The 59011-nt window shown below is 39.9% G+C and overlaps 1 long non-coding RNA gene and 1 pseudogene across 1 annotated transcript; one reads left to right on the forward strand and one right to left on the reverse strand.

Annotated features, from left to right (window-relative positions):
- Positions 1-26579: 26579 nt before the first annotated feature.
- LOC111827646 lies at positions 26580-50366 on the forward strand. The gene is made up of 3 exons (XR_002831289.1): positions 26580-26690; positions 42835-44527; positions 48455-50366. It is a non-coding gene; the product is annotated as an uncharacterized LOC111827646 (long non-coding RNA).
- Positions 50367-52383: 2017 nt separating this feature from the next.
- Positions 52384-53125, reverse strand: LOC106698568 (annotated as a pseudogene).
- Positions 53126-59011: the final 5886 nt, after the last annotated feature.

Consider the following 59011-nt stretch of genomic DNA (forward strand, 5'->3'; position numbering starts at 1 on the left):
TGGCCTGATAATGGCTCCTAACTTTTCGGATGTTTCGCAACAAATGAATTTTAACTATAGCAGCAGCTAAAATTAGTTCAGTAAGGCAAGACAGGAAATGAGGAAGAACTTGGGCCTTGGAGGTAGATCTAGATTTGTCTGCCAGTTCTGTCATCACAAATTATTTGGCCTCAGGCAACTGCCTGTTTCTGAGCCTCAGTTTCCTTACCTGCAAAAATGGAGATAATGACAACTAGCACCCAGATGTGTTGGAAGGTGCAGGGGTGGTAATGAAGAGGAAATCATTCTGTAATTTGTCAAGGACTATTACATGCACCATGTGAGCAGCTAACGTAGCAATATTGCCGGTTGCCTAATATCGATCCTCTCCCTCTTCCAAAAATAGAAGAACCCCTATTTTATTTGGAATAACAATATGTTTTTGTTTTGTTTGGGGGAGGCAGCAATATTATACTCAGCTAGAGCATGTTGCTGGGGAACGGAGGGGACACTGGTGTTAACAGGCAGGCTGACTTCCCTAGTGGGGGCCCCGTACGGCTCTTTGACACTAACAGAGTAGCCCTTACCACGGCAGGTGCTAATGCCCCAAGGGTATTTGGGGAGTTTTTAGGTTAGTGAAGAGCCACCTTGCCCAAACTGTAACTCTCAAACAGTCCTTACCAAACTCTTTTATTTTTTAATATATTTTATTGATTAACATTTACAGAGAGGAAGGGAGAGAGATAGAGAGTTAGAAAGGTTCTTTAACTATGTTGAAGTGCGTACATCTGCGTCATGGATGCCAACCTCTGCTCCATCACCCCCCACCGTGTTAGAAATATCGATGAGAGAGAAACATCGATTAGCTGCCTCCTGCACATCTCCTACTGGGGATGTGCCCACAACCCAGGTACATGCCCTTGACCGGAATCGAACCCGGGACCCCTCAGTCCGCAGGCCGTCGCTCTATCCACCGAGCCAAACCGGTTTCGGCAAAACTCTTAGTATTTATAGTCTAAATGTTCCCTGGCCATTGTTGCTTCTCCACATGTTCTTAGAGATAAGCCCCTAGAGGAGTCCCTCTGCTTATCAATGACAACACAGGAGGAATGGTGACATCCCGGCACAACTTCATACGTATATAAAAAAAACTTTCTCTTCTTTTTTTGGTCTTTGTCATAAACAGGTGGATTAAAACTACTTAAGTCATAAACAGAGCTTCTGGGCAGCATTTGCTTACCAACAGAAATATTTCAACAACCATGAGCCATGCGGTGGGTGCCAGATGAGTCACAGCCTTGTGTTAGGATGTGATTACTCCTTTTTCCCCATCTCTCAGCTGTCCTCTATGTTGACTTCATTCTCAGAGGCCTCTTTCCCAAGGTTGCAAGATGGCTGCCAGGGACTTCCAGGGCTGCATTCTTCCTCGTTCTCATCTAGCAAAGAGAACCGAAGCTCTTTTTCCCCAGCAACTCTCACATACTAATAAATCCTAAGATTTGCTTTGATTGGGCTGGCTAAGATTATATGCCCAATCCTGATTGGTCAACGTGGCTGGGAGGGTGGAATGGGGAGACTGGCTTAGGCTGGGTCTCTTACTCCATCACTGGAGCCCAGGTCAGAGCTGGCTTCATCTGAGTATATAGGCTTAGAGTGGGGCTGATTTCCCCAAAGCAAGATTGGGGTGCTATTGTCAAAAGAAGAGGGAGCATGTATTAGTTTCCTATTGATGCCCCCCCTCCCCGAATTACCACAAACATAGTGGTTTCACACAACACATTTTATTCTCTGACAGTTCTGGAGGCCGGGAGTCTAAAATGGGTCTTACGGGGCTAAAATCCAGGTGTTGGCAGGGGTGTGATCCTTCAGGAGATTATAAGGGAGAATCCATTCCCTTGCCTTTTCCAGCTTCTAAAGGCTACCTACATTCCTTGGTCCATGGCCACCTCACTTCAACATCTGATTCGGTTGTTACATTTTGTCTCTGACTCTGACCCTCCTACCTGCCTTTTATAAAGACCCTTGTGATTACATCGGGCCTACCAGGATAATACAGGGCAATCTCCCCATTTTAAGACCCTTGTTTTAATCATATCTGCAAAGTTACTTTCACCATGTAAGGTAACAACATATTCAGGGATTAGGACATGGGCATCTTTGGGAGGGGGAGGCATTATTCTGCCTACCACAGAGCAGATGCTGGATGGCCAAAGCAAAAATGTTAATCATCTCTGCTTTGACTCCTAACCCTCTGGCTACTCTTTTGTATCTTTTGCAGACTTATCCTCCTTTACTTGACTTTAACTATTTGCTTTCTCAAGTTTCAGCTCTAGACTTCTTCTATCCTCACTCTATACTCTTTGCCCAGGCAAGCTCACTGAGTCCAAAGCACAATTACCAACTATGATTACATATCCACATCTCCAGTCTAGACATCTCTGAGTCAAAACAAGGTTATTTAAATGCCTACTTGACATTTCCACTTAGCTATCTCAATGGCTTTCCAAATTCAAGATGTCCCAAACCTTCTCTCCCACCCCAGCCCTAACTCAGTAAATGGCACCACCATCCCTCCAGTTATGGGAGCTAGAAAACTAGACAATCATCCTTAATGTCTATTTTCTCCCTGCCCCCAATCCAATTCTTGACTCAGTCATTTCAATTTTACCTCCTTGATCTTAAATCTATCCATCCCTCTTCATCTATTCACCCTCCACTCCAAGCTACCACTTTGGTCTAAACTGTTAACTTTTCTTGCCTGGATTTATGCATTGGCTATCTAAACTGGCCTTTTAGGTCCATTCTAACCTACCTCCATTTTGTTCTTCATACCAGTTCCAGGTTATTTTTCCAAAATGCAAACCTGATCATGTAACTCACCCACTCATAACTCTTCACTGGATTCTTGTTTTTCTTAAGAGAAATATCAAAATTCTTCCTGTGTGTGGTGTGTCTAAGACAGCGGTTCTCAACCTGTGGGTAGCTACCCCTTTGGGGGTCGAATGACCCTTTCACAGGGGTCGCCTAAGACCATCGGAAAACACATATATAATTACATATTATTTTTGTGATTAATCACTATGCTTAATGTTCAATTTGTAATAATGAAAATACATCCTGCATATCAGATATGTACATTACGATTCAAGGGGGTCACGACCCACAGGTTGAGAACCGCTGCTTTACACCTTTCTACTTTCCAAAACTTGTACAAAGTTATTGCCCATTGCCAGACTCATAGAGATGAATCAGAATCTACTCTGTTAGAGGTCTAGGTCAGTGAGTAAATTCCAATCCAGTATGGTTTTCTCTTCCATAAAATGGACATTATCCTCATTACACCAGTCCAAGTTTTTGGAGGCAAAACTGAAGCTGACTCTGGAATGGACTTTATTAGAAGGACATTGAGTAGAACCCAGCCTGAGGAAATGAGAGGGTAGGAAGCTAATGGAGCCAAATCCACACTCTAGGAACTAGCTGGTGAGGACAACGCCACTGGCACTGCCACTGCCCTCACTACTCCAGGTGTCCGTCTGTTTTCAAGACTGTCCCTTAAGGTTCGAAGACCAGGTGGGAGCATCCTATGAGCCAAACCTGGGTCACCTGGCCAGACTCCAGCTGCCTAGATGCAGGGAGAGGAGATAACTGCCCTCTTTCAGGCCAAAATGGGAGCTGGCATTCAAAACCCGACACTGTTGCCCTCATTTCCTTGTGTTTCTTGAGTGGCACCAGGGCCAAAGAACCTCTGGGTAGGTTATCTATCCATCAGGTTCCTGGAGGATGATCAGCTGCTGAGTGACTAGGCTGGAACTTGAATTTGGGTCTACATGGTGCAGTAGCAGTTAGGGTTCTTGGTATTGAGCAACGGACACCACCTCTGCCAATTTTCACTCAGCAAAAGAGAAGTTATTGGAAGGATGAGGGTGGGGCTCAAAGAATTAACGGGTAGCTGGAGAAGCAAGTTTGGAAACAGACAAGGACCAAGGAGAGATGGAGGGCTTAGCATCAGGTTGTAGGCACATTTTTGCCTGAATGCTGCCACCACCACTATAATGAATGACCCCCAACAAGATCTCCTATCTTGGCCACGTTATCTCAAAATTCAAATTCTCAGGAGAAGGCTTAGCTTTGATGAGATTAGCTTTCATTATAGCCCTGTCCTCCAGGGTAAGAAGGATGTGAGCCTTTAGTGGGATGGGACTTTTGGAGTTACTTTTCCATCAAGGCCACAAATGACATTACAGTAGTCCCTCCTTATCTATGGGGGATGTGTTCCAAGACGCCCAATGAATGCCTGAAACCTCAGATAGTACAAACTCTAAATAGGTATTGTTTTTTCCTTTACAAACATTCCTAAGGTTAAAGTTTAATAAAAAAATTAGGCACATTAAGAGATTAACAATAACTAATAATAAAATAGAACAATTATAATATACTGTAACAATTTATATGAATGTGGCATTATTAAGTAAAATAAGGGTTTTTTGAGCACAAGCACTGCGATACCATAACAATCGATTTGATAACTAAGATGGCTACTAAGTGACAACACCACTAAATGGTGGGAAGCTTATAGAGCTGGATATGCTGGACAAAGGGATGATTCATATCCTGGGCAAGATGGAGTGGGATGGAGCGAGACTTCACCCTACTACTCAGAATGGTGTGCAACTTCAACCTGTGAATTGTTTATTTCTGGGATTTTCCATTTAATATTTTTAGACCATGGTTGACCTGGGTAACTGAAACAGCAGAACGTGAAACCACAGATGAGGGGGGATTACTGTAATATGGAAATATCACTTATCTATTGTCCTAACAATGGTGCATAGCAAGCAATCACATGCTTTAGAAGCATGCGACAATAGGCTTATACATCTGGTGGTCAGCTAGGCAGCTCTGCTGCTGATCTGGGATGGATTTGCTCACGTGTCTGGAAGTTGGCTGGCTGTTAGTTGATCTAGTCTTACCCTGACTGAAAAGACTAGGGCCTCCTCCATGAGGCTAGTTCTGGCATGTTTTTATGTGTAATGGCAGAGGCATGAGAGTGAGGGTAAACCCTATCATACAAGTGCTTTTTAAGTCTTGGCTTGCATCACGTTTGCTAATGTCCTATTGTCCATAGCAGAAAGTACTGCAAAATTTCGTGGCAAAGGGTTCGTATCTAGGGACAAGTGAAGAATCGGTGCCATCTTTGCAATCCACTGGGGGAATGGTGCATGCCACTCTAAGGAGCCAATGTTTATGACAGACATCCACGTCCAAGTTCTTTCCTTGCTCCATAACACCTGGGGTGCCAGCCAAAGGAGCATTTCTCCTGGATGGACTTCTGTCGTCATTCCATGGTATCACTAGAACGTCAGCTCTACAAGAGTAGGGCATTTTGTCGCTTTTGTTACCCTGTAACCCCACTGCCTTGAACAGTGCTTGACACATTACAGGGGCTTAACAAAGAGTGGTTGAATGGAAATCACCTTGTGAACTAACCAAAATTACTTTATGCGTCCAACCAAGAGTTTTCACTTTTGTGGGGAGATTGTATGTTACAGAGGAAAGGACTTAGATTTGAAGACAAACCAACCTGGGTTAGAATCTGGGCTTCACCATTTACTACTGGGTGACCGTGAGCAAATTATCCAGTCTTCCTGGGCCTCCGTTTCCTGTAGTGAGAACTTTTTGGGGTCACTTCTTAGTGCAACCTCCCCATTTTCTGGTAATTGCCCTTCTAATTTTTCCATGTTCAATGTGATAGGGATTCTAGTATGATATGATCTTGTTCCTCTCCTCCAACCCTATCTCAAATGATTGGATGAGGGGTATGGATCTGACCCAAAATGGGCCAATAAGAGCCTATTCTCCATGAATTTGGAGTTCCAGTCTTAGTCTGGTTGACCTTTTAAATGGAGGAGATAGGAACTCAGGAGCTGGCTATGGCCACTATGCCTCAGATAGAGCTGGTCTGCAGCAGAAGAGAAGAATAAAGCTCTCATTCAAGATTATTAGGCCTATCTACCTGTCAAACAGCCAGGTAGGTAGCTAGACAACCATCGGTGCAATGAGTAAGGTCAGAGTCTCTGATTCCAGACCACCTTGGTGACACAGCCAGGGTCACACTTACTAGCTGTGTGACCTTGGCCGCGTCATTTAACTTCCTGTGCCCTAGTTCTCATCCGTAAAGTGGGAATGATATTAATACTTACTTCATGAGGTTGCCATAATGATAAACAAAAGTGCATAGAACAATATCTACCACATGGTGAGTCCTAAGTAAACACTACCAGTTATTATTTTCCGTTCCATGGATTCCAGAACACGCCCTTTGCTCCCTAAAATGAATACCCCTTCCCCACCACACTCCCTTCAGTGGATTGTTTATTCCAATGCAAAGAATCTGAACGAATACCTTTCTTCGCCTGTGAAGTAGGGAAAGTTAAGAATCATGAGGTCTTAGAGGGGTAGTGAGGATTAAATGAGATAAGCAAAACTCCTGACACACTGTGAGTACTCAGCGTTTGCCTGCCTCCCATCCTTCCTACCCTGCCTTCCTGAGACTCCAACTACGTTCACTCATCTTGGCCAGGATGGGACCAAATGAAAAACACGGTGCTTCTGGTGGGGACGGTCTTGCCCATAGCTTGGTTTGGCCCCTTTCTAAGACAGGTCTGATCTTTTCTGATAAGGTTGTTAGAACCACACACTTTGATACCCCATTCTGCAGTCAGAGGAGTGAATCATAGATCCTGAGGTGCCTTCCCCAAGGAAGACTTCATATCTGGATGCACTCTAGGCTCTCTCATTGCTGGGGACATGACTCAGGGCATAGCAGCCCTGGAGGGACTGGAGTGGGGCAAGAAGTGGTGGCAAAGAGCTAAATCCAATTTCCCTCATTTGTCCTCGGCTTGCACAATCCTTTCCCTGGTCCTTGGGAGCTACATAGAAAGGAAGTAAGATGTATCGCTGGCTTAAGAGGACTGCAAATTCCTAACTGGGCAGGTCATAGTGGGTAGTCACGTCCCAGGCCTATAGCTTCCTTAGCAAAGGTCACTCTTTACCTTAAGTGAGCTCTGTCCTTATGCATCTAGGATAACATATTTTTGAAATGTCAGAGTAATTTGCTTGTCCTACTCCTCGAAGGCACAAAACCTAAGGCACCAGAGCACAAGACCCCTCATTGTTCTCTTATTCCCTAACACCATCTCTACGTGCTGTAAATTATAATTATTAACTATCCTGTAGCCACCAATGTAAAAAGAAAGTATGTTTTCCTCCATATTGCCTTTTAGCTAGTCCTAGATATTTCCCAGCTTTGCTTTCTCCTGCCTCTTTAAGCTACCACCAATGGATTTATTTCATGTACCTTCCTGAGGTCTTCTCCTTTGATCCTATTGTATAAAATAAGCCACAAAACTGCCATTCTCCTGAGTATCTGAGATCTTGCTCCCTGGCCTATGTCACCAGTTTGGCTCAAACAGACTCATACAAATTCTCTACAGGTTTGGGCATTTCTTATGTGACACTTTCCTCTTAGTTGCACTAGTCAAGCATCTGCCAAGGCCACACCAAGTCCCCGCCCCTCCTTGGATCCCAAACCTGGACCGCCTGACTTCCTGCACAGGATGTGCCACTAGAGCTATCCACCAAACATCCTCCCTGCCCAGCCCATCACTCCCTGTGCCTGAGTCAAGTACAGTCATTATATTTTGAGTCTTTGTCAAAGAGCCAGCCTGGGGAAGGGGCACGAGGTTTAGAATCAGACACTCTGGGTTAGAATTCTGAGACCATTATCACTTACTTGTGTGACCCTGAGCTGGTCACCTCCCCACTCAGAGTCTCAGTTTCCACACCTTTCAAAGAGGCTACGGTAATAATCCTCTTCCTTGGAGTTGGGAAGAGTTAATGAGATGACCTATCTATAGTCCCTCCCACATTGCTCCCTCTCCATACACCGCTATAGTTCTCTATCATCATTACTCCTGAACTATTTAAATAATCTCTTGCCCAGAAGCTTGTCATGAGCCTATTATCAGATCAAGATCTCAGCTTAGTGCTGGGGGGCGGGTCTGGGAGCAGGAAACGGCACTGGAGCAGCCAGTCACACCCAATGGTGGAGTGTGTGACCCTGGAGGCAGACTGCTTGGGTTCAAATCCCAACTTTAACTCTATTGAGTTATGAACACACTACAGTATTTCCTGTAACCTCAGTTTCCCCATTTGGCTTATGAGAGGTAAAATAGCAGCATAAGCCGCATAGAATTGTCTTAAGGATAAAAAAAAACAAACTGTTGGGTGTATAACATGGGATCTGCTACAGAGTATGCACTCAAAACACCTTTGCTATTTAGGCCATTTCCAAGTTTTTGCTACTTTATTTTTTTCGTCTTTATGTAATTTAATTAGGGTAATGCTCCAGGAGAGGAATTACTGCCCCCTAAAATATTTCACCAAATTGCTTTTAAAAGAATTGTGCCAGTTACCATGTCAACGAGCAAATTGTGTAAGTACTGGTTTTGTCATATCTTTGCTAGTACTGACCATTATAACTATTTTAAGTTCTTGTCTCTTTAACAGCAAAGGTAAACAGGGTATGCCAATAAGATTATTAGAACTGGGGAGGTATACTTTCTTTGAAGAGGGAACTCAGAAAGAAAAAAAACATACACACACTTGGTAAATATCTTGAAAATTGAGGATGTTGTTCTTCCTCTCAACTGCTGCTACTTCTCTTTTCTGAGACACCCCTTTCTATAGATCTCATTTAGATCCGTTGGCTTTGACACTTGTAGATCTGGAATGTGGAAGTGCCCCAAAGTGATGACAATTTAACAGCTTGAGAGAAACTTTTGATGAAACTTCAGACAGATTTCTACGTCCTTTGAACATGGATTTTATCACGACAACTTTCTTTCTTTCTTATTATTTAAAATATGTTTTTATTGATTTCAGAGGGGAAGGAGAGGGAGAGAGAGATAGAAACATCAATGATGAGAGAGAATCATTGATTGGCTGTCTCTTGCATGCCCCACACTGGAGATGGAGCCCGAAACCCAGGCATGTGCCCCAATAGGGAATCGAACTTTTGGTTCATAGGTCAAAGCTCAACCACTGAGTCATGCTGGCTGAGCTATCACGACAGAGAGAAACATAAATTTCTCTGGAAAATAATTAAAGGAGACTAGACTCAGTTTCTCTGCCTGTAAAATGGGAGAGGTGGGTTGGGATGAGGAAATCTCCAAAGGGCTCTGCATTTGAAAGGGACCAGCTTCATGGGCCCATAAAGACCTACAAGGACTTGATTGGCAAGACATTTCTTAGGAAGCCAAAAGCAAACACTGTGATTCTCAATGCCCTGTTTGTTCATCCCAGGAACCTACAGGATGACAGAGAGTTAAGAATTCAGGAAAAGTGAATTGGAGCCCGAGTAGACCAGTAGCCATAGAGTCACGGTCCCCCACCCTCAATCATAACCTTAGAGATACTGGGAGGGACTCTGGGTTTCCCACTCCCCAAGATCTGGGAGTTCAAGAGAGTTTTATTAAACTTTCTCCATCTTAGCAGCCCCTTGCTTTTCCCCCTTTGTGGAAATTATATTTGCATTATTTATATTCGTCTTTGGCGTTTTTACTTGATTTTTAATATATTTTTTTATTTTGATGGACTTTGGAGAGAGAGATGTTGTGGACCAACATTTGCGAGAGTAAGACCACCAACTCCAATTAGGTCTTAAGCAGTAAGTGAGGATGTATTGAAAGCTGTCCAGCGACTGCCGTTGGCATTTTCTCCTACGACAGCGTCGAACCTGGTTCTAGTCCAGCCTTTTATACACAGAAACTACAAAAACGGTTGGCTAAACACACACAAAGTTACCTGGGATACAGACACAAAGTTACCAGGGCTACATTAATTAATACTGCCCCGTTACCAAGGTATTATTAATCAACTTTGCCCCGTTGCTCCAGCTACTAATATAAACTTGCCCTGTACCCTAGACTACCCTCGACTATAGTTGGTTCCATTTCCCCAGTAACTGCCAACATACCTGAGAGGGACATTCAGAGGTTAAGAGATTTTACAAGGGGGGCTTAACTGTAACAGAGAGAGAAAGAGAGAGAGAGAGAAACAGAGAGAGAGAGAGAGAGAGAGAGAGAGAGAGAGAGAGAAACATCGATTTGTTGTTCCACTTATTTTTGCATTCCTTGGTTGATTCTTGTATGTGCCTGACTGGGGATCGAACCTGCAACCTTGACATATCAGGTTGATGCTCTAATCCACTGAGCTGCCCGGCCAGGGCTCGTATTTTCACTTGTTACTGTCTGTCTCCTTCACTAGAATATGAACTCTGTGAAGGCAGGGCTTACATCTGTCTCATTCATTGTTGTATCACCAGTTTCTGGAAGATGCTAAATGTTCAAGAAATATTACTGGGTTAAAGGTGACCCTAGTGGGCTAGAGATGTGAGGATCACCCAGGCTGCCAATCCTTTGGTTACATACATTCATTTTTCTTTATAAAAACGGTCCGGTAAAATACAAAATTGGTAGAGATGGGATTTGAAAAAGGCAGACTGACTCCAGAATCCATGTGCTTAACCATGAGGCTTTGCGGCGGTGCAAAGGCAGACTGTGCAACCATTAAATCCAGGTGGCAGAAGAATATTTATTGATGTGGGAAAATAGTCACAATACGTCAGTGAGTTGAGTCCATCAGGCTTCAACAGGCAGCATTTAGCGCCCAGGGTTATTGGAAGAATTAAATGACTCAATGTGTGAAAAGTACAGAGAGTCCAGCCCATGCAAAGTTCTTGGTATGTGTTGCCAAAACAGTTGCTGAACCATATCCAATCGTCAGGATTTCTTAGGGACGAATCAGCCCCTGGGCCATAGTGTGGGAAGACACCCTGTCATTGAAGAGCTGCCTCCGCGGGCTTGAAATAATGTAGGGTACACCTCTCCACCTCTCTCCTTTCCCATCCTGGGGGATGGGAACACGTACAGACAACAGCTCTCTCCAAAGATATCTCTTCATCGAATCCTCTCCTCTCTCCATATTTGATCTGGTCCAGAGGTCCAAGAGTGGTGAAACCGGTTCTACACTTTTCCTTTGTAAGTTCTGCATAGGAGAAGACCTCATAGTCACTTTGGGACAAGATATCCCTAAGTTGACATTCTTTAGAAACAGAAGCAGGGAAAGGCCCCATTGCAACCTCCTGTTACGCAACTGAGCTTACTGCAAACAAGCGATCGCTGACCAAGGCACAAGTCCTAATAACTTGTGCTTGGATGGGGTGTTCCTCCTGAAGTGGGTAGGAGTAAGAGGAACCAGAGCGGAGAGTCTAAGTCAAAATCCCCCAAGTTCAAAGGCCTGAAACGGGGTAGAAAAAGGAAGACAGAGTTAAGGGTCAGGGCCAGGGCCCCAGAGCTGAACTTCAATGGAAGAGAAAGTTGAATTCGGAGTGAGGTGATGCCCTGGGCAATGGCCCACCCCTGCTTTTCACAATTGGTTTTCGAACTCCACAGCCTATGATGAGCAGGTGGGTTAAAGGTGTAAGGCCAGGCATGGCGTTCCTGGCCTTTGGTGGAATCATTTTTGGAGTGGGATTATGGAGCCAGAAGACTTGACTCTTGGTATCAGCTACCAATGTCATTGTCCAAAATGGTACCAATTAGCCCTGCCGTTAGCCATGTGTGAACATAGCTGAGAGTATGAAGGTTCAGAGTTACAGGCAAAGGAGTGAACAGGATGTCCCAGGCAGCTTTACGACTTTAAGGGGAGGAAGGGTTGCAGGGGGAGAGCTGACAAGGCACTCATCCAGCAGGCCTGTGTTCCAGACAGTCCTTTGGCTTCGCTGTAGTTGGATTTCTTATTTTTTTTTAATATTTTTTATTGACTTTAGAGAGAGGAAGGGAGAGAGATAGAAAGATAGAAACATCGACGAGAAAGAAACTTGATTGGCTGCCTCCTGCACGTCCATTACTGGGGATCGAGCCTGCCACCCGGGCACGTGCCCTGACCAGGAATCTAACTGTGACCTCTGAGCCACACTGGCTGGGCTGATTCCCACATCTTGATTATCCCTAGTTCATGGGCTGTGTCCTTTACAGGTTAGACTTTTCCCAATCCCCCCCTCTTGCCCCATTACCTGGTGGTCAGTTCTGCATAAGGAAAGGGTCACTGGTCCTTGCCCGTCTTTGCCTTTTCACCCTGGACTGGCTCCCTTGAGCTCCTGGGCCCATTCTGAAAGGCTTGCTGGACTCTACTTAAAGGTGCTGTCTGGCCAGGGCATTCCTGCCTTCATCTATTCTCTTACCTCTTGGTGAGATAGGATAGCAGAATGGTTAAAAGGACAGGACCTGGAGTGAGAGTGCTTGCGTTCAAATGCTGACTCCCCCTGCTAAGAGCTGAGTAATTCAGGGCAAGCTGCTTAACCTCCCGGGGTCTCAGTTTTCTCTTGTGTAAAATGGGAATGAGAGTAATAATGCCTAACTCACAGGGCTGTGGAGAGGACTAAACTGAGTTCATGCATGTAGAGGCATGGATATTAAATTCATTGCAATGAATGAAAGGGACAGTCCTGTACAACAAAGAGTCATCCTCTCACCCCAAATCACTAGTGCTCCTAGTTAAGAAATACTAGCAAAGAGTATGGAGCCTGAATGTGTGGGAGGAGTCACAGATCTACCACATACTAGTTTTGTGACTTTAGACTCACCCTTTCTGTGCCTCAGTTTTCTCATCTGTAAAATAGGAGCAGTGATATGAACTGTAAAATAAGAACAATGATAGCCTACCTCATAGGGTTGCCCTGAGGTTTAAATGAGTTAATATATACATTTCATTTTATAAAATATTTTTTATTTACATATGTTAAATGTTTTAACTATTTTAAATATATCTTAGGACCAGGCCTGGCACATAATAAGCTGCAGGTATTACTGGAGGTGGTATCTGGTGTATCGTAAGCATTTTCTCCCACATCACAAAATCAACCCTCTTTGACGCCTTCCTTTGAAAGTTTTCCAGAGAAAACTTTCCCTCAGGAGGTTGACGTTTCCTATATGTGTTACTCATAAGAGTAATAAGAGAAAACATTTCCCATGACATAGGGAAAATGAAAGCGGTCACGTAGAGAGTGGGGAATTAGACCAGCCTGAAGAGCTAAGGTTCTTGGTCAGTGCAAATAAATTCTTTCTCACACACTAGCCTAAGCAATACATACATTTTGGGGGAGGGATCAGGGGGAAGTCTGGATGAACTCAGGGGCAGGAAATAGGTTTCATGAGGAACTAGAACCAGGAACTGGAAACTTCAAAACAGATCCAAATTTCCACTCATCCTCCCCACTCCCTTCCTAGTCCTAGTCGCCACCCTAATCGTGGCCATCATCACCTCTTGCCTGGACTGTTGTGATATTCTCCTCTTCTCTCCTTGTCACATCACAACCCATTCGTCACCGTCAGATTGTGGTAAGATTGTGCTGTTTTCTGGCACAAAACCTTTTAGTGGTTTCCCATTATACCCGAGAGCAGGAATTTGTCCCTCTTGTTCACTGCTGTATCCCTGGGCATGACGCATAGTAGGTACACAATAGCTTTGGTGAATGACTGAATGGATCTGCACCAGGATTCAAAGCAGAACCCCTCTCTCCTTCTCTCTCTGAGGCTACGGGCTTCCTTGCCATTCTCTGTGAGTCTGTCTCACGGCTCCTCTCTGGCTTCTCGGCACCTCCATTCACATGGTGCAAATGGCTGCCCAGGCCTGAGCTGTCACCTCCAGCTCCAGCGCCACCTGCTAACGCAGCTCGGATCCCTAATTCCAAATTTCTAGGAAAGAGAAGTTGACTGGTTCAGCTTGGGTGAGGGGTCCACCCCGGTCCATTCAGTTATGGCTGGGGACTGTTGAAGCCCATTCCTGTGGGAAAGGCATTTTCAGAGAAGAGGAGCATGGCTGGCAGGACACCCCCATGTTTACTCCCTCGAGGGCAGGGCTCAGTGTGGGAATCCTCAGTTCTTGGGAGCCCAGTAGTAGGCTGGGGTGGGCACTTACACTGTGTCAAGAAGATCCCAAATAGAATCTAAGATATGAAATAGATGTAATAAATGAGCCGCTCTTTCCTCTCATATTGAGGAAAATGAGGTTCAGAGAGATAAAGTGAAAATGGACAAGTATCAAGGGCACCTGGCGACAAAGTAGCAAAGCCTTGAGTGCAACTGCTCTACACCCTTTAGGCCAAACTTCCTCACCACCTAACCCGCTAGAACTTAAAAAAAACAACAACAGCCTTATTTGGGATATAATTCACATGCCGTACGATTTACCTATTTAAAGGTTTCTAGTACAGTCACAGATATGTACAGCCATCCGTCACTCTAATTTGGCCACTCTAATTTTACGGATAACTCCATCCCAAAGAGGGAAAGTGATTAGCCAATGGTCACACAGAGAGCAGAGGGCAGAACGCAGGCCACTGTCCCAGCCACTGTGAGAATGCTTCTGGAAACCCCCGAGTGAATAACTGTCAGAAACATGATGGCTTGTCGTGGTGCAATAGCATGGAACAGAGCTGGGAGGAAACAGGACAAGAAAGTCCCCACCGCATGGTGACTGTCCAAAGCAAAACTCTGTTTTCTGTGGCCTTTCCTGCCCACACAGACAACTAACTGATTTTCTTGCTTCTATACTCCTTTGACAATTACAATCCTGTAAGCCCCAGTTCAGGGCTCCTCCTCCAGAAAGCCTTCCCTGATTCATACTGTCAGGTTTGTAGTGCCTGCTGGACATCTGTGTCTATCACAATAGTATAGCTCCTCTCTGTCTTGGCCCCTCTGCCTGTTCTCAGTCCCCCCAGTGATAGGTGCATGGACTTTGGAACTACAAAGGTATGGATTTAAATCCAGGCTCTGTCATGTCTTTGCTCTGTGACCTTGGCAAAGCACAAATTAGGCCTTCCAAAATTTCCTGTCCCTCCTTCCTCTGGCATGGTTCTAAGAACGTGCCAATTAAGCCTCAGTTTGCATTAGAATCCTGGTGCCCTAGTGTCCTATAGCCTTCTGGGATGCAGCAGACACATTTTAGTTACCCAGCCTGTTTTCTTATGGGAAACTAGAGGCCTGGTGCATGAAATTTGTGCAGGATGGAGGGGGGTAGTTCCCCAGTCCAGCCTGCAACGATGCAAGCGTTCCATGCCTGGCCTAGTCAGAGGCCCTCCATGGCTGGGCGACGACGCAAGCATTCCACACCCGGCCTGGCCAGAGGCCCTCCCCAGCTGGGCGCAGAACGCTTGCCTCGTTGCCGGGGTGACAAAGCAAGCATTCTGCCAGGCCTCTCACGCTGCCCGCTCTCAGCGGCCACCCCCTGGGACTGGGGGACTCTGGCGGGGCTGAGAGGACTGGCCACCACCATCTTTGTGACAGAGTGATGGTTAATTTGCATATTACCCTTTTATTAGATAGGGTAATTCCTCCCCCTCCCAATTCAGTTCAGTCTTTTTTTTTTTTTTAAATATATTTTATTGATTTTTTTACAGAGGAAGGGAGAGGGATAGAGAGTTAGAAACATCGATGAGAGAGAAACATCGATCAGCTGCCTCCTGCACACCCCCTACTGGGGATGTGCCCACAACCAAGGTACATGCCCTTGACTGGAATCGAACCTGGGACCCTTCAGTCCGCAGGCCGATGCTCTATCCACTGAGCCAAACCGGTTAGGGCCAGTTCAGTCTTTATGGTTTGGGTGGTTCTGACCCCAAATCCCAAGGGTGGGTAGAAGACCCAAGGTTGGCCAATCCAAGGTCTTTGTTCCCAGTGATTAGTCCAGGGATGGGCCTGTGATTTAATCAGAATCCCTTCATGAAATTTGTCATATGGACATTAGAAGAAAATCTCTCTCTCTTTCTCTTCCTCCTACCCCACCCCCATCATGATTTACATGGCATTGAAGGCTTGGCACTGCCAGCAGGTATCTTGCTGCCTGTCTGAGAGTAAAGCAGAATCAAATAAACCTGAAAGATGGAGAGTTCTGATGCCCTCTGCATCCAGACATGCCTGAGGTCCCTGTGGACTCTCATTTGCCTTAAGCCAGTCTAGGTTGGATTTCTGACATTTGCAACCAAAAGAATTCTGACCAGTCCATGGGTTCACTTTAATATGCAAACAGGGTGGCTGGATTGATGGTGACCTGAAGACAAACTAGCAAACTGTGGATAGCAGATTAAGCTGCTGAATTAATAGATCCTAGAACCCATCTAATTTAGGACTTCTAGTTATGAGATATAATAAAATTTCCTTATTGGTTAAGTAATTTCGAATTTGAAATGACATGTAATCAAAAACCATCCTTAACTTGGTCTCCAGCCTTCTCCTCCCAATTCCTGTGATTCTGGCAAGGGATAGCTTAAAGGTGGGTGACACCCCCCTTGCTAGGCCAAGGGACAGTTTATTTCTCAGTTACTCTGGCTCTTTTGATGTCATGTTTTTCTTGCAGGCCCTCTGAGCCCATTCTGGATGTATTCCTGATTCATTCTCCCAAGTGTCCCTTCAGTACGTTCTACTGAAGTTTTGGGGAAATGGAGGGAGTTCAGCACAGTATAGGAACCAACTTAAAATTATATATAAGACATCACTAAAATTTCACAGACCATTATTGCCAAAAGGAACATCTTTTTAAATTTTTTAAAAATTTTTATGTAAGAGAGAGAGAGAGAGAGAGAGAGAGAAAGAGAGATGGATTTGTTGTTTCACTTATTTATGCATTCATTGGTTGATTCTTTTTTTTTTAATATATTTTATTAATTTTTTACAGAGAGGAAGGAAGAGAGATAGAGAGTTAGAAACATTGATGAGAGAGAAACATCGATCAGCTGCCTCCTGCACATCTCCCACTGGGGATGTGCCCGCAACCAAGGTACATGCCCTTGACTGGAATCGAACCCGGGACCCTTGAGTCCGACGCTCTATCCACTGAGCCAAACCAGCTTCGGCCATTGGTTGATTCTTGTCTGTGCCCTGACTGGGGATCAAACCCACAATCTTTGTGTTTTGGGACAACACTCTAACTAACTGAGCTAACTGGCCAGGACCAGGAATTTCTTTCGGTCTACATCTCTCCTTGGGAATCAGCTTGTACCATCTCCTGCAGCTTCTCTCTGGCCTCATTTTAGCTTCCAGCAGTCTACTCCAAAGCTTCTCTTACTCTAATGCAAAATATTTTCCTCTCTGCACTAGACAGCCAGACTTCAGGCTGAAGTTGACCTACTGGACGCTCATTAAAGTGTCCTTCTAACTAAAGGGCCAAGTACACTTGAAAATTACAGGGGAATTTTCTTTAACAAAATTAAATTCTTAGGCTGAGCTCCCTTTAGCACCAGTTTTTGGGAAGCTAAAGGGAATAGTCTATAACAAACAATTTTCCTTCTGTACCAAGCGAGTGTCTATATAGTTTTTTTTTCTTTTCTTTTTGCCCTTCTAGCTACATAGAATCACAAGTTGCCCCTGTGTAAATATATATTTTTTAAACAAATTTTATTTGACATATAGTTCATATACCACAAAACTCACCATTTTGAAGTGTACAGTTCAGTGGTTTTTAGTATATTCATTCACAAGGTTGTGCAACCACGGTTATTACCTAATTTCAGAACATTTTCATCATCCCAAAAGGAAACTCTGAACCCTTAACAGTTGCTTCCTTTTTCTCCTCCCCCAGCCCCTAGCAACCACTGATGGTCACAACTGATCTAAGGGAAAACATTTAGTTTTTCACTGTCAAGTATGATGTTAGCTGTGGAGTTTTTGCAGATGTCCTCTTTCAGGTTGAGAAAGTTTCCTTTTATTCCTAGTTTATTGAGTATTTCTTTTTTTTTTATTATCATGAAAGGGTGCTGGATTTTGTCAGATGTTTCTCATGTACCTATTGAAATAATCATGTGTGGTTGTTGTCCTTTTTCCTGTTAATATGGTGTATTATATTGATTGCTGTGTAGATAGTAACATGATGTTTTTAACATATCCATGTTGCTATGTTACAGCATCATACTGGTTTATAAGCTCAGGTGGGCCTCGTTTGAAGAAAGTTTGATAAATGACAATCCAGACTTACGCAACTACAGTTTTGGTTGCTCAGGCTAACAACAAAAAAAAAAAGTTTTCTTCTTTACAAAGTTTTTTCTGAAGGAGAAAATTCATTGTGAGCATATAAAATGGGATGCAAAAAAAAAAAAGGAAATTTTTGGTTTTTTAGGAACGATCTGATCTGTTAGCGTTTGTCTCTCTGAGGATGAGAAAAGTTACGGCATGCACGATGACACGCTGGCCTGGGCAGTGGCCTAACTGCCCAGTGCGGTCTGTTGCCTCCTCAGGCTTCTGTAGTCAGGAGGCAGCTGTGAAATTGATTGCCAGCCTCCAGGTGGGAGGAAGCTCCTCTCTTGAGCAGGAAAATAGAACGGGGTTTAAATAGAGATGAATGGTTCATAGGTGTCTACCTACTCCCTCCTTCCCTCACCCCCCGCCCCTTTGTACTTTAAATTTCCTCTTCTGAAACTTTCTGTCTTGAGAGAAGTTGCTGCTGCAGATCTTGCTTCAGATGGAGGAGAGTTGTGAATTCAGCTTGGCCAATTACCACTTTGGGGACATCTATTTTTGTGTGTCCAGGGTTCCTTTTTTGGGGGAACTTTCCTCCCACAGCCACCCCTTGTGATACTCACAGGGCTGTCAATCACAGGAGTCTGCCTCTCTGACCACAGCAGTGACTCAGCTCTGAGTCCACTGGGCTTACTCAGGACTTTGGAACTGTGAGTGGGGACATGCAGGGTAACAGGTAGCTGGAGCTGAGTCCTTTGATGGGTTCACTACAGAACAGTGGCTCTCATATGTGGTCCCTGGGCCAGCAGCATCAGCATGTGGAAACTTGTTAGAAATACAGATTCCAAGGCCCTGCCCTATACCTGCTAAATCGGAAATTCTCGGGGTTAGCCCCAGCAATCTGTGTGTGTGTGTGTGTTTAAATATATTTTTATTGATTTCAGAGAGGAAGAGAGAGGGGGAAAGAGATAGAAAAATCAATGATGAGACAGAATCATTGATTGGCTGCCTCATGCACGCCCCCCACTGGGGATTGAGCCCAAAACCTGGGCATGTGCCCTTGACCAGAACCAAACCTGGGACACTTCAGTCCACAGGCCAATGCTCTATCCACTGAGCCAAACCAGCTAGGGCTGTGTTTTTTGTTTTAATTTTGAATATTTATTCAACTTTTGCACTGTTACATGATTTGTTATGTATTTACACCTTAGATCCCAAAGCAAACTATGTGGACTTTATGTTAGAGACTGTATCTTATGTATCTTTGGTCCCCCTCACTCCCCTGTATGCCGTATGCCTTGAATATTTAAGGGTCTTAAAACACTTACTTATTAATTCATAAAATTAATGACTTGACCTTATGTCGAGGTCTGATTTCCTGTGAAATTCTGATACCAGTGAAGTTTGTCTTGGGCGTTCTTTGCTCTTGCTCTCAAGGGCCGATATTTCCTCACAATTCTTTCAACACAGTCCTGAGCAATCTGTGTTTTAACAAATCCTCCAGGTGAATCTGCCCGAGAGAAACTAGATGTTTCTGTGAGTGGGATTCCCAGAGGTTACCTAACTCCTGTCCCTTCCGGGAACTTGGCTGGTGATCAAAGAATCAAAGAAGGTTGTTGTTCTGTGTTTCCTAGGACTTTGTCGAAGCAAGCTCTCCACCTCTACAGCTAAATTCCTAGCCTGCGGGAACGGAGAAAAAGAGGAGGCAGATGGCTAATGACTTTCTTTTTGAAAGCAATGATGTAGGAGAAGTGATGCTTATATCAATTCTATTCACTTTCCAATGGTGAGTACGTACCTGCATGGTCACACCCAGCTTGCTGCAAGGGAGGCTGGGAAATATGATTTTGAGCTGGACAGCCATACACCCTGCTACATCTTGAGGTGAAGGTTTCTTTGTTACTAGAAGGAAGAAGGAAATAATGGATAATGAGGAAAATTAGCAATTTCTTTCACACTTTCTAGTCCTGAGCCTTATATTCATGTGTTGAAAGCACCTCATCTCCTACCCTCTCCATTCCCTCTCTACTCAAGGCATATTGGTCTGTTTGCTGTTCCTCAAACCTGCTCAGAGGACTTGAAGGGCTAGCAGGTGATTGAATAAAGCAACCTGGGCATCATCTTAGAAGGAATGAGGTGACTGTGACAAAGTGGGCAGCCCCATGTCCTGTCTAACAGGGGCAGCAGCTGGTTGCCCACCCAATGTTCCTTCTCCTTCTCTTTGCCGACAGACCTCCGAGTTTGTTTGGGTGTAACCCCGGTATAAACCATGATTCTCTGAGCCAATTATGAAATTTCTGTTTCTTGTGTCCCCAGCCTTCCTTTTAGCTGGGAGTGTCCACGTGACATCATGGGGTACTTCTGGGAAAGCTTTTGCTTTTCTGGTGAAGAGTCATCCATGACTGGAGCTTCCCCTTACTTGTTCTTTTTGCTTTGAATGTGGGTGTAAAATGCCCCGAGCGGGGGCAGCCAACTTAGGACAGTGGGGTGACAAGAATGAGTGGAAGGCCAAAAGAATTGTGGTGAGATTGAGCCAGAGAGAGCCACGGCCAGAGGATACCTATCTCCAGACTTCTTGTTACAAACATAAAAGAAAAGAAAAGAAAAAAAGAAAAGAACCTCATCTCCTCCTCTCTCCATTCTCTCTCTACTCAAGGCATATTGGTCTGTTTGCTGTTCCTGCATGTAAACCCAGGCCCTTTGTGTTTGCTGGTTGCTCTGCTTGGAATGCGCTTCCCCCTGATCATAGTATCATTCACCCTGTCCCCTCCTTTATAGCTGTGTTCATAGGTCACCCTCTCAATGAGACTCCCTGACACTGTTTTTTCCCCCTCACACTATTTAAAACTGAAGCACCACCATCCTCCCTGAATTTCCTAACCCAGTTCCCCTCTTAATTTTTCTCTCATTTACCCCATCCAACAATTTGCTAGTGCATTTGGTTTAATGTCTCTCTCTCCACACTCACACATACAAGAATGTAAGTTCCATGAGGGCACACATGTTTGTTTTGTTCATGGATATACTTCAGCACCGGAACAGAGCCTGACACATTGCAGGCACCCAATAAGTATTTGTTGAATGAAAGAATAAATTGCTCATCAACATGGCTGTTGCTGATCTGAAACCATGCAAGCTGAGCCACCAGCTCCACCAGGGGGTGCAAACGACTAACCAATGTTGCATCCCCAGAAGTTACTCCTAAAGCATATACATGCTCATTAATCCTAAAACAGAGCTACAGAAAGGCATACAAATTCCTCCCCAGAGCAAAGAGTACTGTACCTACTAGCATTAAAAACCCTCCAATGTCTTCACAGGCCCTTGAGAATAAAATCCAAGCTTTGCTTTTTTTCTTTTTAATATATTTTATTGATTTTTTACAGAGAGGAAGGGAGAGAGAGTTAGAAACATCGATGAGAGAGAAACATCAATCAGCTGCCTCCTGCACACCCCCTACTGGGGATGTGCCCACAACCAAGGTACATGCCCTTGACCGAAATCGAACCTGGGACCCTTCAGTCCGCAAGCCAGTGCTCTATCCACTGAGCCAAACCATCTAGGGCTGCATTCTACCTGGAAATGCCCTCTCTTGCTTCTTCCCCTAACTGATGCCTCTCTAGCCTCTGAAATGCAATGCAAACCTGACCTCCTCTCAGAAGTCTCAAAGGATGCAGCCTCTCTGTGCCTCAGTAGTTTGCTGTCTCACCTTCCCATGTGCACCCATCACACACTGTGCTTATTTGTACCACTCCACTTGTGTATTAGTTATCTACTGCTGTGTAACAAATGTGCCCAAAATGCAGCAGCTTAAAATAACACACATTCATTATCTCACAGTTTCTGTGGATCAGGCATAAGAGGCATGGTTTAGCTGAGGCCTTGGTCGTCTTAAAGCTCAACTGGAAAAGATCTGTTTCCTAGCTCACATGACAATGGGCAGGATTCAGTTCCTCACAGGCCGTTGGACTGAGGCCTCAGTTCCTCAAGAGCTGCTGGCCAGAGTCCCAGACCTGTTTCCAGCTAACTCATTAAACCCTGATTAGAGGCGAATTTATTGTGAAATCAACAGAGCTTAAGCTTCAGGGCCCCTGACCCTTCCAAAGGCCAGGAAGGGCTCCGCAGTTTTGTGTTGATAATTTTGCGTTCTCTTTCTTGAAGAGGTCACCTTACTTCAGGCCCTGGTCGCAATGGACCTGCCAGGATCCTTCCACTGCCCTGCCATTCACCCCTCCTAACCTACAGCATAGACTTACCAGTATCTTTTTTTTGTATTTTATTTGGCTCTGACTCTTTCAAAACTGTTTCTCAGCAGCCCAGCCTTGCCCCTTCTGCCTTCACTTCCTTAACATAAACAACCTAGGTTCTGTAGTCTTTCCTCACAGGCCCTATTTTCTAACTCTTTAATCATCTTGACTGCTATTTTTGAAGCCTTTCATAGTTTTCCCTTAGGTAGTGGTGCCCAGAACGGATGTGTTTTTCTAAACAGCAAGTCTGGCTTCTGACCAAATGGCATCTGATCAGGGCTACTTTGGGGCTGGCTGAGTCTCAGGGACAGCTGCTTTGCCCTGTGTCGCCCCACTACCAACCTCAGAATGACTAAGGTTCAGAGAAATAAAAGAAGGAGTGACCAGGGAAAGGTAGAAGGGTGTGTGTCAGAAACAGCAAGAGCAGAGCGGGAGCACTGCTGCTCTGAGTCCATATATCTTCTGAATTCTGCTCAACTACGCCAACTATCAGGGCAGGTTCCTTCTCAAACCCTGCCCATTGCACTAACTGTTGGGTCCGAGTCCCTCTGCCTAGGGACTGGACCTTCTTGGATGCCAGGTCTTAGATGGAGAAGCCATGAGAAGTTGTGGGTGTATAAGAATGAGTCTTTTTTTTTTTTTAATTTCAGGGAGGAAGGGAGAGGGAGAGAAAGATAGAAACATCAATGATGAGAGAGAGAATCATTGATTGGCTGCCTCCTGCACACCTCCCACTGGGGATTGAGCCTGCAACCCGGACATGTGCCCTGACTGGGAATGGAATCATGACCTCCTGGTTCATAGGTCCACACTCAACCACTGGGTCTTCCCCCCTCACCCCAAGCCCCTGCCCCCAGGGCAGTGTTTTTGTGTTTTTTTTGAGGAATTGCCATACTGGTTTCCAAAGTAGTTGAACCATTTTACAATCCTACCAACTATAAATTGCTTTTAGAGGTTCAACTGTCATGTCTATAATAAGATTGTCTTAGGTACAATAGAGAACATCAACAAGAATAAAGCCCAGAGCAATGTACCTCAGATATGTTAATCAGGAGAGTTTAACTTGATAACTGTTACAAAACACTAATCATGTTTTTTTTAAAAATGGAAACATAAATTCAGAGGCCTTATTTTTAGACACTTTTAGTGTAACTAGACTTGTGTTTTGATTTACATATTGGTTTTTGTTTAGAAAGATTTGGCTATAATATTTTGGACTATTTTTATAGCAGTTCCTTTGTGTTAAGTTTTGAATTAAATATTTCAGATCTACAGAAAATAATATAACAAATATCTAAGTACTTATAACCCAGCTTAAACAAAACCATATTTCTTTAGATCTGTCACCGGGAGTAGAGTAGGGAAAAAAACCCAATAAACATTTCCACTCCTGCTGACCATGACAATAAGCATACCTGCATGACATCAGAGAAAAAAATAGTAAGTAAATGAATTCATACTTGGCTACATATTGCTCTTTCTGTAATTTGAGAGAAGCATGGTCCAGTAGTTAAAATCATGGGCTCTGAAGGTATACAGACTAGATTCAAGTCCTAGGTTTGCTTCTTGCTGGTTTTGTGGCCTCAAGCAAGCTGCTTAATTTATTCCTGCCTCAGTTTCCTCATCTGTAAAATGGAGATAATCAAAATACTTCCCACGGTGTTTGAAGGATTAAATGAAAAAGATGAGCTCTTATGTATTTACAGCCAGTGACACATAGCAAAGCTTCAATAAATATTAGTAATTATTTATTCTGTTTCCTGAGCACCTACTATGTGCCACTTACTATATGCCAACCATAGTATTGGCTGATAATTTAGCAGTGAATAAGAAAGATAAAGCCCCCATGAAGCTTACTTTCTAGTGACAGATAAACAAAACAATTTTAGATGGTGGTAGGGACTATGAAGAAAAGATAAGGTGTGGAAAGGTGGAGAGCTCCTTAAGACAGAGGACAGGAGGTCATGGGAGGCTGTATGAAGCCTTCAGAGGGGACGTTTAACTGAGAGTAGCAGAAGGAATTAGTCATTTGGAAGTTTGGGGAAGAGTGAGAGAGGGAATGGTATGTGCTTAATTCCTGAGGCAAGAAAGCTTGGTTTGCACAAGAAGAAAAAAACAGAATGGCTAGAGCTCAGTACATGAGAGGAAGGGAGGTTGGGCATGACATCAGAGTTAAGAAGGGCAAGTCAATAAGGGTCTTGTGGACCATAGTAAAAAGCTTGGATTTTGCCTAATCGGTTTGGCTCAGTGGATAGAGTGTCGGCCTGCAGACTGAAGGGTCCCAGGTTTGATTCCGGTCAAGGGCATGTTACCTTGGTTGTGGGCACATTCCCAGTAGAAGGTGTGCAGGAGGCAGCTGGTCGATTTATCTCTCTCATCACTGTTTCTAACTCTCTATCCTTTTCCCTTCCTCTCTGTAAAAAATCAATAAAATATATTAAAAAGATAAAAGCAAAGCTTGGATTTTATTCTCAAGGGACTGTGAAGACATTGGAGGGTTTTTAATGCTAGTAGGTACAGTACTCTTTGCTCTGGGGAGGAATTTGTATGCCTTTCTGTAGCTCTGTTTTAGGATTAATGAGCATGTATATGCTTTAGGAGTAACTTCTGGGGATGCAACATTGGTTAGTCGTTTGCACCCCCTGGTGGAGCTGGTGGCTCAGCTTGCATGGTTTCAGATCAGCAATAGCCAAGTTGATGAGCAATTTATTCTTTCATTCAACAAATACTTATTGGGTGCCTGCAATGTGTCAGGCTCTGTTCCAGTGCTGAAGTATATCCATGAACAAAACAAACATGTGTGCCCTCATGGAACTTACATTCTGGTATGTGTGAGTGTGGGGAGAAAGACATTAAGCCAAATGCACTAGCAAATTGTTGGATGGGGTTTTGAGGATGAGAGAAAATGTGATGAGAGAAAAATTAAGAGGGGAACTGGGTTAGGAAATTCAGGGAGGATGGTGGTGCTTCAATTTTAAATACAGTGTGAGGGGAAAAAACAGTGTCAGGGAGTCTCATTGAGAGGGTGACCTATGAACACAGCTGTAAAGGAGGGGACAGGGTGAATGATGCTATGATCAGGGGGAAGCGCATTCCAAGCAGAGGGACCAGCAAACACAAAGGCCCTGAGTTTATGTGCAGGTTTGAGGAACAGCAAACAGACCAATATGCCTTGAGTAGAGAGAGAATGGAGAGGGTAGGAGATGAGGTTGGTTGTAGTGGGGACGAGGGTGTATGTGTCAAATCTTGAGGGTCCTTAGGCCAATGTAAGAATTTTGGTTTTCACTTTAAAATAGAAATTAATTGGAGGAGCAACATGATCTGGTTAAGGTTTTAACTGAAGCCCACGGCTGCTGTGTTAATAGGGAAGGCAAGGGTATAAAAGGGTAGGCAAAGTCACACATTTACTGAGGCGTGAAATGGCCCGATTCTGGACAGATTTCAAAGGCAGGTCATGGAGAGTTTGCTGATGAACGTGGGGTGAGAGAGAGGAGTCAAAGATCTTAGTACATAAGTAATATTACTTAGTAAATTGTTATATAGGAAGAGGTGATCAAGACTACAGCCATAAAATTTACCGAGAGAGAGAGGCATAGCAAGCAGTTAATTAGTAGTATTTTCTGGATTTTGTGTTAGTGAGCATTTTTAAAACCTGTAATGAATTTTCTCAAAGAGGGCCCCCAAATTGAATAAATTGCAGGCTGCCACAAACCTGAATGCAACCCATATTTGGGTAAGTAATTTAAAGTTAACGAAGACTTTAAAATTTTTGTGTCTGACAAAATAATTACATAAAATAATGTGCACAAAATAGAAGTTAATTGTAAGCGCAATGCAATATTATTATAAACTAATACTGGGGGTAAAAACATCACCTTGGGTTAGCCTCCCCACAAGTGTCCAAAAACTCTCCACCTTCCTTCCACGGTTTTTCCAAATCTACCAAATGCATTTCTCCTTATGCTCGCTTTAGGGAGGCAGGGATTATACCATTTTAAGAGACCTTCTAGAAAACGGAGTGCTGAAGTGTTTTTCACCCGGGCACCCGAGCCTTTGCACCGCAAAAACTAGCCTATCAGCACTAGGTATCTTGGAGGCACGGAGAGAGGCGTAACCAGGGGCGGGGCTCGCCGGGGCGGGGAGGTTTGTGTGGGTGGGAGAGTGGGCGGGGCCTAGACGCTTCTCAGCCCCGCCCCGTGAGGCCTGACACATGCGCCCAAAGGCTTCTGGTGGAACGAGGTGTGGATTGTGAGGTGACCCTGGACGGTGACTTCCGTTTTCTAGGGATGCGCTTCCGGGTCACGCTAACGCCGCGGTTTCCTCCACTCGCTTGGTTCTACTGTGGGTCTGGACCGGTCCCCATGTCCTGCAGCGGAGCCCCTGCAGCCTTTGGGTGAGTCTGCGCTGTAGACGGGGCCTGAGAGCGGCCGGACGAGGACTGCCTGTAGCGGGGGACGGACGGGTCGAGAGTTCTGGTCCCTGCGGGCGGGGGTTCTCTTTGCCTGTCCCTTGTCCCTGCTGTGCTTCCCTCACCTCAGCCCTTTGCCTCTCGCTGGCCTCGCCTCTTTCACCTCAGCTTCGCCTTTCTCGCAACATTCGCTTCGCTGTTTTTCCTCAGCCTCACGCCCCTTACAAGCACCGGCTTCTTGCCTTTTGCTTCAGCGCTTCCTTCCGCCACTGCCTCTCGTCCCCGCCCCCCACCCCCCTTAGTCTCAGTTGAGCACCTCTCTCCCCAGACCCCTGACTCCGAGTTCTCGCTGTGCTTTCACCCAGCGGGACGGCCCGCGACCTCATGGTGGGCGTCCTCCTCCACTGCGAAACAGGGTGCTAGGGACTTGTCCTCCAACTTTCCTCACTTGTGACCCCTCCCGGAACTAGGAGGTGACATTTGTGCGTTGCCGGGGGTTCTCCCGCCTTTTCTTAGCTCGCGGAGGGCTGTGCTGTAAACCCCCAGCCTGGGCAGATGTACGGGGCCTGGGGCAGCTTTGCCTTGGGGCGCTGGGTTCGACTGCACTCTGGTAGCTTCCGTCCTTTGGGAACAACAAAGGCGTTCCCAGCGCCCGGCCGGAGCGCAGCTTCGGGGCTCTCTCCGGAACCGGCTAACAGGTAGCAGGCACACGTAGCTGCCAGCGATTGGGCTCCGCGGGTCTTGTTAATGGACATATCATGAGGGCGGCCTGTCATCCTGGTGTTCTCTGTTCCCTGAGGATGGAGGCGCGCGCTCCTGAGGCCGAAAATGCCATGTTCTGGGCGGATCAGCCCTGCCTGCTTTCTGCATGGGCTTCACTTACAGGACAGTTGCTGTGACAGAGGACAGAGTTTCTGGGGACATTATTGGCCCCAGATTTATAAGTTTATTGCCAAGAATTTTAGTAACTTGTTACTAAAGCGTTTTCTGCTAAAGAGTTCATTATAATAATTTCAGAGTACCTTTTCTTTCGTTGAACTCAGTGTGCCTATGTCTTTCTTCTTGCCTGCTATACGCTAGAGGCCCAGTGCACGAATTCGTGCACGTTGGGGTCCTGCCAGCCAGGAACTCCCGGTTGAGGGGACAATTTGCATATTAGCCTTTTATTATATAGGATTGTTTCTTCATTTTAACTGTATTGACAATTTTCTGTTTTTCTTCCTGTTTCGTCCTAAGCCAGACATTACAGTACTTTGTTTCTTAGAATGTTCATCTTTTATTTTTTTCCTTTACTTTCCCCATCTCAGTCTTAAAACTATCTTTTTCTCATTTGAGACTCAAGTTTCTCTTAAATCTCTTAAAATTTCTGGAGGTTTTTAGTCATCTCTAAAATGAAAGGATTGGATTTAATAATGGTTAGTGTCCTGTTTCCCAAATTTTGTGATCTGAGGTTTTTTACAGGATTGGATAATTTTTATATTTGTTTTTCCAATCTTTATGGTATATGTCTAACATTTGCTTGCAAACATTTTTGTGTGATCAGTTTCTATAATCATATAAATTGTGTTAAAAAATTTAGTACTACAGTGAACAGAACAACTTTTAGCATCTGCTTCTCTTTTGACTAATAAGTTATAGAAAAGTCTCCCTCACTATAATATGGTACATACACATCTGTGAACATAGCATAGATCTTGGCTTATTCCAAAATTGGGCTGCTCCCTTCATCTATTTTTAGCAAAGGACTTTGGAGCTTGGCCATATTAGTCCTAGAAGCCACAGGGAAGGACCCTCTGGTTGGCTTTCAGGACTTACCTAACTGCTGAGGGAAGCCCCTTTACAAATAAAGAAGTCCTGTACATGCGCACAGAGGAGTGGGTTTTAGTTCCATCAAAACTGTAGCCTGGAGAGCACAATATAGTACGTAATTGTTTATTTCAATAAATTTATGTCCTAGAAATGAAAGTTTTAGGGTAATAAATCTATGACAGATTTTTAAATTTAAAGCTGAAGTCATTTTGCCTTCAAATAAGGACTCTATAAAGAAACTGTTGTGCAGAACTAGAAGTTGAAAGTCTTAGCAAGTGTTTTTCTCTTTTCTTCTAAAACCACTTCTGCCTACTATGATGCAGATTGTGCATAAAAGCCCCTACACGAAATGAGCAGCTATCGTCACATTGTAGCAGTTGTGTTCATATTCTTGGTCTTTGTACTTTCTAGTTACTGAAAAGCCTGCATCTCTTACCTAACTGCCAAACAACAACAAAAATTACTAGAGACAATTTGGTGTGCACAGTAAGTCCTGACTTAACATCATCAATAGGTTCTGTGACTTCAAGCCACAGAATGGAACCAGTGTTACTACAGACTAATTGTTATAAAGAGTTAAGTTCCTGTGCATCTCATCAATGTTAGAACAAAGCGACGTTATTTGAGGACCAGGTGCATGTGTTTTTAAAGCTCAGGAGTGGCCTCACTGTCAGTTTTCTATAGAAATTTCTACTTTAGTTTTGCAGTCTTAGTTTATAACCCTGAGGGTTCGGTTTAAAATATGTTTTTGCATATTAGTTTTATGCCTGCCAGTTTTTTTTTTGTTTTGATTATTTTTTATTGTTATTTTTTGTCATTTTACTTTCTTTTGTATTTTGTTTTACATGTTTTTATTTTTTTCCTTCAGCCTAGGGTATGTTTTAAGAAAAATGCAGTTTTAAAAATTTAAGAAACAAATTACACCTCCACCACATTCTTACCATTTGTACCTTGTGGTATGAGTTTCTGTGATCTGTCTAAGCCATTTCATAGCTCCATTATCTTGTTTTTCTTATATAAAAAAGGCTCATATAACTTCTTTTTTGGTAGAATGTCTAAAAGATTTTTGTGTTCTGCATATGAAAACAGGATATTTTAATTTATGTGTGATTTAAATGAAGGAAGTATCGTTCAAATTAGTTCAACATAGAATAGTTCAATGTAGAGATACTTTATTTATTGATTTTATATATATTTTTATTGATTTCAGAGAGGAAGGGAGAGGGAGAGAGGGAGAGAGAAACATCAATGAGAGAGAGAATCATTTATCGCTGCCTCCTGCATGCCCCCTACTGGGGATTGAGCCCACAACCCAGGCATATGCCTTTGACCGGAATCGAACCCGGGACCCTTCAGTCCGCAGGCCAACGCTCCATCCACGGAGCCAAACCAGCTAGGGCAGTGGTCGGCAAACCGCGGCTCGCGAGCCACATGTGGCTCTTTGGCCCCTTGAGTGTGGCTCTTCCACAAAATACCACAGGTGGGCACGCACATACGGTGCGATTGAAACTTCGTGGCCCATGCACAGAAGTTGGTTTTCGGCCTGGGTGAGTCTATTTTGAAGAAGTGGCGTTAGAAGAAGTGGCGGGGGGGCGGGGGTGTCGGTCGGTCGGGCTATGGGAGACGTGGCGCAGGCGGGCCACAGGATACGCAGTGCGGGGGAGGCGCCAAATATCAACGGTACTTAAACTATATAGGTAGGTTAATAACAATGTACTTACCTATATAGTTTAAGTTTAAAAAATTTGGCTCTCAAAAGAAATTTCAATCGTTGTACTGTTCATATTTGGCTCTGTTGACTAATGAGTTTGCTGACCACTGAGCTAGGGCAATGTAGAGATACTTTAAAATGTATTTCAGAATATTAGGAATAGTTTATTCTTTCAATATAGTCACTTAATTGGTTTATACCAAGGAGTTGAATTGTTATATTCATAGTAAAGTAGAAATTAGGTAGGCTTTCTATCTGCTGATTAACTTAAAAATACAAGTGCATGTTCTTGTACAAAATATATGGCTTAAGCTATAAACTGACTTATTGATATGTTTTATTGGCAGAGAACATATAGCAAACAGCAGCCACATCATGATGTTGATATTTTTATTTGGTCCCATAAACTTAAGTCCTGTAGTATCTAATTATTAAATGTAGAAATAATTAGGGTATTTTCTCTGTTGCTTATAGTATATCAAAAAACAGATATTTGAAATATGGGCTTCATAAAATTTATCTTTACTGTTTTCCCTTTTAAATATGTAGTAGTATTTTAAAACAGAAAAGGAAATGTGTAAATGGTGTTGACTTATTGTAAGTCAGCATATCAACACAAGGCAGTCAGTACTTAATATTATAAAGATCTTAGTACAGATTGTGATGGATGATGCACTTTAACTTTTTAGCTTGGTTAATATTTGTACTAGTTAGATTTTTTTTTAATTCACCCTAGAACAGTGATGGCGAACCTTTTGAGCACGGTGTGTCAGCATTTTGAAAAACCCTAACTTAACTCTGGTGCCATGTCACATATAGAAATTTTTTGATATTTGCAACCATAGTAAAACAAAGACTCATATTTTTGATATTTATTTTATATATTAAATGCCATTTAACAAAGAAAAATCAACCAAAAAAATGAGTTCATGTGTCACCTCTGACACGCGTGTCACAGGTTCGCCATCACTGCCCTAGAAAATAGTAATTTTTTTAATACATTTCTTTCCATGTATTTCTTTTAGATACCTACTATGTACAATTATAATAATACATAAATAGACTATTCATGTGAAGTAGGTGACATTATACAGGACTGACATTTATACTTAAATACAGAATTTGGTTTTATTTGTATACTAGAGGCCTGGTGCACAAAATTCGTGCATAGGTAGGGTCCCTAGGCCTGGCTGGCAATCAGGGCCGATCAGGGCCTTCCAGCTGCCAACCAGAGCCTTCCTTTTGGCTGCTGGCCGGGGCCTTCCTTCATTCCGCACCGCCCCCTGATGGTCAGCACACGTCAAAAGCGAGCAATCGAACTCCCCCCCATCTCCCAGTCGAACTCCTGAGGGGGCACTTTGCATATTAGCTTTTTATTTATATAGATAACTGAATTAAATAATAAGACTTAGAATTCCTGCATCTCCAGGGTGTAGCAAAAAAAAAAAAAAAGGAGACAACATAATTAGAATTTAAAAAGGTTTAACCCTAAGAAAGTGTTGCTTCTTTTCAGTGACAATGGTATATGACTTTTTGAAGCTAGATTTTATGGTTTTCTATTGTATTCAAAGCAGTGATTTCTCATGATTATTTGAGTTTTTTGCATTACTCTGCATCACAGCTTAATTAATATAAAATCATGTTCTTTATAGGTGCAATTAAATTTTCATTTAGGAAATTTTTTCACAACTGAACTATAAAAATCACCAAGCCCCGCCGCCCAGGGCCGCATACGGGGGTCCCGGCTGCCCAGGGCCGCACACGGGGGTCCTGGCTGGGGGCGGGGCTTAGGCGGCACACGGGGACCTGGATGGTGGCTCGAGCTGGCCCGCCCTGCCTGCAGTATGCAAATTAGCCGCCATCTTTGTTGGTGGTTAATTTGCATATCACGCTGATTGGCCAATGGGAGGCGTAGCGAAGGTACGGTCAATTACCATGTTTGTCTATTATTAGATTAGATTAACTCTGTTTATTCATTCATACATTAAGTACCCTGTTTTGTTTTGTTTTTAATAGTAGTTTTTGTTTGTCTTGTTTTTTTCTTTGGTGGGAAAAGTATGGTGCTGAAAAGTATAAACTTTGCTATGATGATTTACTTGTTGGTTTTTAGAATGTTCTTTGCTTTGATTTAAATATTTAATTTTTGTTTCAAAAGCAACTCTTTTTCTGTGTGGATTTGATAATCTGTTTATCTTCTAAGATTTCAATAGTTTTCTTTCACCTAAACTTTAATAATGTGGCAAATACTGAATTTAGGAAAAATTGGTAGTTTGTTGCTATTAGCACTGTTGCTATGGGAATAAATAAGAATGATTAGCTCTTAGATGGAATTGAACTTTATTGTTTCCATACTAGTTGAAAAAGATTTAGGTCAGGTTCATCTGTTGTTCCTCCTTTTTTCAAAATGAGAGGGAATTTTAATTTAGCACAATGATGTTAATTTTTTTGAGAGATTTTCTTTTTACGGACACATAATCCAAAATGTGTGTATGATCTTTTTCTTAGACTATTTCAGAATTTAGAGAGTATTGATTTAAAAAATAGTACGGCCCTGACCGGTTTGGCTTATGGATAGAGCGTTGTCCTGCGGACTGAAAGGCCCCAGGTTCGATTCCGGTCAAGGGCTTGGTTGAGGGCATATCCCCAGAAGGGGGTGTGCAGGCGGCAGCTGACCGATGTTTCTCTCTCATCAATGTTTCTAACTCTCTATCCTTCTCCTTTCCTCTCTGTAAAAAATCAATAAAATATATTTGAAAAAATAAAAAATAGTATATACCTGTTGTATAGAAAATACCGTAGTAATCAGTGTGTTATTACTTCACTGAATTTTCCAAATGTACTTTTTCTGTTCACCAGGTCTTTACTATAGATTAGGAAGCAGTGATGAGATAACACTAATGAATATGTGTTCTTGAGGGTGAGAATCAGAGCTTTTGCAAAGAGACTAGGTCGTCTCTCATATTGATGTGGCATTTAATAGCTGAGTGGACTGAAAAGCTTAGCTTTATCTCATTTCTGTGTATCTCTTGTTAGTATAGATTTACTTAGTTTTGGTACCTCACATTCTATGAAATTGTTTAATTGGATAACTCTGTTAGACTATTGATTACCCAAATAGTTTCCTTTTTTTGTTGTTCTTTTTCAAAGGCTTGCCTTTAAAAAACTATAATTTAGAGAACCACCAAAACAGAAAATGTTATTTCCTATGTAGTTTGAAGTACATATTTTCCTCCTTTTCGACTGGCTAGTTTTTTTGTTTTTGTTTTTGACTGGCTAGTTTTTTATCCTCTGGCAATTGGCTTTCAAACTTCTTTCATCACAACCCACTATAAGACGCATTTTCGTTGTTGCCCAGTATTTATACACACGTATGTACATATTAATATTTAAAATTGAAACAAGTTTCATTAAATAATATTTATCTTTACTATTGGTGATACATAGTAATATTTTCTATTTTATTTTGTTTTCTTGCATTTCATTCAAAACAAATTTTTGGTCTCCATTAAGTTGATACAACCTATTAATGTGTTGTACCTACAATTTGAAATATTCTAGTGACTGCTAAATTTTTTTCCAATATTGTCATTTTAGAATTGAAAATGTTTGGGTTTGCTAGTTTCTTCCTCTGAAATGTATCTTGATTCTGTTAAGCTTTTAACCTAAATAATTGTGCAGAACAGTTGAGAGAGGGAGACACTGTTGCTGTCATTTCTGTTCTTTAGGCACTGTGTCTAGGCACATCATTTTTAAGACTGCAATAATACAGAATCATGAGGTTGAAAATGCTTGGTCATATACAGAGCTTCTCTCATAAGAATTCTTTGCTAGTTTCCATCTAACAATCTAAGTTTTGGTTGATTAAGTTGTTTTTCACAAACTTTGCTTATGCTTTTGGCAACTAGTCAAAAGGTTACAAAGCTGCTTTATTCTACTTTCTTCTGGCCCCAATCCAGTCTTTGTAAGTCAAGAAAAGAGAAGTGGGGAGTGGAGTAGTTTGCTTCTGCATATGTGATCAGGTAAAAGTAACAGATTGAAGAGTAATTTGGTTTGTTACAATGGACTGCATTTATTGATTGTCCTGATTCATTTGCTGTACTGACAAAGGGGAAAAGATGGTAAAGATATCAACAGTTAGAGTGAGGCAGGGTTAGTAGGCATTCTCTACTATTTTTACCATTACTATCTCTTAACACAACGAGCACTTAACTACTTGTCAGGCACTGCATAAAGCATTTCACTCGTACTAACTCATATTTACTTGGAAAACTTAGGAGAAGAATGAGAATGAGAAAGGATAGAGAAGAAAACTTGCCTCCTTAGTATCTTCTCATTACTCTGCTTGTGAATTCTGGCTGTTGGTTACTGTATCATGGCATGGCATACATTTTTAGGCTTGGTCAGCTTTTTAAAATCATCAGTCCTGTCTGTAGTTTGAGACCTCAGGCCTTAAAGCTAGGCTTGCCTGGGCTTAGGTTCTAGGTTGGTGACTTACTAGTTGTATAACCTTGGGCAAGTTACTCTCTGTACTTTAGTTTTCTCATCAGTGAAAAATGGTGATAATATTGAAGTGTACCTATCTTATAAACTTATTGAGAGGAATAAATTAGTTGATATATGCACTCAGAACAGTGCCTGATCCATAACAAATCCTATATAATAAAAACCCTGGGTGTGACATCACGTCCAGAAGCGTGACCAAGCAGAAGGAAGTCAGTCCTGCAGGGGTCGTCTTGGAAACGGCTGCGCCCTCCCCCAGCTGCCCCCCCCCCCCCGAGGGCGAGGTTTCAGGCAGGAACCCGCCCTCAGAGCGGAGCGTGGAAGTACTGAGTCCGGCCTTCAAACCAGACCCTGACAGTAGGGAGGAGGCAGACCCATTCCTCACAGAATCTGCTGTTGGATAGCTTGCTGTCAGTGGCCTGCCAGCCAGGAACCCCATTCACCTGCACCCCGGACCCTGACAGGAGGGAGGAGGGAGCCCCATTCCTCATGGAATCCACAGGTGGCCAGCTTGCTGTCAGGGGCCTGCCAGCTAGGAATCCTATTCACATGCATATCTGTATAAAGTTTTAATACATTATATTAGAGGTCGTGGTGGTACTGTTTTACCCACAGCGTCTACAGGAATTGCTGCAAATTTACTTCTTGGTGGAAGCACCTTTCATACCGATTCCATTAAATGAAACTTCAATTTCTAGACTCAATATAAAGAGTGAAGTTGCTAAAACTATTAAAAAGGCCCAACTTCTCATTATTGATGAATGCACCATAGCATCCAGTCATGCTATAAAGGCCATAGACAGATTACTAAGAGAAATTTGAATGTTGTATTTGGTGGGAAAGTTCTCCTTCTTGGAGGAGATTTTTGACAATGTCTCAGTATTGTACCGCATGCTATGTGATTGGCCATAGTACAAATGAGTTTAAAGTACTGCAATGTTTGGGGATGTTTCAGAAAGTTGTCTCTTACAACAAATATGAGATCAGAGGATTCTGCTTATAGTGGATGGTTAGTAAAACTTGGAGATGGCAAACTTGATAGTAGTTTTCATTTAGGAATGGATATTATTGAAATCCCCTGTGAAATGATTTATAATGGATCTATTATTGAAGCTACCTTTGGAAATACTATATCTATAGCTAATATTAAAAATATATCTAAACGTGCAATTCTTGGTCCAAAAAATGAGCATGTTCAAAAATTAAATGAAGAAATTTTGGATATACTCGATGGAGATTTTCACACATATTTGAGTGATGATTCCATTGATTCCACTGATGATGCTGAAAAGGAAAATTTTCCCATCAAATTTCTTAATAGTATTACTCCTTTGGGAATGCCGTGTCATAAATTAAAATTGAAAGTGGGTGCAATCATCATGCTATTGAGAAATCTCAATAGTAAATGGGGTCTTTGTAATGGTACCAGATTTATTATCAAAAGATTACGACCTAACATTATCGAAGCTGAAGAATTAACAGGATCTGCAGAGGGAGAGGTTGTTCTGATTCCAAGAATTAATTTGTCCCCATCTGCCACTGGCCTCCCATTTAAATTGATTCGATGATGGTTTCCCTTGATGCCAGCATTTGTGATGACTATTAATAAATCACAAGGACAAACTCTAGACAGAGTAGGCATATTTCTACCTGAACCCGTTTTCGCACATGGTCAGTTACATGTTGCTTTCTCTCGAGTTTGAAGAGCATGTGACATTACAGTTAAAGTTCTAAATATTTCATCACAAGGGAAATTAGTCAAGCACTCTGAAAGTGTTTTCACTCTTAATGTGGTATACAGGGAGATATTAGAATAAGTTTAATCACTTTATCAGTCATTGTTTGCATCACTGTTGTTTTTATATCATGTTTTTGTTGTTTTCATATCATGTTTTTGTCATTTTTATATCATGCCTGTTGTTATATCCTTTTGTTACTGTTTATTTATTAATTTATATATTATTTTCATACACATTTTACTAATTTCCTTTCATCTCTCACACTGCTATTATAGAGAAAGGGCAAATAGCAATATTAAACTATCTCCGCTAATTAATTCCCTTTTAATGTGCACAAATTTTGTGCACTGGGCTACTAGTATTCCATAAATGTTAACTATTAATAGCTCATACAGTTGGATCTCCAAAAAAAGTATTTACACTCTCTGTTGAAATGACAGCACTGAAATTATGGGTGGTGGATTTTTGAAGGAGTAAATAAGTTCGGAGAAATAAAAGATTTAACGAATTGAACCTATTTTTTCTTTATCCTCACCTGAGGATATGTTTATTGATTTGAGAGAGAGAGAGAAACATCCATGTGAGAGAAACATGGATCTGTTGCCTCCTATACACAGCCCGACCAGGAATCAAACCCACAACTTTTTTGGTGTATAGGGCAATGCTCCAAGCAATTGAGCCACCTGGCCAGGGCAAACCTAGATTTTATAGTTTTTCTCACAGCTAAAGACATTTCAAAAGACTTATTTCTATTAGTATAGTATATAGTAAATTTTATCCAGATTACTCTGGAGAGCTCATTGATATATAGATATATAGAATTTTGACTTTAAAAATGGATGAAATAGAGTACAAATCTTTCTATATTACTGGAAGCAATGCATTTCTAGAATATTCATATACCATATGTCAGGCAATAGTGTTATTGGAGAAATGCATGGATGGCCTTTCTCTGTTGCTAGTGGGAGTGGGGTTCTTGGGGTATTGGTGGAATAAGAATTTCCGGAGGCCCCCACAGGAGGATGAGACGTGTTAGAAAGCTTTGTGTGGAATTATATCCTTCAGTTTGAAAAGTTACATTTCCCTTAAACCAGTCCTGAAAGAGGTGCAGCTGAGGATTCAGCAGAGCTAGAAGCAAAGTCAATGTCCAGAGTTTCTGTTCCATGGTGGAGCTGGGTCTGGTGTAGCATAAGATTAGCCACAGTCCATCAGTCCATTGTGTGGGTGAATGTAAGGGAGTGTGCCACCTGCAATAAGAGAGCCAGGAGCCCAATGCAAAAGAGTGCAAGAGAGAGGGAACTTCTTTGTTTAGGAGATTAAGGATCACAAATATTCCCGCCCTTGCAGTGGCCACGCCTACTCTGGCCAATGTCCTGTTCCCAGGTGTGACTGACAGACAAGTACCTTCCCTATTTTACCCAGACTTTACTAGGCATGCATCTATTTGGTTTTCCCTTTGCTCCTATCCAGTTAATTCGTGACTGGGTTTATTACAGTGGTATCAATAGCACCTACAGAAAATATTGTATTTCTTGTAGAAATGTTCACTTCACAGATTAAAGGAAAATGAAGATAAAGTTTTGGAGGCTGTGAGTTCTATGGAGTCTGGATCTTCACACATTAGAGAAATTCTTATGTTTTGTAACTGACAAGTTAAAAACAAAAGAGAATTCATCCAAGGAGGGTTGGAAGGAATGTAGTAGACCTGTTGGATTATTATATTAAGCTTACTTTGACACATTTAATTCAGGTTAACTCCTTTCTTCTCAATACTTTTTACTGTGGTTTTAGAATTTTTCCTGTGGAACACATCTTCCTATTTTAAAGAAAGCTTGTGGGGAAAAGTTTGTGTTAATTTTTTATTAAAGATTTAATAGACAACTTGAAAGGGTGATTTTTCAAGAAGTAATATTAGAAACTGTAAAAACAATTCTTTAGAGAATCTGTTCTGGATAAAATATTTTTCCTATTAAAAATTTGGTACAGCCTAAGTGTATTTTCAAATATTTTTTCTCAGTAAATTCTATAGTGTTCTGTTAACACATTGGGGACGGATCATGAGAATTCTCGCTTTTACAAAGTATCATACTCTAAAAAGATATTAGCTTGTAAGAATATGTAATAAATAACTTCAAAATGCAATGGGTATTTAATTTTAAAGTGTGCATTTAACATTTATGTAAAACATTTTTTGTACTCGTTCAATAGAAACTTATCTGCCCACTGGGTAAAACTAGCAATATAACTACTGGTCCGCAATGTGTTAAGTGTAAAGTTACTATAAATATTCCTACAGCTGACAGTACCATGATATGTTATCAGTCATGCCTCCCAAATAAAGAAGCTAGAAGAATTCATCAACTTTACCAGAGTCAGTTGGCCAAGCTGTTTATTTATATGGAAGGAGTTGTCCAGCATGGTGATGGGTTTTGCCTCTCTGCAAAAAGTCCATCAGGGAAGGTACAGTTGGTTGCAATATTTTTTGGCCACAGAAATGTGATTTGTGCTGTTGCCTGAATTATGAGAGCTAAAAGGTCCTCTTAAAGTTACTCTAAAAAAGCCTTAAGGGATATCTGCTGAATGTAGAGCTACTGGATATTTGTGTTTATTTTAGCAGGACTCTAAGTAAATATGTTAGTAGATATGTTAGATGTTTTTTAAAAGGTGGCAAATAAAAAATGGTTGCCATCAGCTGATGAGATTTTGGTGAATTTCTGAAAGATAAGAAACAAATTGCATCAGTAGAGAAACTAGGAGTAGAAATCACAGCTGAAAGTATGTGTAGAAGTTTCAGAAATGTACTAATCTCTAAGTAAACAAAAATGAATGGAAGGGTGCCTATTCATCAAATTTCCTGGCCCTTGCTCTCAATTTCGATCATCTGGTGTGTGTCCCCTGGATAAAGCCCAGAGAGAAGTTTTCCAAACATTGAACCATCTGCCTGGAGAGGGCATAGATTTCCTTATAGTAGTGGTTCTCAACCTTCCTAATGCCACGACCCTTTAATACAGTTCCTCATGTTGTGGTGACCCCCAACCATAAAATTATTTTCGTTGCTACTTCATAACTGTAATTTTGCTACTGTTATGAATCGTAATGTAAATATCTGATATGCAGGATATATTTTCATTGTTACAAATTGAACATAATTAAAACATAGTGACTAATCACAAAAACAATGTGTAATTATATATGTGTTTTCCGATGGTCTTAGGCGACCCCTGTGAAAGGGTCGTTCAACCCCCAAAAGGGTCTCGACCCACAGGTTGAGAACCGCTGCCTTATAGTCTATTCTCCCCATAGTATTTAATGTATGTAAATCAAATGATGTCATTCTTTTGCCTGAAGCACCCATTGCCTTCCTAAACTCTATTGTATTTTACAAGGTTGTGTGATCTGGCCCTTTGCCTACTTCTCAGGCCTCATTTCCAACCCCTCATTCACTTGCTAACATTGGCCTTTTTGCTATTTTCAGACATGCCTAGATGTTATCCTTTCAGTTTCTTCACACTTATTACAGTGGGGCCTTGACTTACGAGTGTCCCGACTAATGAGTTTTTCGAGATACCAGCCGTCTCTCGGCCGATTTTTTGCTTTGAGTTGCGAGCTAAAATTCGGGTTATGAGTCAGCTTCAGATACCCCACCGCTAGTTGGCGCAGCGAACGCAGCTAACGTCACAGTGAACGCCACAACATCAGCCCAGCATTCAATTCATTGTAATGGTAAAAAAAAAAAAAAATTCATTGTAATGCTGAAAATTGATTTGACATACAAGTAATTTGAGTTACAAGCTTGGTCACGGAACGAATTAAACTCATAAGTCAAGGCCCCACTGTAGTTCCTTCTGAAAGCCCTCCTTCACATCTTCTTTTTTAAAAAAATATATTTTTATTGATTTCAGAGAGGAAGGAAGAGGGAGAGAAAGATAGGAACATCAATGATGAGAGAGACTCATTGATCGGCTGTCTCCTGCAAGCCCCATACTGGGGCTCAGGCCCACAACCCAGGCATGTGCCCTGACCGGAATCGAACTGTGACCTCTTGGTTCATAGGTCCACGCTCAACCACTGAGACACGCTGGCTGGAGATAGATTTTTATAGCTCTTTCTTTTTCATTATTCAGATCTCTGATGAAATGTTACCACATCAGGGAAAAATCACCTTATCTAAAATAGCTTCCCTGGTTTGGCCAGTGTGACTCAGTGGTTGAACATCCACCTATGAATCAGGAGGTCACAGTTGGATTCCTGGTCAGGGCACATGCCCAGGTTGCAGGCTTGATCCTCAGGGGGTGTGTAGGAGTCAGTGAGTATCATCATTGATGTTTCTATCCATCTCTCCCTCTCCCTTCTTCTCTGAAATCAATAAAAATAAAATTTTAAAAATCAAATAAAATAGCCCTAGCTGGTTTGGCTCAGTGGATAGAGTGTCGGTCTGCGGACCGAAGGGTCCCAGGTTTGATTCCGGTCAGGGGCATGTTACTTCGGTTGCAGGCTCCCCCCACACCCTTAGGGCACATGCAGGAGGCAACCAATCGATGTGTTTCTCTTATCTTTCTCTCTGTCTTCCTCTCTCTTCCACTCTCCCTAAAAATCAATGGAAAAATATCCTCAGGTGAGGATTAACACCCACCCTCCCCCCACAAAAAAAGAAAGAAAATAGCCTCCCTGTAGTCCAGAGGTGTGAAAAGGCTGGCCCGGGCCCTATAAGGTGGCCCACAAAACCATTTGGTCTAGCCCTGCCAAAGCATTGGGGGTGAGTTAATTAAATGTTTGACCAAATATAGCAGGCTAATTTTTAAGTTGATAATTTTGTATGGCTCACAAATGATGTTATAAATATCCAAATATCCAAATGGCCCTTGGAAGAAGAAAGGTTCCCTACTCATACTGTAGTTACTCTCTATTCTTTTTTTTTTTTTAAATCTATTTCTTTATTGATTTCAGAGAGGAAGGGAGAAGGAGAGAGAGAGAGAAACATCAATGATGAGAGAGACTCATTGATTGGCTGCCTCCTGCACACCCCACACTGGGGATGGAGCCCACAACCCAGGCATGTGCCCTTAGCCGGAATCGAACCCGGGACCCCTCAGTCCGCAGGCTGACGCTCTATCCACTGAGCCAAGCCAGCCAGGGCTACTCTCTATTCTTTATTTTGTTTTATTTTTCATAGTACTGGTTATCTTGTGAAATTATTACCTTACGTATCTGTTTATCTTCCTATTAGAATATGTTTCCTTGAGTCTGGGGACTTTGCTCATTACTAAATTCCCAGTATCTAAACTAGTGCCTGGCATATAGTAGACACTCAATAAATATTTTATAAATGAATGAGTGAATTTTGACGTTAGAGAAAGAAGCAAGAATAGACTGAAGCAATTATAGACTGGTATTACAAAAGCAGAGGAAGCAAAAAGCAAAGTGAGTTTCTAACTCCAGTGTTTCTTTCTAGGGTAAAACTCTGATAGGTACTCTCTCTGAAGTCAGAAGTCTGGCATAGAGACCAGATATATCACTAATAATTTATATGATGTTCAGAATAGATAGGGATTCATATCCAGAAAGCCAGTTAACTGCAGATACTGCCTAACAGCATAATTCACCCCTCTTCTATAGGCACTGGAAATGGGTATATACACTGAGTGGCACCCCATCAGTACAATGAAGTGAATTAGTTATGCAAGTAATAATAATAATAAAACCTTGAGAGTATTTGCTTAGGAAGTTTTCAATATTCAGTATTTTTGAAAGTGTCAATGAAGTACTGATAGGGTGGTCATAATAATCTGGCTGGTTATAATAATCTGGCCACTCAGCGTATAACTAGAACCTGCATATAACAACAGATGAACAAAGATTCTCATCCACTCAGAGAAAAAACTGTTTAGTTGAAACTTCCAAAATACAAATATGAACTAATAACCTAGATTAGTCATTTGAGAAAAATTAATACTATGAGAGATACCAAATGCAACCGAAACTAAGGAAATAGTGAATAGTATAAACTGAAGGAAAATTTAAAGATAAGCATTATCAGTAATTTCAGAAGAAATAAGAAATGTAAATATTGAAATTTTAAAAATAAAAAAGAGACTGAATTAATAAGTATGAAGATTGAGCTGAAGGAGTTTCTCAAATCAAATGCAGAGGATGTCAACAATAATGGCAGAGAAAGAACCTCTGAAAACTTTCTCCTAAGAGCAATGAGGACACTGACAAAAATAGAACAACTTTTTCCAGAACTATGAGAATTAACCAAAGGCTTGCAGCAATCTGGGAACATTTATTCAAGAAAAATGGCTGAATTTCAGCAAAAACAGTATACTTTGTAGAGTTTTAACTTGCTTTGTTTCTATTCCCCTCTCTCCAGCTCCACAGTAGCCTTGAAAACCAACTGCCCCAATCATGGTGAAAACTAGCAGCCTCCAGAAGCCACTGGAAGGGGCAGAACAAGATTGGAACTCCTTCAAAGCCCCATTCCCAGGGAATTGTCATTACTTGACCTGTTTGGTGGTTCCTTGAAAGACATTCACAAGACTGTCTGTATTTGACCTGATGTGGAGCTCATCCTGTACAAATAGCCTTTTGCCCATCAGGGTATTCATTGGAAACAGAGGCAGTTGTTGAACATCTTGGCTGCCTGTGATAGTGAATAACAGTTGGGACAAACAACAGGCTAACCAAAAAGCTTAAAAGGAAAAGCTGAGCAATGAGATAGCCATTAGGGGATTTGAGAAGCTCTGATATATTTCTGGGAAATCTGAAAGGTTGTGTATATGCGTGGGGCTGTGTGCATGTTTATTTAGGAAAGACCTGAGAAGGCCTAAGTTGTCAGTTTTTTAAATCTGGTTCATCTTTAAGTTCTGTGCAAGCAGGTAGTGAAGACTAAGGCAGATTTGTAAATTGACTGGCTGAGTGTTAAATATGTGCCCTGATATACATACAGAGCCCAGCAGTCTAGACTGGAAGATTTTCTAAGGAAATCTGTCTAATCAGTAGCTCATCATTAATACTAATAGCAGAGACTTCAGTGGCCACATGTGACAAAGAATCCAGACTGCAGAATTAGATTCTTTATTTCCCTATCCTATTTCATTTTTCTTACCACTGCTTAAATAATAAGTTACTGGTTATCTGTCTCTTCCCTCTGATTAGAATATCCACGCAGTGAGAGCAGGGACTTTGTCTTTTTGCACAGGGCTTTATCTCCAGTGCTTAGAACAATGCCTAGTACATAAAATATTTTTTGAAATAATGAATAAATGAATGACTCAGATATCCTCTATTCACTTTCTGTCTTCTAAAAATCTGTTGTCTTTTGCCCCCTGAAAACACTGTTTTTATTTTTGTTGTAATTGTGTATTTTATCTATTCTATTCCTTTACTATTAATTTTATAGAGTGGATTTCTGTGCATTGTCAGCTCTCTTGAACCCAATGTTCTGATTCCTGATTTTGATCAATGGGAAGGTGGTTGAGAGTAAACTGATTGGGATGAAGTTTGGGAAGTTATGTGGTAGAATTCAGCATTCAAAAGAAGAGAATGAAATAACCATACCCTATACAAATAATTTTGACAATCTGGATGAAGTGGCTATTTTATTTTATTTATTTGTTTTTATTTTGTTTTATTTTTTAGATTTTCAGGTTCTATTCATTACTATCTCTTATTCCCATGACACTATTTTATTAAAGTTAAGCCACACATTTAAAAAATACTTAGGCCCAGTCATAAGATGGAGAAATTATTTGCTAAAATTTTATTTGGGGAGGTGTGGTGAATAATTCTTCGAAGTTTTAAAATATGCATTGGTTGATCTAATGAGTTGGTGTTTATTTCTACAGGCACATGTGGTCATACTAAAAATGTGATTTGTAATTGCAATGACTTGGTTATCCCCTTTAATAATGGTTATTTTCTCAAGCATGAAGTGGCTATTTTAGAAAAACATTAACAGATTTGATGCCAGAAGAAAGAAATTTAATAGACTGATAACATTGAAGAAATTAAAGTTGTCTTAAGGTCTGCTCCACAAAAACCTTGAGACCCAGATATTTTCATAGGTATGCTATTTCAAATACCCAAGGAAGAGATACTTATGGCTCTTCTAGAGCAGTGATTTTTCAGCCTTTTTCATCTCATGACAGTAATTACTAAAATTCTCTGGCATACCAAAAATGTATTATATTTTTTGCCAATCTGACAAAAATAATTTATTTTGCTAAATTAATTTTTTGAGAGAAAGAGAAAGAAATATCGACTTGTTGTTCCACTTATTTATGCATTCATTGGTTGATTCTTGTATGTGCGCCATCCAGAGATCAAACCCACAACCTTGGCGTATCAGGATGATAACCAACTGAGCTACCAAGCCAGAGCAAAAATAGGTGTAATTTTGATTCATTCACATTGGATGGCTATTATTGTATTGGCTGTTTTCATTTTTTAATTTTACAATTTAAGGGAAAAGAGGTCAATGCCCTTTACTAGTCAGATATTACATGTTTTAAAAATTCTTGCAGCACACTGGTTGAGCATGGATAAAGAAAAAAAGTTTACAATTCTTTTAAGAAAGCTAATGAAATATTGATTGTAAACTTTCTAGGCAGCATGAAACAGGAAAATATGAAAAAATTTTACAAATATTAATGTAGCTTCAATTCAGTACTAGCAAATGGAATTCAACAGTACATGAAAATTATCTTCAGCCCCAGGGTTTCAGTTCTGAAATAAATGCATATGTGGTTCAATATTAGGAAATCTATATACATGTTCTATTAATAGGTGAGAAAAAACCACATGATCATTTTTTTGATGCCAAAAAAGCATTTGACCTAATTAATATCAATTCCTGATAAGCATTCTCTGTATAATTAAAATTGATGAATTCTTATTTCACATGATTAAGAAAAATTTTATTTCAAACCAAAACCATTGTCATGCTTAGTGAGTGGTATGCTAGAAGTATTTTTATTAATGTAAGGAACAAGAAAAGGATGCCCAACATTTAGCACTGTTACATAATATTATAGTGGAGGTGTAAGTCAATATCCAAGATTAATATTGGGGAGAGAGAAAGCAAAATTTTTGTGCAGCAGGGGACAATATATACATGAAACTCAAGAATCAACCATTTTACTGTTCTCGTTGTTAGAAACAATAAGAGACTTTGGTAACGTGGCTCTTTACAAAATTAATATACCAGTATCAACAGCTTTCCTATATATAAAAAGCAGCTTCTTTAGAAAATATAATGAAAAATATAAGAAACAAAAAGATAAGATACCAACATAAGTAAATGGAGAGGCTCTACTAAGAGACATTTTAAAAAGATTAACTGGAAATACTGTGCTCTTAGGAGAGCTCAATATTGTAAACTTATTGGTTTTCCCTAAATTATTTTATGTACTTAATGCAATTTAAATTAAAATATCGTTAGTTTTTTAAAACTTGACAACATTACTGTGAAAGCATAAAATGTGAGAAAGAAGAAGGAAGAAGAGAAGCTAGCCTTTCAAGTATTAAAACACATGAAAAAAAACACCTCTGCAGTATGTTAGGAAATTATATTTCAAATTGGTTTCCAAGGAAGTACCAAATAGACTCTGAAACAAATAGACTAGTAACAAAATCTAGAAATTGCATATATATATATATATATATATATATATATATATATATATGGATTTATGCATTATAAAATTGGCATTTCAAGTCATTGGAGAAAATGGCAAGATTTAGTAAATGGTATTAGGACAAGTGGTTAAGTATTTGGTGGATCAGTCAAATAACACCTAACACTTATTATGTATCAGGGTAGCTATCATAAACTCTATATTAATATATTTATTTCTCCCAACAGCTTTGTGAGATAGATACTGTTTTACCCCCATTTTATAGATGGGGAGGTTGATGCAGAGTCACACAGCAATTAAGTGGCAGAAAGTGGGATTCAAGTATAGGCATTCTGGTTCCATGGTATGTTCTCTTAATCACTATGCTATTATTGCCTCTCTAAGCATATATGTAAATGTAAATAATAGAGCCATCAAAGTTATAGAAAGAAGGGTAATCATTATTTATAAGTTGGTTTTGTGGAAGCCTAAAAAATGGCACAAAACTACTACAAAGGAAAAAATTTGGCAAATTTTATTTCCTAAAAAATCATAACTTCTATTTGGCAACATATGCCATAAACAAAGAAATGACAAGGAGAGAGAAAATGTATAAGTGAAAAGGCTAATTTCCATAATTTACAGTGAATTGATACCAAATATTAAGAAAATGATCAGCAACCCTATAGTAATTGGCAAAAGATGACTAGGCAGTTTACCAGAAATAAAAGCCAAACAACTGAAAACACTTATTTTTATTTATAATTAGTGATATAAAGCATGCAATTTGGAATCATCTTTTACTTATTGCATTAGGCAAAACTTAAAAGATTGATGGTACTTGATACTAGTTGAGGCACAAGGAAGTGTGCACTAATTGTTGCAGTCTTTTCTATAGGTTTTCAGGGTTCCTTCAGTCTGACAGATCTATCAGGGTTTGGTAGAACTACTTAGGAAGAAGAAAAAATACACATATATACATGTACTTTTATATATAAGGATTAAAGGGCTTACCCTGTGGGTGAAGAAAACAATTTTCAGGTACCCCAAAAGGAATGTAGTACAGATGGGACATTCGGTCAGCATCATCTAATCTAGCAGAAAATTCAAATAAGGTGTGGACTGAAGAAAGACCATTGTGAAAAATCAGTTATGACTTCATAGAAAAATTTTGAAGATTGAAATTTTAATAAAGTCAAATTTATTCCTTTTTCTCTTTTATGGATTTGCTGTGGCATCATACCTAAGAAATCCACTGAACTGTGAATGCCTTATGGAAATGGTCCTGATTTATTCTTCCACTCCCAGTGCTTAGTAAGATACTTATGAATGCAAAGGGGACTAATATTTTTAGGGTACCTCTACTATGTGTTAGGCACTGTGCATGGTACTAGACTCTTTTCCTAAGTATTCATTAATTGAATTAAAATAAAATAAAATGAATCTAGCCCTACCTGGTTTGGCTCAGTGGATAGAGTGTTGGCCTGCGGACTGAAGGGTCCTGGATTCAGTTCCAGTCGAGGGCACATGCCTGGGTTGCGGGCTTGAATCCCCAGTAGGGGACATGCAGGAGGCAGCCAATCAGTGATTCTCATCATTGATGTTTCTATCTCTCCCTCCCTCTCCTTTCCTCTCTGAAATCAATAAAAATATATTTAAAAAATAAATAAAATGAATCTATATTTACAAGAGAATCTAAAACTGACTTGCCCAAGGTTTTATAGCTAGTAGGTAATAGAGCTAAATGCTTTTGACTCTAAATCCCATCTCTTTCCCTTATACTGATTTGTCTCATTACATAGTAAGCTCCTATTTAGTGCATTTGGAATGATTGACTATAAAAATGTGATCACAAACTTAGAAACATTTCATAAAGCAAGTTTGATTAACACATTTTTGCACCCTTTTGGTATTATGCCTATAAGCCATTTAAATATTTTTTTTAAAAAAACAGTGCTGCTCTTATAATATTATTCTGAAATAGATTTTCAGAAGTGTTTCAGAGATAGTACAGAGAGTTTCCATGTACCCCTTACCCACTTTCCCCTCTTGTTAATTTTTTTTTGGTGTGTTTTTAAATCCCCACCCCAGGATATATATTTAGAGGAAGGGAGAGAGAGAGAGAGACAACAATGTGAGCGAGAAACATTGATAGGTTGCCTCCTGTACTCACCCCGACTGGGAATCAAACCCACAACCTTCTAGTGTACAAGACGACATTCCAACCAACTGAGCCACCCAGGTAGGGCTTACATAACTATGGTACATTTGTCAAAACTAAGAAACCAATATTGGGACATTACTATTAACTAAATCCAGGCTTCACAAACTTTAGCTTTCACTATTTTTTTCACTAATGTCCTTTTTCTCTTCCAGGATCCAACTCAGGATACCACATTGCACTCTATAGATATAAAAAATGACTTTGTGAAAGAAAGAAAAAATAAATACTTCACTCAAAATAGAAAATATGAATTTCAGTCTTGAGGCATAGTTTGCCTAAGATTATTAGTTAAGATCAACTGGAAAAGAGGACTTGTGTATCTTTCAGGTTTAACTCCATTAAGCAGTCTTCTTTTTTTTCCCCCCTAAGCAAAACAACAAATAGTATAGTAGTTGTATTCTGATTTTAAGTGCTATTTTATAAATAGTAGTACAGATGCTCCTCAACTTGTGATGCAGCCACAACAAACCCATCATAAGTTGAAACCCATCATAAGTTGAAAATATCATAAATATTTTTCTAGTAATATAAATAAAAAATGTACTTAATATACCTAACCTATAACATCATAGTTAAGTCTTGCCTACCTTAAACGTGTTGAGAACACAATATCTCAAAAACACTGGCAACACACTATACTGTAGAGTATTGGTTCTTTACCCTCGTGATTGTGTGCCTGACTGGGAGCTACTGCTACCCAGCATCATAAGAGAGTTTTGTACCACATGTTACTAGCCTGGAAGAAGATCAGAATTCAAAGTACGGTTTCTACTGAATGTGTATTGCTTTTGCACCATCATAAAGTTAAAAAAGCGTAAGTCAAACAGTCATAAGTCAGGGACTGTACTTGAGTTTGTTCTCAAGGCATTATTAGATCAGTAAGGCTTCTCACGATCCATGAAATACCTGGGACTGCCAGTGTTATTACTGTTTGCTGGGAATTTCTTCCACTATACATTTAGGGTTCGGCTCAGAGCAAAAGCATGAGAATGCTAACCTTGTAGTTATGTGACAGTTCTGTTAGGCAAACTGTCCAATTATTTGGAAAGTTTTTGAGTATTTTATTTTTACCCTATCAATGTGTGGAAGCATTTTTGCAGCTGTATGTATAACCATGTTTTGTCTTATGTATTTTTCTTCATTTCTCACCTTTGTTTTCAGCTTGTGTATTTCTTCAGTGGCCAGATGGCCAACAAACCAAAGCAGAGAGGTAATAGCAAAACAAATGAAAAACTCAATAAACCTCTCTACTATTTGTATTAATTTTCTGTGACTGCCATAATAAATTACCACAAATTTGGAGATTTGAAACATCAGAAATTTATTATTCTCTTGCAATTCTGGAGGCCAGAAGTCTGAAATCAAGGTGTTGGCAAAGCTGCACTTTTTTCATAGCCTCTAAGGGGAGAATCTATTCCTTGCTTCTTCCAGTTTCTGGTGACTGCTGGAAGTCTGGCCATATCCTCCAACCTCTGCCTCCACCTTTGTATCACCTTCTCTCTGTATGTGTTAGCTAATTTCCCCTCCACCTTACTTTTATAAGGACATGAGGTGGCACTTATGACCTACCTAGGTAATCAAGGATAATCTCATCTCAAAATCCTTAATTTAATCCTGCAAAGACTCTTTTCTAAATAAAGTAACAATCACCAGTTCTGGGAATTAGGATGAAAATCCTTCCTTCCTTCCTTCCTTCCTTCCTTCCTTCCTTCCTTCCTTCCTTCCTCCCTTCCTCCCTTCCTCCCTTCCTTCCCTTCCTTCCCTTCCTTCCCTTTATTTTTAATTTAAAACTTTACCCTACCAAAATAGTTATGGCAATGTAAAGTACAGCATAAAAAACATGTAGTCAATAATATTGTAATAACTATGTATGGTGCCAGTTGAATACTGGAAATATCAGAGGGAACAGTTTGTAAAGTATATGATTGTCTAACCACTATGCTGCACATCTAAAACTAATACAAAATAATATTGAATGTAAATTGTAACTGAAAAATTTTAAAAATAAACAAAAACCTTTAACCTACTAATAAGTGAGGGAAAATAAAGGCTTCTAACCTCGAAGTAAGTAGTATCAGTGCTGTGATCTCTTATTATAAATATAATATTAAAATTTGAAATAAAGTTTATCATTTCTTGCTTTTTTTGGATAACACAAACTTCAAAATGATGTTTTTCAAATCAGTTAACAAAACCTTGTAAAGAATTAAATTTGTGACTTAAGGCATCCCTGGTAAGAAATGAGAAAAGTGAAGATTTTAATTTTTTATGCCTCTAAATATATCAAAGGTTCTTAAAGAACTAGTTTAAGTAAATATTTAGAGGAATTAAGAGCCTGGAAATTGTGTTTGATTGAATGAATGTTTATTGAATGTCCACCATGTGCTATCAGATACTAAAAAGAAGAAGGTGGGCTCTGCCATTGTCAGTTTAGGATCAAGATTCCACAGAATCTTAGAAACAAGGGAAAATTAATTTTAGCAGAATTAACTGCCAGTTATAGAGACCACACAGTAAAGGTCAGAGGAGTAAGTAGTTTTGAAAAATTCTTAATTAACTAATAATGAAGCAGGAAAATCTTTCTCTAATAACTTTGAGGTTTAAGTAGGTTTGGAGATACTTTGTTTTTCTAAAATATGCTTTTATCTCTGACTAGAAATGGTAAAAATTTATTTTCATATATTTTGTGATTAAAATTACCTGTTTCATTAACAGATCAAAGCCTGTAGATTAGAAATTAAAGATTTATGGTTGTAAAGAGAAAGCAAATTGTTATTTTTGCTAGACTGTACAGGAAGTTAAAAAGTAGCATAAAAAATAATCTTATTTTAGGATTTTCAGTAAGTCTTAAAGTGCCAGATAACACATTTAAAAAGAAGTTTTAAGTTTAAGAACATGTTACTATACCATGAAGTCAAAGTAATATAACAGAATAGTTGGAGAATTAATGAAGGAAGGGGAATAAATAGCCTAAGGTAATATTAGGAATGCATTTTTTTTTTTAGGTAAACTAGGATGTTTAATTTTTTTTTAAATATATTTTATTGATTTTTTACAGAGAGGAAGGGAGAGAGATAGAGAGTTAGAAACATCGATGAGAGAGAAACATCGATCAGCTGCCTCCTGCACATCTCCTACTGGGGATGTGCCCGCAACCCAGGTACATGCCCTTGACCGGAATCGAACCTGGGACCCTTCAGTCCGCAAGCCGACGCTCTATCCACTGAGCCAAACCGGTTTCGGCAGGATGTTTAATTTTAAGAGAATCCTCTTTCAACAGGATCATTCAATTCTCCTAAAAATGGTGGCATTCTTTTAAACTTTTCTTTTTTCAGAAGCAGCAGTTATATTGAGTTAATCTAAAATGTGAACCCCCTACTTAACTTTCACTTTTCTGTATAGGACCATGAGAATGGATTAGGTTATCTTTCACATTTCCAAGCAAAATTCAAACTCCAAAAAACAGCCCTTTGAGAGTAAACAAACAGTCAGAGAGCATTGCATTATTACCCTAATAAAGCTGTAGGTTTCATCACATGCACCAACAAATCTACTGGCTAGTTTTGCACTCTTTCACAGAATTTTACACCTATGATACCAAACACTGACATAGAAAACTCCCTAATAAGAAAAAGGAGCGATTTTCAATCAGTATACTGTTGCACACTGTTGGGACACAATTTTTTAAAACATGCAATACCTGACTAGTCAGGGGCACTCACCTCTAGCCCCCTTAGATTGTCAAATTAAAAAAATGGATCAAAATACCTATTTTTTGGTCAGATTGGCAAAACAGTACTTTTTGGTGTGCTGCAGAATTTTAGTAATTAGTTTATGTGTGCCATGAGATGAAAAAGGTTGAAAATCGCTGACATAAAGCCAAGACAAAAGCGTCTATCTTACGAGTAATGAGACACACCATCACTTTATAGTCTTCTAACGTTATTGCACTTTAACTTTTATAATGTGACAATGCATTCATGAGACAATCAGCAGACTAGTTTTAACAAATTAAAGAACACTTTTATGCAGACAAGACTGTCCTAAATTGTTTATTAGGTAAGAATTTTACAAACGTGTATTAGCGGTAACGGTGGAGCTGGAGAGTATTGCGCCTTCTCCAGGCTGCACGCGAGAACCACCAATAGTGCGGTGGGACTTGTGGCCCTTCCCAAGGCCAGGGCTCTTGCGCCCGCAGATGTCAGCCCTCGCATCTCCCTGTGCTTGTGGGCTGTTTTGGTGGTCCACTGGGTGTCAGGATTTCTTCTGATAGCTTTATGGGATGGATCAATGAGGATAACCTCAAAGAGTTTGTACGTGGAATCTTCAATCCAGTAAGAATTCAGGACTCTCAGAGCCCCACGGTGGCGTCCAGCTTGCTCCTCTGCAACAGAGTGAAGACTTCGAGCAAACTTTAGCTGGTTAACACTGTTGAACAGGCTTGCCATAGGTCGCACCCTTAGGAACAGGCTGTTTGCGGCCACCATGGTGCACACGAATCCGTTATATGACATAGCCTTGCTTGGCCTTGTAGCCCGGCCTGCGCGCTTTGTCGGGTGGGGAGGGGGGAGGGGCCTGTGGAGCGCAGAGAGCTGGCGGTACTGCCAGCAGCGCACCCTGAGAAGGAAGCGCATGGCATCGGACTGCTGCTTCCTCCCTAGCTCCTGGATGTACTTGTAAGCGCCCATTTTGGTTTACCTGATGGCTTCAGCCAGACGGAAAGGAAGAGCCTCTCTCCAACAGTCCTCTTTGGACTCCTCCAGGGAATGCAGTTTTAAAAGGGAAGGTTTTATGGTCAATTCTACATGAAGGGAAATAAGACAAGGGAGTTCAGAATCTTGGGTTCCACTACTGGTTCTGCTACTTACAGAGATCATGAAGCAATGCCTTCACATCTTTGGTTTTAGTTTACTCAACCCTAAAATAAGGATTACCTCTAACAATTTAATAATCTATATTCCTTGTAGCATCATTTGTTATAAATTTTCTTCCATTCACAGAGTGACTATTTTTCTGTCCAGAAGAGTAAAATCAAATGCGAAATGTCTTCTGATACCAAATTCTTTTAACTGTTGGGAGTTGAAAGCTTTTACTCAGAACCATGAAAGAAGCAACCCTGGGTTTGTGTGTAGTGTCTGTCTAACTTGACTTATGAAAGAGATGACAGAGCAAGAAAATTAAATGAGTCTTTCTGTCTGTAGTGTCGTCATGGGCTTCTTTTAAGATTTGGGGGTAAGGGAGGATCATTGCTACTTAAATTGCTTTTCCCTCAAAGTTGAAGTTTTTTCCTTAGGAAAATGGATGAGCCAGAATGTAGAATTTATGTTTAATTTTAGCTTAATACTTGAACATTTTTATAAAAGCATTTTAAAAGTGATGTATCTAAACATTTTACTATACAAACCTTAAGCATCCAGCATTGTATTTCTTTGTCTATGCTTTTGATTCTTACCAAATTATACTTAAGCCATTATTCTATAGTTATTGTGAAATCTTAGGTTTTTTCACATTTTAAATGAATTTGTATTGAAATAGGTTATAGTTTTCATTTTAATATAGAACGTTCAATTGTATAATTACAGCATAAGTAAACCATTCTCCATGTGTTGGTTGTTTCTAATTTTTCATTTCTGTGAAAACAAACTTTCTCTTTTTAAAATAGAGTTAGCTTCTTTTTAGGGAAAAAAGAACAAGAAAAATTATTCAGATCATGGGCAATTTTATGACCTCTTTTATACTCTTTAACTGGAGAACAGTCTGATTTTAAAGCTGTGCCTGAATATTTCTTATCTTCTTGGAGTCGAGATAACTCTAGGTTTTGTTTTAGATTTATTTTTGGTAGTTGAATAGGTATGAAGTGGTATCTTAAAAATATTAAAATTTACTTAGTAGGAAGAATCTTTTTCCCCAAATGCTGATTTGATCTTAAAAACTATTTGTATCTTTTGATGGATATATATGTTAGCCATTGTTTGCCACATAATAGATGACCGGTAAATGTTGAATTGGTTGGATTTATATTGTAGACATTAAGCTTTATCTATTGTGATTATTGCAGGTGTTGCTTACATTTACTCTACTGTTTTAATTTTAGGCTTATTTATTTTTTCATTGCGTGAAAGTATATCTTACATCACCGGATCTGTTGATTAGTTGCTTATGCTTCTATTGCTCAAAAATTTATCTCTTTCTACAGATGAGATAAGTATACTATTCTGTTTTTTCCATTTTTTTAATGCTACTTATTCTTCATATATTTAGAATTAATCATAGTGTATGATGTGGATATGTTTTTCTCCACATTGATACTCAGTTTTTATGACAACATTTTTTAAAAATAGATTTTTCTCCACTTATAAGCACTTTTTAGATTTGATTATTGCTTTGGTATTTCTAGTCTCATGTTTTGCTTTGATTTTTTAACAAAAATATGTTTAACAAAAACTGTTTTAACCATTTTAAGGTATACCATTCGGTGGCATTATGTACAGTCACAATGTCAGCTATCACCACTATCCTCTAGTCTCCTTACTTGATATATTTCTACTTAAACCTGAAACATGATTGCTATTATTCTCAGACAAATTGTTTAAATCTCTGAATCCCAGTTGACCGGCCCATAGAATAAGGATGATGCTCATAGATCCCTTTTAGAATAGATCAGTTATTGTTGAATAACAATACTTGAAGCAATCATCTTAAAGCCATTAGAAGAGGGTATTTTGCTTTTTGTTTTCATTCTTCAAGGCATACACATAATTATATTTGAGGGAATCATGGCAAACATTTGCTAATTACTTATTTCTTATAAATTCTGAAGCAATCCACATATTAATAAAAATCTTAAGTGGTTATAGACCATTTTTTTAATACTTCTTAAGGCTATTGTTTATAACTATTATTGCTGAGATATATTTAATTTTGGGAGGGATACTATTGATTTTTTCCAGGGAAACTTCTGTAGCCTTTGGTGTACTCTGAAAATATATATAAGGTTCTGAAAGGGGTAGTAAATAGACTTCTAAAATACAGTGTAGATATGATCAAATTTATGAGCTACCTGTTCTATTTAAAACTGTATCAAAGCTATTCAGTTAACTCTTGAAAATCTCTATGCACACTTAGCTGCATGCAAGTTTCCCTTCTAGGGCGTATAATCAGACTGTTCTATTTAGACACTTCTCTTGGTGTTACAATTAAAATTGATATGTACTGTATTTTCACTGAAAAAAAAATTGACCTCTATATTGCGTTTTAAAATATTTATATACCTAATTTTAAATTTCCCTTTCTGTGTTTAAGAGCTACAATAACACATTTGAAGTAACCCAAGTTCTTGCCTGTGGCCATTTATAACTACAGGGTAATTTTAGCTTAATACTTGAATATTTTTATGGTGAACTTGGTACAAAGCAGAAATTATGTGGTTAGAATCTTATTAGGATTTTGAAATAAAATATTTGTTACTAATTATTTCCCTTCTAATTTCTAAGGATTAAAAATTATGGCTGCCATATTACAAAATGATCCTGCTTTTATTTATGAGCGTGTGAAGTCACAATATTTAAAATTATGTGACCTTTTTGAATCAAACTAAAGTTCCTATTTTTTTCATTGTCAGCATTGGCAGGTAGGGAAATATTATTTCTGTTCTCAATTGCAGATTTTCCCAGATTTTTAACGATGAAGGCATACAAATACTAACAAACTCCAAAAAAAGTGATAAAATAATTGTATGTAGAAACAGTTCTAAAAATTGAAACTAGAAAATTATGAAAAGACATTACTATCCAAATGCCTTATAAAGGTGCTTAAAACAAAAAATGAACTCGGAGCGTGTTTTGTAATTTCATCGGCTGTTTGGCTAAGTTGTAATTATATTAATTTACATTACATTAAGAATCCACTTTCCCCTTCTATGTCAAGCCATCAGATTAAACTCTAAAACTACTACATGGAAATGAGAATACTAAGATTTGTATTGTAATTCCGTAGTTTTTGTTATTGTCAAATACTGGATCACTGTGTCTGTGTTATATAACACTTTCATTTGGTTGCTAGTAAACTCGGCTTTTAATTGTAAGCATGTGCCACTGTAGAAAGTGGTGTGAGATGTTAATATTAAAAGTTTTAGCACATTGGTTAATGCTAGGAACGTGGTAAATACTTGCATTCTTTATTCAGTATGTTTCTATATTTCAGGTCTTATAAATTACAAATTTTTGGAAGGAAGAAAGAATACTGTATTGATGGAAAGTAATATCTTAGATACATGTTGTGATGGAATTATGTGGAAGGTAATTTTTAGGGATGGCAACAACAAAGGATCCTTCTTTTCATAGAAGAAATAGGAGAGGTAGAAAGGAATATCTTCCAATTGTTCCCTTAAGGAAGGTTTTCTTACAATTTACCGTAGAATTTATCTCAAGAAAAAAAATTAGTCCATTTTCATTATAAAATCACAGTAATATTAGCATATATCTAGAAAGCAAAATTTAAGATTTTAACATTTAGTTTTGTATGGCTTGAAAATTTATTTCCGCACTATTAAGAGTAATAGTTCTTGCCATTTAAAATCCATAACCCAAAAAATCTATGTTCTTTAATGTTGTTCATATTTTTAAAATAAATTAGTTTTTTGTGTTTAAAAACAAAATTAAAGTACATGCTTTTTGGTATCCTTTTTAAAACAAAACAATTTTCCTTACCTTCTTACCGAGAGGTAGGTTTTAAAACACTTCCCCTATGAGAATGAGTATCCCCTCCCGCTTGCGGAGAATCTACTAATTAGAGATTGCAGTTATTACAGTTAAGTAAAACATGGAATACTATCACTTTTAAGGCGAGAGCTGGTCACACAAAAATTCAACAAATAAGGTATTAAAGGCATTACATTTTCCTAATGATTTGGTCCTATTTTGCTCTTAAGGGATCAGTTCACAGATGTACATTATGTTCATCGAGGCAGTATTAAAATCCCATAAAGACATTTCAATTTAAAACTAAGATATAAGTTGGCGAAACATAAAAACGTTTCATCTTTCATAATTATGAGTCAGTTTCACGTCACATTGATTATGCTGTTCTGGATAGAGCAAAACAAGTGCAGGGAAGATAGCACCTGTGAGCTTTAGTTACTGTGCACCGTAATTCTGCAGCAGTAGCTACCTACGTCAGGTAGTATGAGAACTCAGCTTTTGAGGCTTTGTGCATGAGCACGTGAGTGCATTGAGCATCCTCTGCTTCTGACCTTTACACATTTTTCTCTTTTGACATTCTAGATCAGGGTAGGGAGTAAAGCTGTGTCAGAGTTAGACATTTTTTTAATCTGTCTAGCTTACACGTGTTTTCTCTTCTTTTCCCACTCCGGAGTGTGGCTCTGAAAGTGTTTTCTATAGAGCAGTAGAAGTGGAATGCTGGTATATTGGCATAACTGAAGTTTTTCATTTCCCTTTTCATGTTATTTATCTATTTTCATTACTTCTGCAGTAAGATTCTATACTTGCTTTAGCTTTCTTTATATATTAAGTTGGTTACAGTGGTTGCTAGAAGTGAAAAGAGGTTTGACCTTAATTAAAAGCATAAGCAATCACATCTGTTTCAGAGCAGTGCTAGTTTCATTTTTGTTAAATTGTAATGGAGTTTTTCTTTTTTTTATAATGTATTTAAGTTTTCTAATGTCTATCTGTCTCTCTTGCCAGAAGGGCATAATAAGGTGTTTTTACCAGTAAATGTGGGATTTGTTAGTTTGAAAATCAAACCAGGGGAAAAAAGGGGGGGGGGAGAAAGAAAAAACAATGGATATTCTTATAGTTTTAAAAATAAAAGAGGATAGTCTATTTTTCTTTGTTAGTTTGAAAATCAGGACAAGAAGAGCAGGATCTAAGAAGATAAAGATTTTCCTTAAATGATTGACTAGACAGTACATTTAGTGGAGTTCATTATTTCAGACTAAAATTGGGTCCCAGCCCCGGCCAGGTCACAGTTGGTTGGAACGTCATCTCTTACACCAAAAAGGTGGCAGATTCAATTCTAGGTTACAGGTTCCATCCCCCGTTAGGGTGCATATGGGAGGCAACTGATTGATGTTTTTCTCTCACATCCCTGTTTCTCTCTTTCTCCCTTCCTCTCTAAAATCAACAAAAACATATCCTCGGGTGAGGACTAAAAATATAAATAAAATTTACATGATTATTTTTCCTTAATTCTAAAATTCAAAGTTTTACTTATTTGCATTATTAAAGTAGATCCAGAGAATTCCATTTTCCTTTATATTAATTATATATACAGATGGTTGTGAATGTATTTAATTTATATTTTAATTTGTTATATTTGAAGTGTTTCGGTGTGTCTGTGTTAACATTATATAAATGTTCCACATGACAGCAGGTTAGATGTTATCCTAACTTACTGATTTGCTAGGCTAGTTTTTATCATTAAAATATGTAACTCTAATCCTAAAAAAAACCTGTCCTAGTTATCAGCACATTGTAAAATGTTTAATACATTAGGCACTATAGTAACCATGTTTTAAGTACAGCAGAAGTGGTTCCACGTGTTGGTTTTTGCAAGATATTAAAAAATCATTGCGTATACCTATCTTGACTTGGTGTAGCATGTCAGTTTTGAAAAGCCATGTGCAAGTTTGAGATTTTGAGATTAGACTCACGTGAAAGCTTGGGTAGCAAATATTTTAAAAATATCTCTGA

This window comes from Myotis lucifugus, unplaced genomic scaffold, assembly GCF_000147115.1.
Source record: "Myotis lucifugus unplaced genomic scaffold, Myoluc2.0 scaffold_197, whole genome shotgun sequence".
Classification (NCBI taxonomy): domain Eukaryota; kingdom Metazoa; phylum Chordata; class Mammalia; order Chiroptera; family Vespertilionidae; genus Myotis; species Myotis lucifugus.